Source organism: Mus pahari, chromosome 20 (assembly GCF_900095145.1).
Source record: "Mus pahari chromosome 20, PAHARI_EIJ_v1.1, whole genome shotgun sequence".
NCBI classification, from domain to species: Eukaryota; Metazoa; Chordata; class Mammalia; order Rodentia; family Muridae; genus Mus; species Mus pahari.
This window is the reverse complement of record NC_034609.1, coordinates 17,436,264-17,508,352: the sequence shown is the minus strand read 5'-3', so window position 1 is coordinate 17,508,352 and position 72,089 is coordinate 17,436,264. Positions and strand designations below refer to the sequence as shown.

The 72,089-nt window shown below is 42.4% G+C and overlaps 2 protein-coding genes and 1 pseudogene across 3 annotated transcripts in view; all 3 read left to right on the top strand.

Annotated features, from left to right (window-relative positions):
• Positions 1-20,925, top strand: part of LOC110337200 (carboxylesterase 1E) — a 26,358-nt gene extending 5,433 nt beyond the window's left edge. For both annotated transcript variants that reach the window (XM_029532553.1, XM_021219971.2), the window contains exons 3-14: positions 1,597-1,741; positions 3,851-3,984; positions 5,670-5,823; positions 8,188-8,292; positions 9,119-9,223; positions 11,006-11,044; positions 12,808-12,948; positions 14,359-14,439; positions 14,681-14,828; positions 19,189-19,320; positions 20,250-20,322; positions 20,567-20,925. In XM_029532553.1, coding sequence (XP_029388413.1) covers positions 1,597-1,741; positions 3,851-3,984; positions 5,670-5,823; positions 8,188-8,292; positions 9,119-9,223; positions 11,006-11,044; positions 12,808-12,948; positions 14,359-14,439; positions 14,681-14,828; positions 19,189-19,320; positions 20,250-20,322; positions 20,567-20,738 — 1,429 coding nt within the window. In that variant the 3' untranslated portion in view covers positions 20,739-20,925. The remainder of the gene's footprint in view (positions 1-1,596; positions 1,742-3,850; positions 3,985-5,669; positions 5,824-8,187; positions 8,293-9,118; positions 9,224-11,005; positions 11,045-12,807; positions 12,949-14,358; positions 14,440-14,680; positions 14,829-19,188; positions 19,321-20,249; positions 20,323-20,566) is intronic.
• Positions 20,926-23,950: 3,025 nt separating this feature from the next.
• Positions 23,951-56,528, top strand: LOC110337337 (carboxylesterase 1D). Its single transcript, XM_021220206.2, has 14 exons — positions 23,951-24,095; positions 26,886-27,090; positions 29,046-29,190; positions 32,746-32,879; positions 34,438-34,591; positions 36,226-36,330; positions 37,389-37,493; positions 39,453-39,491; positions 42,921-43,061; positions 44,344-44,424; positions 45,412-45,559; positions 51,788-51,919; positions 52,834-52,906; positions 56,166-56,528. Exons 1-14 carry the CDS (start codon positions 24,044-24,046, stop codon positions 56,347-56,349), a joined length of 1,698 nt encoding a protein of 565 aa, XP_021075865.1. The 5' UTR covers positions 23,951-24,043; the 3' UTR covers positions 56,350-56,528.
• A 9,833-nt stretch (positions 56,529-66,361) lies between these two features.
• LOC110337801 overlaps positions 66,362-72,089 on the top strand; it is a 19,666-nt pseudogene continuing 13,938 nt past the window's right edge.

Below are 72,089 nucleotides of genomic sequence, written 5' to 3'. Positions count from 1 at the left end.
GGATGAGGAAAGTGACCCCACCCAGGATGCTACCCAGAAACAGCTGTCACTGCCATCTGACACATTTCCAGTCTCTTGTCAGTCACAGGCCTCCATGGCTCTGATGAATGCCTCCCTCACTTATGAGTATGCTGGCAGCCTCAGTCACCCTCTGCCACTGACTCTTGTACTGTTGCTTTTAGTCATCTTAATTTCAGTATCACTGCATGACATGCACCAAGTCTTTAACATATGATCAACATGAATTGTTGGAACTACTCCACATATTCATGAATACTTGAGGATAAGTCCCAAGAAATATAATTATTGAACCAAAGACTATGAACCTATTCTTAAATTTTCTCCAGAGCATCTCCATTAACAAACTCTGCCTAAACCTTAGGCTTACTGAAATAGTTTTATTCTGCTTATGGGGAAACAAATAATGCAATGATCATATTTCAATTGTGTTAAAATCTTTGTGAACGTAAGAGTCCTCTTTTGATATTTGAGTTACTGCTTTTGTGACTATTACACCCTTTCCCTCCATAATGTAAGAAAAGTTCCCAGAATGAAATGTAGAACCATTTTTATTGATTCATTTCTGTACCTGGCATTCATTTCTGTGTCACCCTGACATCTTAAGGTCTCAGCAGCTGCTTCTAAATGATGCTTCTACAAGCCAATAATGCTTGGCTTCTGAGTCCACCAAGATCTGGGAACATGGCTTGTAATGTACTGGGAAAATAAGCACTGCCCAGCATGGGTCTTCAAGGTGGTGAGATGTTTAACTGGTTCTCTGACCACCCTGTGCTATGTCTTCTCATCTATGAAATTTAGATGAAGGTGGAGCCTACCCTGAAGTTCACCCAAGGCATTAATGTGTGAGCATATAATGTAAATCAGTCTTCCACACTGGAAGACATCAGTACCATTACTAACTTTAATCTTGAATGGCCTTTGAAGTCTTTTATGAGAGCAACAGTGGTTACTTCAAATAATTGATGGCAAAATCCTAGCAGGCCAGTGTCGCAAAGCTCTTGGACATAGCAGCCTTCTTGCTGAGACCTGGCAGACTGGGAGCCAGGTCAGGAAATCCTTCAGGGTCACCCAGCTTATCAGTGGGTGAAGCCGAACTGGAAAGCAAGTCTTTGAGTTACTGATGAGATGCTGATGTCTCAACAGGTTTGCCAGTTGAGAGCATTTCTGGGACCGATGGCAGTCACCCCAGGACTAGTCCATGTTCACCTCATAGAGAATCTTAGTCAACTTTTTAACCCACTGTACAAAGCTCAGCAGAGCACAGGACCCTATCTAGCCAGTATAAGGAGCGTCCTCTCCAAGGGCAAGCCAAATATATGAGCACCTATGTTCCCTTTGCCCAGGGTAGATCTAAGACTCTGGGAAGGGAGATACAATAAGTGGTTCACTTGCTGTAGGACAGGGAGACTGCAGCCACAGGGTGCCGTTCCCATGGCTCCTGGGGTATCTTTATTCCAGTGTCCCCATGGGGTGATAATAACTTATGGATTTACAACTCCCAGAGGAAGGTTGACGCCAGGTAATGTTTCCAGTTTGGGTCTGATGAAACCTTGGGTGTTTTCTCTCTTCTCACAGGTGTTCCCAAGACCCAGTGACAGGGCAAATAGTCAATGACCTCCTAACTAACAGGAAAGAGAACATTGCTCTCCAGTTTTCTGAAGATTGTCTCTACCTAAATATTTATACTCCTGCTGACTTGACAAAGAGTGATAGATTGCCAGTAAGTTGTGGAACTGTTCTAACCTGAGCTTCAGCATCTGGCTCCTCCATACAACTGGAAGGGCTTAAAATAGCTAGAGGCAGGGGCACCACAGGAATGAACTGATTCAGAGGCCCAGAACTTCCATCCATCATAGAAGACATTTTTCTTTTGATTTTTCCCTAGGGACACCAAGCAATGGTATTTGCCTTCTAGGTCCACTGAAATCTGGGAATATTGCTTGTGATGTACTCTTCATTGCATGAGTCTCCAAAGCAGTACAACATTGAGTAGCTTCTCTTACCATCTGTGACTTTGTTTCCTTGTGTGTTAAACTGGTGTTTGGGAAAGATGGTCTTATAGCTAAAATATAATCTGCCCTGGTTTTCTCACACAAATAGAAGGAAAAACTGATTACCTATAGTTATTTGCCAGACATCTGCTGGCAGTTCCTTTGCCCTGGGAATTGTGAGTCAGTAAGAAGAAGAACTGCTTCTGAGAGCCTCTGTGGCAATAACCTACAGCTAGGGGCAGATATCCTGCTGTGTTGCAGATGTTGAGATTGCTTCTGGGACTGGAGCTATTGGCCCTATAATGGCACATGTTATAGTTCTTTGGCAGTTATAGAAGTCAGAGGGCCTCCTTCCCCCAGAGAGTAGCTTCCGGGCTACACTCCATTCTCTGGGCAGGGTCTAGCATTGTAGCTTCCAATTTAGTTAGTTGTTGGGATTCCCTAGTACTACAGCCCAGCAAGCATTACAGATTTCAGACCTGTGTATCAGGATTACCCAGCCCCTGATAGCTATTGCTACTGTTCCATCCCGGAACAAGAGTTGCTGAGACCTGGGGTCCATAAGGCCCAGGAACTCTCTGAAACTCTTATAGCGGACAAGACCTGATGCATCTCTTCTCTGGCTTTTGTGGTCCTATTCCTCTCCAAGCCTTAGCTATCCACACTCTGTAGTCTTCATTTCTCTGCTTCCTCTTGCATCTGTCCTTGCTATTCTCTGGGATACTTTATCTGCCTCTCGCTGCTATAGCAACTATAGTGGCTGCTGTTTCTAGGGTGGTCACTATCACTGCATTTTGCTACTACTGATGCTTCTATTGATGTTGCTGATGTCACGCCCCTTGCTGGTTCTGTGACTGCTGTGCTTCTGTAAACTTTGCACACAGCTGTGCTGTCCCCAAATGCCATGATGTCTGCCTCTGGCCCTGTAGTAGCTGCAGGGTGTTCCTCCGGCTCTGATGCTGTCCTTTCTTCTGTTACTGATTCTTCTCCTTTCTTCTGATCACCACCTCAGCCAACTGGACTAATGGAGGATATCAAGACAAAGAAGAGGGACAACAGTGTAGCTTGGTGGGAGAGTAGCTGTCTGGATGCTCAAGGCCTTGAGTGTGATCCCCTGCATCAGAAAAAAGAAAAAAAAAGACTAGTCAAGAAACATCCACTCCACTCTAGAGAAGCCGTTGAGCCAGAAGTATTTGAGTAAGTTTGATGTTAGCCTGGGCTACATAGCAAGTACTGAGCCAGCTATCATTATTCTGTCTTAAAAATCAAACCCTTATCTGAGAGAGAGACACACACACACAGAGAGAAAGAGACAGAGACAGACAGAGAGAGACAGAGAGAGACAGAGAGAGACAGAGAGAGGAGAAAGGGAGGAAGAAAGGAAGAAGAGGAGGACCAGGCTCAGGGGCCTCCTCACTAGGTCACTTATTCCTTCATCTTGTTGCACTCAGTGTCACCATATGCACAGTCAGACCTGGAGTCTGAGAAAGATGAACTTGAGCCATTGACATAAAGCCCTAGCATGCGGAGGGTGGAGTGCTGGGGTGACATAACATCACTGGCCTCAGATGTTTCTATGATGATGCTTACAGTTTAAGGAGGCCTGTAAAGACAGGGCTCATGAGTATTTGAAGAAAGGCAAGAAATGATGGGGAAGATGACATTCTAGGCCCCAGCATGGTAGAAAAAGACTGCCTGTTGCATGCAGCCTTGTTTGGTACTAGTATGGCTTCCATGATGTCAAACTTGAGTCAGCTTAGATTTAGGCAACCAAACTAGACAATTTCTACGGCCCTTCAGAGCTTTCTGATAATCTGTGTTGCTGTGCCTTTTTCCAGGTGATGGTGTGGATCCATGGAGGTGGACTCGTGTTAGGTGGGGCATCAACCTATGATGGACTGGCCCTGTCTACCCATGAAAATGTCGTGGTGGTGGTCATTCAATACCGTCTGGGCATCTGGGGATTCTTCAGGTAGAGTTTGAACTAGCCCCCCACATTAGTCTGTTTTCTTATTATATATCAGAATACCAGATCAACACTTGTGATATGCATAAGGAAAATATTATTGAGTTGAGAATTTCAGAGGCTGGTCATCCAAGATACGGTTTTCCTTCTGTTTGAGGTCTGCTGTGGGCCCTCATATTGAGATCAATATAGTAGAGGAACAGAAATGGAATCTTCAAGATGCAGAAGAGATCACACACGAGACAGAAAGCTGGAGGGAGATAGCTGAGGAAGCCTTGCTATTTTTATACCTGGCTCACTAGGGAACTAACCCTGGTGCCGTGAGCTCACCAAGGGCAGTGCACCCAGTGACTTAATGGCCTTTCACTGCACCTCACATTTTACAGGCTCTAGTACTCCACCATTCTTTTATATGAACACATCCAGATATAACAACTGCCAGAACAAAGACACCAGGATTGGGTTCTAGTGAAGGCATCTTGCTCCTCCACTGATGGACCTCGCCTCTCCATTCATTCTCCATCTATTACACTTTCTTCTAAGCTGATTTATGTGTTGTTCCCTGTGTGATTCCAGACATAGATAACAGCTACTTCTGGACCACGTTTTGCAGAGTGGGCACATTGCTGTAGGGGGTGGATTGAATTATGGCATACTCCTGCTATTCTGAGCCGAGGGGGGAGAACAAAGCCTTCCTCCTTTTCCTGCATCCCACTGTGCTGATGCTGGCCATGCTGCCTCCTGCTTGCTTGAGGCATCAAAGTCTGGAGGACATTTTGAGCTCCACTGTTTTCTTAAACTCAACGTCTAACCAATGAACCAGTCCTTTTGGCTCCACCTTCAAAAAAAAAAAAAAAAAAAAAAAACTGACTTCAGCTACTTAGCATCTTTTCTTGGCTTCCAGTCTGATTAAAGTCTTACAGTTTATGACTGGAGTATTATTATGACCAGTGTTTTGTTTTGTTGTTTAATAAACCTGTTACTTTTAAGGCATGAGTTTTCTACAGAGTAGCCAGAATGCTATGACAGACAGGAGCTGAATCATATCTTCTTCCTGAAGATCATTTCCATACACGTGTGGAATCTCTTATCAGGGCTCTCAGCACCTGCTCTGCTTGTGTCTGTTGATAACGACACCCAGATATTTGGCTCTATGGCTCCAAGGTCCTCTGTAGCTGCTGCTTCTTATAACAAGCAGTAATATTTTATGATATTCATAAGCCTGCATGCTCATTTTACTCAGGTCTCTATTAGCTAGCTCTGCTCCCAAGAGGCCTTTCTTGGTCCTGCAGTCTGAAGTATATCACCCACGGTCACCTCCCCTCTCCCCATCCCTACATCTTTTGTAAGCTAGATTTATTTTTATTTTCAAAGAACTTCCATTTCTTGATACTAAAACTTCTTCCCACTTGTTCATGTTCACTAAGCTCTGTAGTATGAACTGAATGGACTCAGAAGTTGGGGGTTTTGACTGTCTCGTTTCCAGATGAGCACTCACGAGCTCGTAGGCAACACTGTTCCTGAAAAATGAGTGTAGAGTCCCAGATAGCACATTGCTAGAGAGATGAGGGGCTGATGAAGATATGTATTAGGACTGCAGAGCACAGCTTATTTCACTAAGAGCCCCCAGCTCACTCCTAGCCCTGAGAATCCTCTCATGACATATCTACTTTCATCCTGGTTTCTTGCAGCACAGGGGATGAACACAGCAGGGGGAACTGGGGTCACTTGGACCAGGTGGCTGCACTGCACTGGGTCCAGGGCAACATTGCCAACTTTGGAGGTGACCCAGGCTCTGTGACCATCTTCGGAGAGTCAGCAGGAGGTGAAAGTGTCTCTGTTCTTGTAAGTGTCCCTGGGACCAGGCCTTACTAAGTATGCTATCTGCTGATAGGATCCCTTGGAGACCAGACACCCTAGCCATGGGGAACTTTGATTTCAATACCTAGATTCAGGTTGTTACGTTCATTGCTCAACATTAGACAATGGAAAACTAAGAACCAAACACTCCCCCACTTCTAAGAGGCACTTTTATGCCCTACCATAAAAAAAGCACCTGCTATATATTATTTCTCTTCTCACGAGATTGAGTTCTTTTTCTCTTTGCTCAGCACATTAACTTATAATTCACTTTTGGGGGAAAGAAGTGTTGAAAATAGACTACAGATCATAAAAGGGAAGGGCATGGGGTAGTTCAGGCACCACTATTTGGCTCCAAGCTAGACCTATACATTGAGGGAACTGGAGTACTTGGAGCAGTCAGGGGGTCATCTTAAGTAGTCTTGTGGCTTTGAAAACCCAATAAAAAGGGCAGCAGTGTCTGGGACTGAGGGTCCAGGTGGGAATGGAAAGACAGTTGTGAGGCAGGGTAGACAAATGCTTCGACAGGGAGAGGTCTCAGACACATTCTGATGGTATGAGGAATCAACTTGGTGTGGAGACAAGGAGTGGGAGACACTGTGGGGATCTACGGAAACTTCTGGAAGTCCTCAGTGACCCGCCCACTCCCTGAGAACTGATCAGAGTGCAAACCCATCACCATACTTTTCAAACATGTGGCTGATTATTTGAGGAAAAATGATCTTGCTTTCCCCAGAGATAAGGGAAAGTGCAGATAAATTCAAAGAGGACATTTGGACGTGTATGACTGTAGTATTTCCACAACCTTTGGAATCCTACATGTATCTACCACCTCTCTCCTGTAAACCCGCCTTCCATCCTCTCTCCTTTCCATTGTGTATGTATGTGTGTTCTTGTGTCTCTTTCACTTATTCATGTTGCATAACTTTTCTTTTTATCAGTTTTTAAATGTTAGTTTAATTCTGCCATGATTTCCCCTTACATAACAAATATATAGAGTTATAGCTTGTGTCTTCACTTCTGACCCTAAAGGAACACTAAAAACTAGCTTTAGCTTGTACTCTATTTGGATTCTTCTACACATGGGCTATTTTGGAAACTTCATCACATAGGATTATTTTGTTCAGTAACTGAAATATTTTTGTTCTAGGAAGAGAGTCCAAGGTCTTTTTCATGCTATCATCTTGATGAGATAACTAAATATTATAAGTAATCTCCTAATTTATACAAAAAAGCATTGCAGTTCATTTTCTTTATTAGTTCCTGAATTACAATGTTTTTCACATAATATATTGATTTCATGCTTACAATCAATAACTTCAATTTCCTCCATATATTATGTACAATGTGATGATAAATTGGAATGAGTTGAAGGACAAATTTAATTAATTTTAACATAGTTCCATAATATTGATATTGTAATTTGCTTAAGATGAGATATTTTTAAATACTTGTTATTGATTCTACTTGTATTTCACTGAGATCCCATTAGGAACAAGGAATAATTGCAATTTCTTAGTACTTTTTAATGTTTTATCTGTGGACTCTGACATGACAGTTTTGGAGAAGTTTCCATTAGCAGTTAAGAAGCCTTGGTATTCCCTACATCTTGGGTGGAATATTTTGAATAAATCTGTTAAATACAGTTGATCCATGGCATATTTTAGCTCTGAGATGTCTTTGCTCATTTCTAGTTTGGAAGACCTTTCTTAATACGAGGGTTGCATAATGAAGTCCTCCAATACTTTTGCTTCATATCCTGGGTGGCCTTTCATGTCCCTTAGTGATTGTTTTATAAAATTAAGAGGCTCTAAATGTTTGCTTATAATTGTGGTGCCTTCTAGATAAATTCATCCTTTATTAATATATAGTGTTCCCTATCTCTTTTTTTTTTTTTTTTTCGAGACAGGGTCTCTCTGTGTTCCCTATCTCTTATAATCTTATAATTAACTTTACTTTGAAATACACATCATCGACTACATGCCTGCTTGTTTGCAGTTTCCCTTTGCATGGTCATCTGCTTTCTCTGCTTCGGAACTCAGTGTGTGAACACCCGTCTGTTAAAATGGACTTGGCTTTCAGTTTTTCCTTCTTCTGACTCTTTGGATGTTTTCTGTGAATGTGTCCAGGGGGATGTCCAAATGAAGTTCAGCCACAGGGTCAGGTAGAATTTGGTGCTGGCTGCCATGTGGGGCCACAGAGGCAATCCCACATTGGCCAGGAGCGAGCAGAACCAAGGGGGAGGCTTCACACGGTCATCAAGGTGATCAAACGGAGTCCAAACACTGGTCCCACAGAATCTTGTGAGTCACTGAGTATAAAGTCTCCTTCTCTACTTGTCTCTGTCAGGTGTTGTCTCCCTTGGCCAAGAATCTCTTCCACAGGGCCATTTCTGAAAGTGGTGTGGCCCTCACTGCAGGCCTGGTTAAGAAGAACACCAGGCCCTTGGCTGAGGTAAATTCTACCCAGTGCTGTTCCTGTATCCTTTTGTCTCCTCTTGTCACAAATCTCTCTTGCTATTGGGTACAGTTGACATTTTCAATGACTAGAGCTTATTTGGGGCTCACAACTAGGCCAAGATCTGCAAGTTCTGAAGTGATTTTTTTTTTTTTTTTTTTTTTTTTTTTGGTGAATCATGTTCCTTAGACACCTGACAACTCAGTACAAGTTTCGATATGGCAGCGAGCATTCCCCTGAGTATATCACATGGGTAATTTTTCCTCGTAGGAAAGATACAGTTCATATGTGAGTGTGGGTGGCAAAAGACACCTGGCCAGAGTGTGGAGTGAGTAACTCTACACTAGACAGTAGAATTCTTGGTTCTTTTTCCTTACCACACTGGCTTCTCTTAACACATCCACATTCACAATGTTATGTCAACTTAACAAATTAGTTTTCTTTTTTAAGATGGGGGTCTCCCTATGTAACCCTGGCTGCCCTGGAACTTACTCTATAGACCAGGCTGTCCTAGAACTCTCCAAAATCCACCTGCTTCTGCCTCACAAGTGCTGGGATTAAAGGAATGCGCCACAACACCTGATTCCACTTAACAAATTATAAAGTAGCACAGGCTCAAATATTTAAATAGTCTGTATCAAATCCCAATTACTCACAGAGGCAACACTTGGAGGGGCCCAGAACCCACACCTGCTGGTACTGAGAATTTGGGGCAATCGTGTATCATCAGTAGAAACTGGGTATTGGATAGAACCCTAGGCTGTATTGACAGAGGTTTAAGTACCACTCTTGACCTTTGCTTGTGACCTGTGATCTGTTGAAGAAAATTGCTGTCATATCTGGTTGTAAAAACACCACTTCAGTTGCCATGGTTCACTGCCTTCGCCAGAAGACAGAGGAAGAGCTCTTGGAGACCACACTAAAATTGGTAGGTGAAATTGGTTGGCCTCTCCCAGTGCTCCCCAACCTTGTACTTTACCTCAGACTTCTTCACTTCATCTCTTCTGCAGTTTTGGAGAAACAACTCAGGACATCCTCTTGTCTCTTGGCAACAGTAGCAGCCTTCTGTGTTATTGAGATTGTTTTTCTTTCTCTCTTTCTCTCTTTTATAACGGAAAACTCTCAGTGTTTTTTTCATTATAAAGTATCATTTGACTGATTTAGAAGCTATCTACATTATAACAGTTATTACCTACTTTTTCATGTTTCCAGAGACTATGTCTATAGAGTCAATGAAAGTTACGGGCCCAACCATTTATTATCTTCCATATATCCATCCCTCTATCAAATTCACTGAAACCAGTTCATTGGTCTAGTATAGATATGGGTTGAACCCAATATGGCTTTGGGTCTTGGATTCAAGTAGATCATGCTCAAAAAATAGTGAAGTCTATGTTTTTCAGAGTTAAAAACAGCTGTTTCCTCTTTCTCTTTGGATTTCTGAGGTGATCTCACTATGTATCTGGTTGGTTGTTCTCTGAAAAATCCCTGTTTCACCATCTTCAGTGATGGTATTACAGGTATTCTCCTTGGTGTATGTTTCACATCTTTTGTATATCCAGAATGGGAAAATATATCTTTCAATCATAGGCATACCCATTACATACAGGGTTAGTTTGTATCTTTGGGAATTCCAGAGAACCTAAGATCACATGACATTTCTCTAGGAGTTTTGAAGGTGCTTCTCTGACTTTTCATTGAGAGACAATAAAGAGGGGTGGGAGGGAGAGGGGAAAAGAGTCATAGAGACTTAGAGAAAGGCCTACCTTGGCTGGTAGACCCGAAATGCAGTTGCTTTCCATGCATGGGTCAGATTCTTTAGTAAGTGTCACATTGTAATCACACTGAACATGGTAAATGTAAAACACAGGAAAGTGCAATAGAATTTTAGTGAGCATGGGCATTGGAGTTTTCGAACACAGTACTAGAACACTCACTTCAGGAATGTATTGTGACTGAGTCTTCCAGTAACTAACATCTAAGACATTCCGGAGCAGAGAGGACTCAGGATGTAGCTAGATCCAGGTGCTAAGATCATACTTAGCATTTTCCAGTCTCTGTCCCTCTGTTGGCCATCATTTCTGGCTGGCTTCTCTGTGGAGGAGGCTTGTTTTCTGGAAGGCTGAAGATAGCATCACTCAAGATCTACATGGCATCTCTTTAGAAGCTAACTTTCTCCAAATGTTATTGGTGTATTTGGTATAAACTCTATACTATCTTGAAGGTATCTTTGAACTGTTCTTTATATTTGGGGGTATAGCCCCATGGCAACTGGAGTCGCCAAAACTTATGACATCAGAAGGAAGAATGTTAGATTTAGGCAAGCATTATCTCCTGTCACTTCAGCCCATCTTACAATCTCCCTGCAAGTCCCCATATACCCCACATACAATCACATTGCTTTCACTGTTTCTGTAGAGGAACCATGGGGTGTTGTAGGAGAACACATAGGTGGAAAAATGAAGAGGACAGCTGCCCATAGTAGGTGGCTTTCCAGAGCTCCAACGACCCTGATTCTGCCCCCTGCCCCAACACACACACACACACACACACACACACACACACACACACACACACACACAGTGCACAAAGACAGAGAACACTGTAGGAATCAGGAAAGAGAGACTTGGTCACACCCTAAATCCAACTCAGAGAATCAGCTTGGCACTCAGGATGGCTGCCTAACACAACCTCTGTCTTATCTTCACAGAATCTTTTTAAGCTGGATTTGCATGGAGACTCCAGACAGGTAAAGATTATCACCTTTTGGATTAGACTCCTCTTGAGTTTTAACAGTGCTTTAACTCCAAATAATAAGACTTCTGTTTGTGGAATTCTGGTTATTTCTTTGTGTGCATTCTGGAGGCCAAGAGAGGAGAAACCACTCATTCACTTGTCAGTTAGCATAGACAGAAAGATCCCAGACTAGAATTGAACTTATTCCCAACTCTCTGTGGAGGACTGTGGTCAAGAACTCTGTACCCTGGGGTTATTTGGCCCCTTGTCCCCTTCTCATTCATATTCCTCATTCCCAAAAGGGGCTTGCAGGGACAGGCTTCGCTAGAACATCCCACTATCGGGAGGCAGAGATGTTTTGTGAAAGGAACAGGCTGATGAGCCATGCAGGGAGGAGCCTAGACTTTCATTCTCTTGTGACCTAAGAAAGTCTACCCACCATTTTTTTCCCTCCTGCCTTTTCAATACCCAGCTATTGCCAGCTATGGTCCTGTCCTCTGTGTTTATTTCTTCACGGATCCCAGAACTTCCTTAAAGGGTCGTATGAAATGAGAGTCTTTCAGGTACCCAGTAATGATTTATTAAGAACTTACTTTGTGTCCAGAGCTGATTTAACAGCAGAGACATAACAGTAAAGTACATATAATCTACTGCTTTATTGGAGACTTCTGTCCTAGTAGGGAAGGTATGTAGCAGAAGAAAAAATATGTAATGACATGTTTTCTATTAGAATTAAATTGATTGGGAAGTATGGGAATGAGAGGTGGGAACCAAGTGGGAGTCCTGTGGGCCTAGCATCCTATTTGCAGTAAAGTTTTATCTTCTTGTCTCATCATTGATAATTACACATGTCCACCGTGTGGCCTATTTACTACCAATTTTCAATGTCTGCTGCTTTAAGTTATTTCTCTGCTTAAGATGCTCTAGAGCATAGTGCTGCTGATAAGTCCATTGTCTCCGGGGCATGACAGGCTGTGACCAACCTTGGGGAGAAAACATGAGCAATAGCTGGGCTTCTGCCAGGCCTGAGTTCTGGTGCCTCTTGACCTTGAAGCCAGTGCTGATGAGCCAACATGACACTACACCCAAAAGAGAAAGAGCAGAGTAGTCAGGTGATACCTTCAGTGTGTGAAAAAGGCAGGAAGAGATGGGAAATTAGGCAAATTAGTGGATTCATGAGACAACGCATTTAAAAACTCACAGTAGACTTCATGATAGTGAATCAGAAGCCAAAGAAATTTATTCTTATGTAACCCATGGTCAGGGAAATGCTAAGCCCTATTAATCTGATGTTTTATTACAAATAAGTTCTACATGTCGATTACTTGTAATAGATTAGTTATATAACATGTTTTTAAAACTGGGACCCACATATAATACAAGGTTGATTAGAATGTTGAGAGCAGGTCTCCAGAAGCCTACCCCATTAAGTCCCCAGCAACAGTGGCTCAGAATTCACTGATGCAGAATTTATGTCAACTTCGCAGGCATAACTATCAGGAATAGTGAGAATCACTCTGAATGATATAATCTACTACAGATGGAAATACATATTCTATAATAATATACATTTAATTTCAGCTAAGGGCCCCTCTTCTTCCTTGCCACCCTCAACTTACTCCTGAGATGCCCCAAATCAGGCCATTGTGGCACATACACCATTAATTTCCTTCTTAGTACCCCAAGTCCCCACAGTGTCTATTTTCTAGCTTCTCCATTAGAAAGTCAGAGAGGGAGACAGATTGTTCCCAGGCACTGTGTTGTTCTCTTCCTCAGAACCATCCCTTTGTTCCCACTGTGCTTGATGGAGTGTTGCTGCCAAAGGCACCAGAAGAGATCCTGGCTGAGAAGAACTTCAACACTGTGCCCTACATCGTGGGAATCAACAAGCAAGAGTTTGGCTGGATTCTGCCAACTGTGAGCATGAACAGACGATAAGACCATCCCCTACCCATCACTCCCCCCAACCTTTCTTTCTTCCTGGACCTCTGCTTATACCTAGGGCATCTGTCTCTTGTTACACATGAATACATCCTTGGAGACATTTTCTGGCTAACTTTAAACCTGGGTGGTCCAGTCCTGGGAATCTTATCTCAAGGAACAGTTTGCCACTCCATTAAACTTAGGTATTCAGAATGCACAGGCTGAGAAGGCCTACAAAAATAAAATCCAGGCATTCAGACAAACATGAGTGTCTCTAAATGGAAAGGGCTGGAAGTTCAGAGGAGTCTGACTGGGAAGCACAACTTCCACCATGGACTTGGACTTATTTCCCACAAATCTCTGCATACGTTCTCATTTCACAGCATTGAAAGATTCAAAGTTTCTCTGTCATGACTTATAATAATACCCTCTTAAAGGGAAAGAAGGGCTTTTCCTTTTCAAAGATAATAACGGAAGCCAGACATTAGGTTCAAGAACAAGGAAGGTTTCACCTGCAAATAGGGTAGCAAGGGAAAGAAAGCTCAAACATGACTTGAACTCAAGTCCCAGATAGAAACATCACTAATGCTGGAGATGTTACAAGGCTGGAGAAGCTGAGAAAGGAGCCGTGGAGTGAGTGCAGAGTCTGGGTAGATAGACACTAGATTTCTTATTCAAAACTCATCTTCATGACAGGTAGAAGGTCACGAGGAAGTAAGGGCACCAACATGGTTGAGATGGAAAGAATCGCCACCCTGGGTGTTTACATCCCAGAGAGGTTACAAAAGGATGAACATTTATTCTCAAGCATTTGAGTCTTTGGGTGTGAGGTTGCCACAGGCAGAGAAGTAAGGCCAACCCCAAGGTTTCTATAGTCAGTTTGGAGCAGGCGTTGGTGGCTGTCTACCCTTACCATGTCTTAGCTGAAGATGAATTTCTGAAAGCAGCAGACTTGGCCAGCACAGTCATTATAAAGAGACCAGTATTATCCTTCACGTGGCTTTGGGGTGCTAGAAGCTATACTGGAATTAGACCAAGTCTCTGTATAGGACTGAGACAGGCTGAGAGTGTCACCAGCCTCACTCCAGAAGGGCCTTATAGATACCAAAGAATGCAATGGATGGCTTTTGCTTTCTCTTTTACATCTGTGAGGTTTTATTTCCTCTCTGCTTTGAGGGTCATTGTGCTCCCTAGCCTAATCAATACACATATTTAGGATATCATTGGTCGTGACCGGATTTCTGTAAAAATCCATCTGTTTCCCTGATTCTTTTAAAGCTCATAAACAGAATTGCCCATCAAAGCCCAACTGAATATCTGTATCTGCTTTGCTATAGTTTGCCTGTATGCTCCATTCTGATAATGTCTGTTTTTAAAGTGATGTTAACCAATGTTTTTAAGTAGATGATGAACTACCCACCCTCTGATGTGAAATTGGACCAGATGACAGCCACGGCACTCTTGAAGAAGTCCTCTTTTCTTCTTGTAAGTATCCTGGGGACCATGACAGCTGGTTGAGAAACAAAGAAAAGTTGTGAACTTGCCCCAAATTATAAACCTACAGAATTTCAGGAAAAGAATGGAGTCCTCTCTCTGTCCCCAGTTTTCCTGATGTTCCCACATCACTGCCCAGGACTTGTTCAGGGTTCAAGTGATTCATAGTCAATGAACCAACAAGCTGGAGGAGTCATCCAAGCCACGCTGTCACTTTCCTCATCCATTCTAGAACATCCCTGAGGATGCAATTCCAGTGGCCATCGAGAAGTATTTAAGAAATGCAGATGACACAGGTGGAAATAAAGACCAACTTCTGGAATTGATTGGGGATGTGGTATTCGGGGTCCCATCTGTGATTGTCTCCCGTGGACATAGAGGTGAGTCCCTGAGGTTGAACAGGAGACAGACTTATTTTGCCCCCTTTTCTCTGTGACTGGCTTACCCACAAACAGTTGCAAATGGGAAACTACCAATATCAAGCCTCTAAGGCTGCATTTTGGCCTTCTCTTAGTATTGTCCTCTTTGATTTAGGCCAAAATCATCTGTGAAACTCACTGAAATATGGAGTAAGTGGGAGTTGATCCCAGAAAATATGAGTTGGGACAAGAGGCAGTCAGAGGAAGGCACAGAGGCTAAGAATATATTCACTGGAGCTGGGTCTGGGGAGGGCTGGGAAACCAGCAGAACACATAACCCAAGGCGATCCCATCTGAGTAGTCAGCAGAGCAGTCTGTAGTAACCAGACAAAGAACCCTTAGGTAAAGAGTGACAGATGGTGGAATGCAGACAGAAGTCAGGCTGGGAACAGGAGCAAGTGTCACAGCAACAGCATGTGTTATTCATTATTTTTCCTTCCCATGAATAGGTTTTACACTGGGATATCTATTTTCATTTTACAGTTTTTACCTGGGTTGTCTCCACTTTTGGAATCAAACCCAGAGAGCCATGTTCTAGCCAACATCATGTAGGCTTTCTTCCTCTATGTTTTAGTTTCCCATTGTGAATTAGACTTACAATCCAATTTTCTATTTTTTTCTTTTGTTTATCATGTGAGATAAGTGTCCAGTCAAACACTACTGCATGTGGCAATCTACTTCCAAGCAGCAACTACTGAAGTGATTTTCTTTTTCTGGGTGTTCTTTGGTCTTAGAATGTCCAACAACAATGGGGAATCCATGATACAAACTATGCTTATTCTAGATGAAAGATACAACACAAATTTTTCTCATGAAATGGAAAGTCATAACACATTCTAATCACAATTAGCTGTGTTTTGGGTTCACGTTGAGCTCCATTTAGGTTCTACTGGTCAGTGTGTCTACCTTTTGTTGTTGTTACAGTTTGTTATTCTAATTATGTGTTTTAGTACAGCATGAAAGTACTGGATGAGACGTTAAGCACTGCTCTTATTACTTGTGATTGCCTTTAGTATGTGCATGCATGTATGCATTTGTGTGTGTATATGTGTGCACATGTGTCTATGTTTACTCTCTGCAATGTGATTTCATATGAATTTAGAATTACTGTTTCTATGTCTGTGAATATTGACTTTAAATTTTGATAGGAACTACACAAAACTGGCAGAACACTTTGTATAATGTAGGTATTTTGACTACTTTTGTTTTTACTTTTTTAGATAGGGCCTTATTATGTAGGCTGGCCCAGAACTCACTCTGTAAACCAGGTTGGTCTTAATTAAGATGATAATGCTACATATCACAAGAATAAATCACTTTTCACATCTTAGTGATAAATATTACTGCATGAAGCTGGATTTGCCTTTACACTTCAACGTACTAGCATCTTCTTGAGTGCTTTTGCATCTATACTTATAGAAAATATGATATATTTTTTATAGTATTTCTCGTATTTAGTTTGAACTAAAACTATTCCATCTTCCTTGATTTTTTAAAAGAAACTTAGGGTGAGCATTTGGGCTGATACTAGTTTTTCCCCTAAGGATTAGTGTAACCCATCTGGGAAGTCATCAGAACTTGTGATGTTCACTGATAGGAGGTTAATGTTATCACTGATTCGATCTATTTGTAGTGTGTATATGTGTGTGTATTGTGTGTGTGTGTATTTTGTGTGTGTATTGTGTGTTTATGTGTGTGTGTATGTATAGTGTGTATGCATGTATGTGTATATGTATATGTATGTGTATGTGTATGTACATATATGTATATGTATATGTATATGTATATGTATATGTATATGTATATGTATATGTATATGTATATGTATATGTATATGTATGTGTGTACATACACAGGTGCCTGTGAAAGTCAGAAGACTGTACTGAATCTTTTGGAGCTGCCCCATGTGGGTGTTGAGGACTCAGGTCCTGAGGAAGAATACCATTCCTCCTTTCTACTAAGCCAACCCTCCAGCCCCTACTTTATTTCTGGTAGACTATATTGAATGGACAACATATTATTTTTTTTCTCTTAGGTTATCGAAAGTCTGTATATAAAATAGTCTGTAGTACCTTCTTATGCTCCATTCTCCTTCCCTGGCATCGTATATAACACCAAGTCTTTCCTTTGTGTAAATCTTCTCTTTTTCTTAGTTCAACTAAGTTTATTAGTTTTGCTTTTCTTTTAAAAAAGAAAGAAAAAAGAAACTCATGAAAAAAAACCCTCTTATTTAATTAGTTTTATGTTTGTTGGCATTTTATTGTCATATATGTCTAGACACCGTGTGTGTGTGCCTTGTGTCCATGGAAGTCAGAAGAGGATATTGGATCTCCTAGGATTGTAGCAGCCTATGGTTGTGAGCCTCCATGTGGGTGCTAAGAACTGGATGCTAAGAATTGAACCCAGGTCCTCTAGAAGAGCAGCCAGTACTCTTAACTGTTGAGCCAACTCTACAGTTCCTTGCTTTTTATCAATCATAATTATTTGTTCTTTCTGCTACCCTTGGGTTTACTTTGTTATTCTTTTAGATCCCTTTAATGTAACTGTGGATCTTTTGATATTTTTCCTCTTTTTATAATGAAGTTGTTTAATGCTATGAATGTTTCTCATACAACTACTTTGGCTATATCTCATTAGTTTTGGCAAGCTATGACTCCACTTTTGTGTGCACACATTTGTATGTATGTGTTTGTGTATATGTGGTAAACACACATGTACATGAATGTTCATATGTGTGTGGGCACACACTTGTGTGTGAACACCAGACCTCTGTTGCTCTCTACTTTAAATCCTGAGATAGGGCCTCTGGCTTGAACTCAGGGCTTGATTGTTCAGCTGGTCTAACTAGTCAAGAGTTCTCCAGAGATCCCGATCTATGCCTCCAGCATGCTAGGATTACATCAGCCTGTAATGCCAGAGGCAGGCTATACTGGCATGCATATCGGGTATCCAAACACTCATCCTCACATTTGTGTGGCAAGCTCTTCCCCAGTGAGCTACCTCTCCATCCCTGTTTCAATATGCTTTAAAATTTCCCCTTGGTTTCATAACAGACATATTAGTGACTCAAGACCATGTTTATTTCCAAGAGTCTATCAGTTGTCTAAAATTGTTCCTGGTGTCTATGTCTGATTTCAAACCATTGTGATCAGAAAAGATGCTGTCTCTAATTCCAATCTTCTTGTATTACCTCGGCATTGCCTTGTGTCCTCACATAGGATCTACTCAAGAGAATGTTCAGTGAGTGCTTGAAAATAATATGTATTGTTGGGTGCAATATTATGTGCAAAGCTATTAAATGGATTCTTCCCAAAATACTGACCAAGACCCATTTCCTTAGCAATTTTCTATCTGAATGAGCCATCATTGACCGTGCTATTGTATTGAAGCACCTTTGTGATGTTATTACACCCGACCTCTTTGGTGCTTCAGATTCTCTAACATGGAGATGCTCTAGTTTAGGATGCTAAGAACAAGTTTGCTAGAACAACTCCACATTTCAACTCCCTCTACTGCACACTTTTATGTCTTTATGATCAGAATGTATATCACTTTGTAATGACAAAATTTGGCTATAGCTATCATTTGATTTAGTTATAGCTATAGCTATTATTTGACTTAGGCATGTTTCACAATACTATTGTTTTGTCCCTATACTGAGAATAAGCTTGCTGTACGCATCATCATGGCCATTCTAAGTATTGTTCTCTGTTCTGTATCATTGACTTTTGTGTTTTCATTTGTACCATGTTATCCATCTCTATATTTATGTTTAATGAGGAAAGTAAGGTATGTCTAGAGTGGTGACTTTCATAAGATTTGATTTGTCTGAGAAAGCTGTTATTCTCTCACTTATGAACAACAGCTTTCTCCAACATCATACTCCTGAGACAAAAGTCACTAGTGCTCCATGTTTACATGTATTTATCTTTAGAAATCTTCACTTTCAGACAAATATCTTGGAAGTGCCTCACATTTTTCAGAATAGGTGGGGAAAAAAACCCACCAAGAATGCTTAAAACATGACTGAATGAAGGACACCCAGCAGGGTGTGGATCTTGAGATGAATGAATGTTTGTGGGTTATCATTGAGCAACGCAGTGTGCTTACTGGATGCAGGGCATTCATAAATCTTTTCCCTCACATGAACATCACTGTCTCCTCCCACTAACTGCCCAGTGCTAAGCACATCAAGAAGCTTCGGTTGAAGTATTTCTCTTTTTGCACTGATACTCCGAGGTCTCCTGCATTACAAAGGCCTTGATGCCATCCAAGTTTGTGTCTGGAGATATGAATGGTATGTGAACCTGTGTCTTCTCAGATGCTGGAGCCCCCACTTACATGTATGAGTTTCAATATCGCCCAAGCTTCTCATCAGAAATGAAACCAGATACGGTGGTGGGAGACCATGGAGATGAAATCTACTCTGTCTTCGGGGCCCCAATTTTAAGAGGTAATGGTGCTTTGCTGCCTGTGAGCTTGCAATTCGGAGCTTTGTGTTCCAAGGCTTCCGTGGCCTTGAGCATATTTCTCCTCCTCTCTTGATGTTCATTTCTCAACTCAGTGTAACAGGGATGAGCTTAACTCTCAAGTTCCCAGGCTTTCTCCCACTCCAGCATAGATAGGGAAAGGAACGTACTTCTGAGCAGCCAGCAATACTCTTTATCAAGATCCTTATCAGTAGTGCACCAAGAGAAATGGCACCCGAGTGTCCCATCCATAATTAAATCCTCATTCATAATGACATTTCAGAATATAAGTGAAGATGAGGTCAAGCTGTTCCTACTCAGCATGACAAATCAGAATATGAGTAATGGATGGGTCAGATGTCATGTGCATCAGTCTGCCTATATGCATACCTATCTGTATGTGATAGTTTACCTCTATTGTAATTAATACAATATGCAAAGAAAACCTTTCAGAATGTCTTTAGTACTTCAACTTCTAGTAGTTGCTAGAATTCATGACTGTGAGCCACCTCATGGCTTTTTATGATATACTCTATAGCTCCCAAGATTACATCTTAGAGCCATTGTACATCTAATTGTGGGCTTGTGGGGAATACATAAGAAAAGATGCAAGAGCCAGAAATCCAATACGCCCTGTGATCCAGAGAATTCTTCATCTGTGGCATTTTCATATCAAGTAGACTAGAATGATCATAGCAGAATATACTACATGCCTACTGTATAGTAGATCAGTTATTCTCAGACAGAAAGTATACACCAGCGAAGCACAGCCCTCTAGTAATAAAGTTTTTGATTCTACAGCTTTGATGTAAAAGCCCAAACTCGACTCTTTTAATAATCTCTTGAGTGATACCGCTCTCATTAGCTCATGAACCATGAACTGAATCAAAAAGATTATTCTTATTCCTCACAGGTGGTACCTCAGAAGAAGAGATTAATCTCAGCAAGATGATGATGAAATTCTGGGCAAACTTTGCTAGGAATGGGTGAGTCTAGTAACGCAGATGGAGCCAAGTTGATGGGTGAGATGAGACAGTAGGGTACCCGGAAGGAAGAGGTAGCTTTTAAAATTTAACTGATTGGCTCCATCCCTGTGTAACAATGGTGCTCCTTTTTCCACCCCCTATTTGTGGTGCACAGGTCTTTAGGAGAGACAAAACCCTATAAATATCACGGGAAGGTAGGGAACACATAACAGCTTTAAGGAATTCCATTTTATTCTGTTCCCAGGAATCCCAATGGACAAGGGCTGCCCCACTGGCCGAAGTATGACCAGAAGGAAGGTTATCTGCAGATTGGAGCCACCACTCAACAAGCCCAGAAACTAAAAGAAAAAGAAGTGGCTTTCTGGACTGAACTTTTGGCTAAGAAGCAACTGCAGACAGAACACACTGAGCTGTGACTGGGAGACTGCCAGCCTCAGCCTCAGCCTCAGCCTCAGCCTCAGCCTCAGCCTCAGCCTCAGCCTCAGGGGAGCCCAAATGAGACTACTTCACATGGAAGATGACTGTGGCCAAGGCTTTGGGGAGGCTGCAGAATTGTGTGGTGGGAGTGGGTGGACAGAGGGCAGGGAGAGAATATTTGCACATGTGGACTCAATTTGAAAAAAATAAATTTTGTTCCATAAATCAAATCAATATTGTAGACTGGAAATGAATGTATGCTCCTCAGAGAGAGGCAATGTCATAGGAAGATGGTTCTTCAGAGAATCCATTTGTGGTATGATTATCCAGAAATCTAAGGAAGACAAGTATGGGGGAAACAAGTAGGGATTTTGGCATCAATGCATCAATACATGAAGAAATTTAAAGGGTTTGATGAGCTGTTAAGGAGAAGTGGAGGCTAATAGGAAAGTTAAAAGGTGCCTGGAACCACGGATCCAAGGAAGAGTTACACATATAACTGATTTCTCCATGTACATCTACCACAAGTTTATGAGAAAAATCCTGAGCAGGTATGAATCATAAGAAAGGCATAAGTCCCTGCTCAGTTTTTTATCCCAATGAATGAAATCTGTAAGGAAAAGCACAAGGCTTTTTTAAATTTTTCCTCTGATGGCTTAGTGAAGACTTACTGAGGCTGAATTAAGTATGTACCTTGGGCAGAATGGTAGGAAACTGTCCCGGGTAGTGTTACTAGCTGTCTTTTGATGTTCAGAAAGGGCAAGGTCACAGAGAAATCTATAGAACCATGGAATTCTCTTAGAAATTCTAGGAACTGGAATGGACACCACATTTAAATTAGCAGCTCCTGGACGCTCAAAAATCTGACTCAAGAAAATAAAAGCATGGGAAAGACCCCTGTGAAGGGAGTGTGCACTGAGCAGGGTATGAGCCCTTTGGAATAAGCATAAACAAAACACCGGCTAACATTAGCATAGTCTGGAGGAGGTGGTGGACTGTGGTAGCTAGGGAGAGAACAGAAATCCTATACTCTGTACGTCCTATACTACATACATACTATACCTCAAACACTCAAGCTCTTTAAAGCATACATACAAACACACACGCACATCCCCCACACACACATGCACACACACTCACCACATAAAAGAATGGAGTTTTCATCAGACTAACAAAACCCAACCACATTCCTGTTGACTCCTAAGTACCATCTATTCAGTTTCTTCTTCTTCTTCTTCTTCTTCTTTTTTTTTTTTTTGGAGGCACTGTATTAAATATTAAATGCTAAAATGACAGCCTCCGAAAAGAAAAATCCCACTAACAAGAGACAACATGATTAGCCCATGTTTACTGAGTGTGGGACACAAGTGTTGGATTTAGCAGACTGGGAATTTCAAATAAGCATATAAGAAACACATACGCCCTGCCCATGGGGTGTTTTCAGCAGAGACAAAGACACAGTCAGGAAGAATTAGAGTCTGAAACTGCTACTCTGGGAGAACTGTTTCCAGCATTTTCATATTTCCATGAACTCACAGCAAAACTGCCTGGGAGTCAGCCTGGAGAGCTTGTTTCCTCCGGAGGAAAAGGAAAACAAGCAAAACAAAACACAAACTTGCAACAACCTACTGAGAAATGTGTGCAGCAGGAATCCAGCCAGTAAAACCAGAGCGAGGTGGTGTGACTGAACTGGAGACTTGCCGGTACACCCAGTGGCCAGTGGCCAGGAAGGATACAGTTTTAATCTACCTCTCCACCCATCACACTCAGTGTGTCTGTTGTACCAGCACTGCGTATCACAACTCCACTCCGCCTAGTGGGCAAAACAAACCTGTGCATACCACCCTGATGCATACCACCACCAGTTCAGCCAGGGTATGGCTGTAAAGATAACAGTGGTGCTGCCTGTGCCAGCTTATTCTGGTGATCAAGGTCTCTCAGGGGTTCCAAATGACTCCACTCACAAAGTACCCTGCTGCTCATGGTGAGAAATACAACTACAGTTTGTGGGATTCTGTCCTGTCCTTCCACTGTGTGAATTGAAGTCCATTCATTGAAGAAATAGAGGGAAGAGGGAGAAGGTTGAAGATCTCCTTAAATGAAATGAAAATGGAGATACAACATACAGAACCCAGATAAAACAAAAGCAGTTCGGGAGGAAATTCTATATCATGACTAATTACAGTCTTACATCTTTAAGAAGATATAATTATGCATCAAATGGACTTGAATTCACAGAATAGTCCCTCCCAGAGCTGTAGAATGTCTATTATGTTATCAGCTCACAGACATTTTTTTCCAAAATGGATCTGTTGAAGAGATTTGATCTTAAAGGAATTAAAGATTTCTAAAATCAAATAGCTTAGTAATGCATACTGAGGACTTAAAAATAAATGATTAGATAAAATAACCAAATACACAACAGGGGAATGAAAAGAGGTACCCAAACACAAAAGCATGAAGAGGCTACACTGATAGAACTGGCTAGGGTCAGCAATTGCAGAGATGCACTGACCCACCTGCTGTTGTACACTCCCATGAAAAGGGAGGCCATGCACTTTGGCAAATGTTTGAAGAATCACTGTGTTCATGGATGGTTAGAAGCAAGGATTGTTGCCAGTGGAGTTTGTTTACTATATGAACATTACGTCCAAAGGTTCTTTCTCTGACTGGTAAACTTCCTTGAACCTGCGTGTCCACTGTGCCCAGTGAGGTCACTTGGCAGGAATACTACAAACATAATTTAGGAATCCTCTAAAGGTTGTTAGGGTGTGAGGTTCCTTCCTGACCCGAGAGTATGGATTCTAGGACATGCCAGTCCAGGGAGGCCGAGAAATGTGTCTGTCTTCACATCCCAGCTGAGCAGAGTGGGAGTGGGGGGTACTCTAAAGTGGTCAGCTTTGTAAAAGGACCGTAGACCAACACTTCCCATTACCTGCAGGCACTGCCTACTGCTGCCTGCTCTTGAGAGGTCAAGGCACATTGAATTGAGGTGAGAGTGCTGCAGGGAGAGGTGCTTATGTAAGAAGCTGTTGGATGGGTTTCTGGCCACTTGTAATTTGAGTACTGGGCATTGACTGCTCAGATAAAAACGGGTAAACTCTTGGTGGGTGTGGCTTGGAGGTCCCAACCCGACACCCAGAGAGCACTTTGGAAGGGAGAGAGCGTTTTTTTTTTGTCATCTTAGATTATATAACTGAGCTGGTTGAGCAAGACTTAAGGAGGTGGGTCCCCAGGTCCACAACAGAAGCATTGCTAAAGCAGCAGATAGCTAACAGACTCACAGAGCCCTTGTCCTTCCACCATGAGCCTCTACCCTCTGGTCTGGCTTTCTCTTGCTGTGTGCACAGCTTGGGGTAAGTCCTTCTGGGTTACAAATGTCTGTTGTGTACATTTTCAGTCTTTGTTCTGGGCACAATGGGCGATGCTGTGGACTACACAGTCCCAGTCTCTTGTTGAGTTTTGCTTTCTGCACTTGAAGGGGTGCATCAAAGTCCAAAGAACCTGACTCCCACAGAGACAGAGAGGAGGACGGACACTGGGATCTCCAGCTATAGGCGGCACAGGAGAGCTGAAAAAGGATCAGTCTGCTTCCCTGTGATTCTTTGTCAAGTTGCAAGCAGGTCAGAGAGAGAGAGAGAGGCTGAGCAGAACATTGAAAGCATTAACTCGGGAGCCAGCCTTATATCTGGCTCCTAATCAATAACTCCAACTTGATATCCTAAAGTTTGCCATGCCTGGGTGATACAGTGCCTAGGGGACCCCACCTTTAAAGCAGAGAGGACAGAAGTGCTTTTTCACTGAGGACAAAATGAGCGGTTGCTTCTGCTCTGGGTTCAGTTAGGTTAAGAGGTAGGCAAAAGGTTCGGCTGAAAACTTAATGGACTAATAAAAATTTCAACGTGCTTAAATCAGACAGTTGAGATGATGGTGTTATACTGAAGCTCCCACAAGGCAGGGACAGGTCACAGGGATGGTGTAAAAGAGGAAACAATGTCAATAATATTAATGAAGACTTCCAATGTGACGGCAGACAGAATGAATATTACCTTGAAAATTAAGGTGAATATGGAGAACACAGGAGCTATCTTCGAGTCTCAGTGACTGAAAGTAAATGTTGAATCTACATTTTTCATGTAAAATAAACCAATTATCTTTTAAAAATTGTGCAAGAATTAAAAAAAAAAAAAAAGAGGAAACAATGAGGTTAGTCAGGAGTCCAGGGCAGTGGAGAGGCGGAGAGGCAGGGGCAAGAAAGAGCCATCGTTGTAGTTTCACCTGGAAAGAAGAGAGGAGTGAGGTGGCACAGGGGTGGGGGATGGGGGTGGAGGGGGCGGTTACATGGAGTTCTTTGGGAGGTTTTGGGGATATGAGGCTTTGTTTGGGGTTTTTGATGACTAGATCTTGGAGATCAGCACAGGTGGGGTGGCCCAGGCAAGAGACCCACATTAGTTACACCCTGGGGATTCCAGTTCCCGCAGCCTGTAATGTCACCCTGTTTTCACCTTATTACAGCCCATGCTTGGTGCTTTGAAATCTTGCCCGTTTGCCTGGCAAGGCCTCTTTGAGAAATTATGTAAAGAGAATGAATGTGCCTGGGCACACAGCAAATGTTCCGTATTGCACTCTGATATTACATAATTTTAAATAGATAATTACATAATATTAGTGCCATTGCTGTATATCCACTTGACGCAGGAATATGACCCCAGGTAATGTGTTTCTACCCACTTCATGGTGGACCATCACTGAGCTGACAAAGGCTACCCCAGGCTGTTTCTCCTCAGGCTTCACCCTCCTTCACCTCTTAGAAGTGCTGAACACATATCAGCATCTCATCCCATTCTCCATGGTCCTTCAGACTATCCTAAAGTAGATTTTGCATGTACATGTCTACCAGAAAGTTCATCGTTCTTTGTAATAACTAGCAACAACAACTTGAATATTCACAATATGCATCTGGTTGTTGATAAGCATGAGACATAGAGGCTGGATTCTGATGAGGATTTTTCAGTTTTAGTGACCATTTCCCACTAAATCTGGAATTTTCCTGTCTTTTCTGGCCATAAGCTTTGAGGACGAATGACATCTTGTCTAAATTCAAAGACCCTGCCCAGTGAGGGATGTTCTCACAAACTGAGAGGCCAGACAAAAGAGGACATCAGGGGGGACATGACCAAGTGTCTTGTAAGTCCACTAACCATGTAAAGAAGGACCAAGTTGGTTTGTGCAGGTCCCTCAATGGGTAGAACGAGAAGAGGGAGGATGCTGCAGAGACTGTCTGTTCTACAAGAATGGAGGCAATAGGGTAAATGTTTTTGACACCCAGACTCTCTTATCTGGAAGACCATGCTCAGAATCCCCAAGAAGAATGTTTTAGAAGTGTGTTTCCGCTTTACCATAGAGCTATTTCTGCTGCGTATTTGTTCACTAAGTAAATCCAGTCCCTTGGTCATCCAGGGTCTTCCCTGGTGTGTACTTTCTCTTCCAGGATTATCTTTCTCTCTCATGGACTCCTCCTGGTGACAGTCATAGGGCATCCACCCTTCCCAGCTGGGCTATGTGCTGTCTTTGAGCCACTCTTTCTCATTCCTGCAATGTCATTCCCACCTCTCCCATTCCTTTAGCCTCTCTCCACACTGTAAGTCCCAACCCTTGTGTGACCAATCAGGAGACCTTGCTTTCTCTTCCAACTGCTGTATCCCCTTCCTGGCTCTACCCCAGGACAAAATCTCATGCATCTCAATATTAAGTTGAGTGTGTCTGTTGCCATGCCTGTAAGGTGAGCCCTCCTGAGGACAGGGACCACCTCTTGTTCATCTTCTCACCCAGTTTGCAGCTCAGCAACAGGATCCTAGTGGATAAACATTTCAAGTGGGAACCAAAACTCATTTTCATACTTGGTACCTCTCTTTCTGCAGTGACTTCAGCTGGGTGCTTTTAAGACAGCAATACACTTTAGTCTTTCATCAGCCCTCTGAGATGAGGACAGTTGTCTTCACTCTAATTTTATGTAAGAAGCAAATGAGACCTGGAAGAGTTTGGGCGACTTTAGCAATGCCATCAGTCCTGAAGTGACAAACCCACCAAGAATTCAGGTCTACCTTTTCCTTACTGATGTGTCCCTATTTTCTCTTGTCTAACAGGGTACCCATCCTCACCACCTGTGGTGAACACTGCTAAAGGCAAAGTCCTAGGGAAGTATGTCAATTTGGAAGGATTCACACAGCCTGTAGCTGTTTTCCTGGGAGTCCCCTTTGCCAAGCCCCCTCTTGGCTCCTTGAGATTTGCTCCACCACAGCCTGCAGAGCCCTGGAGCTTCGTGAAGAACGCCACCTCCTACCCTCCTATGTAAGCCACTGGGGTAGGCCTGTTTCAGTGCAAAGGGAATGAAGATGCTTTATTCTGTCTTGAACCTTGATGTTGCTTGAGAGTGGGTGAGTGGAACTACATGAGTGACAAGAACAGTTGAGGGTGACTTTAAGTTCTCATGCCCAGGTCTGTCCATCCACCTAGTCACCACTGAACAATACCTGCCTCCTGCCCCCACTCAATCTTCGAGCCAATTGAAAAGCCCAAGGAGTCCAGATAGCCTGAAAAATGTCAGTACAGTCAGTGATTCTTCCCTTGGCAAGGTACTTGTGAGGACTGAAGAATACCACTCCTGGCAGTGTCCCTACTACTGCATGCTTTTCTCCTAAAAGTATCACTTGCTATTTTTTTTTCCATTCTGATTGCAAATGTAAGACGCATATACTGAAAACAGAAAAGTTAGCAATCAGGTACAATCTAATTACTCAGAATCACTGTGGGCATTTGAGGTCGTACTTCCAGTCTTGTGTCTGTGTTTGTCCTCCCTTTACACAGAGATTATGAGCATGGAAAATATGGGTGACTATTTGCACATTTATAACATCAACATCATTCTACACTATCAGTGCAACAGCCAATATATAGCAGTTATATTAACTGGATATGAAATTAGACTGTATGCATCCAATCTTTTATGTGGGTTAAGTTCTTTCTATGCTATTGACAGTAAGACAAAGGTGATGAATTTGTAACCAAAGCATTATACATAGTCATGGGGATTTGGGGAGAAATTTAAGAAGTGACATTTCTGAGTCAAGGAGTAGGAATTTGATTAAGTTTATCTCCAGAAATATCTAAACTGCACACCCTTCTCCCAGGCAAACATGAAAACCCCCGTTCAGAGGAATTCTCCCCATGCTTTGCCTTACTCAAAGCATGTGTGTATTAGATAAGCAGCATGAGCAGATAAGAACTTAAGAATGCAACATTGGTCTTTGTTTGAGAGTTCTAAACAATAGTGAAGTTGAAATCTTCACCTCTCATTGGTCATTCAGTTCCTAGTTCTGTGAATTATGCTCCTTTCTCTCATTGGGTAGGAAAATTGCCTAGGTTAGAGGCATAAAGGTCACCTTTTCTACTCCACTTTTGCCACTCGACCTCTGTGGAGGCTTGGCAAATGAGCACCTCCACTCTCTCTTTGACATACTGGAAGCCAGGTGCCATCTGTGAAACAGGATAATGGACGCCTGGGGCTGATGTGTCTTAAATGACTCCGACTCCAGGAGAAGCTGATCAGGGCTTGGAACTCTGAAGAACTCAATCATTGCTACCAATTTCACTCTACTATGGCCTTATGGGGCCCTTCATCAGGACAGCTCACAATGATCGTTGATGGGATGGGAAGATGAAAGAACCCTAGCAGGCCAGATGGTGAGACTCTCAGAGCCATTACTCACCTCGCCTGGCCCTGGCAGGTTAAAGCCAGAGCAAGCAAGAAATTCAGCCAAGATTACCCAGCATGTCAGTGGTGGAGGCAGGACCAGAGTGATGTCTTCTTATGTGTCAAAGATAACAAACACCACCAACCTAGAACAGATCGTTTTGCTGGTTGATAGAACACTGGCAAGGATGGGAGCATATTTACCAACATAAGCATTGCCACAACTCACTGAATAAGCCCAACAGGGTGCGGAACACTTATCCAAACAGTGCAAGGAACACCATTGTCTAGTGAAATGAGATCATCAGACTATGAGTGCCTCTCTTTATGGTACACAGTACTCCAAAGGCTCCAGGAAGGGAGAGATGCCAAGTCCTTCCTCTAAATGCTTGGGAGAGTCTAGTGTCTTAGTAGTTCCACCAGGAATCTACCCCCAACCCATCGAGGATAACTGCAGCTATGTGCTCAAAACTCCAAGTAGGAGGTCAGGTCCTGGGTAACGTATCCAAGGTTCAATCTAGGGGAAGCTCAGATATGTTCTCTCCCCTTCCAGGTGCTCTCAGGATGCCGTTGGCGGGCAGGTGCTCTCAGAGCTTTTCACCAACAGAAAGGAGAATATTCCTTTACAGTTTTCTGAAGACTGCCTCTACCTGAATATTTACACTCCTGCTGACTTGACAAAGAACAGCCGACTACCCGTACGTATGGGGACCACTGGACCAGAAATCTGAGTTCCAGCCTTCAACTCTTCATGGGCAACCAGAAAGGGGTTGAAGGCAGCGGGTAGCAGCAGCGCATGGGCAAGAGCTTATTTAAGAACAGTGTGACCTCATTCTCCCAGGGACGTCAGTTTTGAGTGGAGAACATGGTACATTTGGAACGGACATCGTAAATTCCTATTTTTTTCCCTCATGTAAATAGAAGGAAAAGAACAGATTGCTTTTGTTATTAGGTTAGGTTCTGATCCCCAGAGAGACTAGATATCTCTGTGCAGTTAGAGAAACTGAGGCTGTGGTAGAGAAAGGAGAATATACAGAAGAGGTGCTCAGAAGAGTCAGGTCTTCTGACTTCCATTCCTGTGCTTTTAGGCAATGTCTGGGAGGGAGGCTGCGCGTTGCCTTTATTCTCAGGTCATGTGTGACAAATGTGAAGACTTTCACTGTCAAGTGAAGGCGTTCACTGCCCCGTGGAGGACTAAGGAGTTAGAGTTCTGAGGTACTTGAGTTAGCACTTTCTCTGCCTGTAGGCCCCATCCTGGGATTTTTACCATAGCTCATTTCCCAGTCTAGCTGTCTTTGGCACAGTCTGATGACCAAGTGAGTCATTTCAAATGGAAACACAGTACCAGAGACTAGCAGGCCGCCAGATATAAGATCACAGGGTTGGGGAGGGTCTTTTGAAAAAAGGAATTGATCTCTGGGTTGTAACAGGCTAACACTCAACAAATTTCCCAGATGCTCATTTGTGTGGAGTCTATGAATTTGAGATACTTGCAGATTTGTGTGCTACAACTTGGTATTACCTGTGCTCTGCACTCACTGGGAGGTGAGGATAAGCCTTAGTCAGTCTCTCTCTCTCTCTCTCTCTCTCTCTCTCTCTCACACACACACACACACACACACACACACACACACACACACTTACATATACATGAATGCATACATATACACACATATACATACACACATACATATACACACAAGCGCACACAAACACACATATACACATATATATACATACACATACATGCATGCATATATATATATACAAACACACATATATACATACACACATATGCAAACACACATATATACAGACACACATATACAGACACACATGTACACATATACATATATACATACACATACATACACACACATATACAGACACACATGTACACATATACATATATACATACACATACATACACACACACATACACACACACACACACACACACACATACACACACACACACACACACACACCTTCTACAGTGCATTTAGTATCTCCAAACACACAGTCAGACTTTGGCTTGGAGAAAGGAGAAACTTAAGGCAGGGTTTAAAGGAGCTTGCCACTGGGTCTGCAGTTATATCATAACCTCTTCAGCATGTCATTGCCTATCATCCTTGGGCTCAGCAATTACTCTTAGATGACCTTAATTCAGTCTCTCCTAGAGATGACAGGAATCCCTGAGGGAGGAGATTGGATTGATAGTGCCATGAGATACTCCTAGGACAGTGGTTCTTGACCTTTCTAATGGTTTAATTGAGTTCCTCATGTGATGTTGACACCACTACAACCATAAAATTATTTCATTGTTACTTCATAATTGTAATTTTGCCACTGTTATAAATTATAATGTAAGTATCTAGTATGCAGGACATTTGGTGAGCTCCTCCCCAGGGGTCTTGACCCACAGGTTGAGAAGCACTGTCCTAGGACACAGGTTTTAGAACCACGAGGGCTATGATTAAATCCTGCTTTTGAGAAGATGGGAGAGCAGAGCCATTTCTTCTTCTTTTTTTTGTTTTGTTTTGTTTTGTTTTGTTTTGTTTTTTCAAGACAGGGTTTCTCTGTATAGCCCTGGCTATCCTGGAACTCACTTTGTAGACCAGGCTGGCCTTGAACTCAGAAATCCACCTGACTCTGCCTCCCGGGTGCTAGGATTAGCAGAGCCATTTCTTAACCGCTTAGCCTGTGTCCTTAAATGGGAATTGTTATATGAAGCTCAACGCCTGGTAAGCTGCATCACCATTCTGCCTGAGTGCACACAGCAATTGCTGACACATTAATTAGATCTGTAGGATGGTCTGACTCCTGGCCTACCAGTGGGCTTACTTCACGGCAGCCATGAGCAGGCATTGGACAGTTTAGCATCTGGAGACTGGAGGCAGGGGCCAGGGGCCAGGGGCCAGGGGCCAGGGGCCAGGGGTCAGGGGCCAGGGGCCAGGGGCCAAGGGCCAGGTTGAAGCTATAACCATTGTTTTTTATGTCCACCCCATATGCTTTCAGTGTCTGAATGGGGGATTATTTGCTTATGAATTAGTGCCTAGGTCTTAGGCTAGACTTGTTTCCCAACTAACTTATAACTAAAATAACCCATGTATACTATTTTATGTCTGCCACATGGCTGGTTACCTCTCCTCGGTATCATACATCTGACTTCCTCCAAGTCTTGGTGGCACATCCTCTAGTTCCCAGCTGTTTCCCAGCGTTCCCCTCTTTCTGCCAGGTGTCCCAAATTCTAATCCTGCCTAAGTTTATTGGCCATCAGACTTTTTAATCTAAATCTGATGCTTTTACACAGTACACCAGAGATTATCCCTGCAGGGAGCTTGGTCCCTACCTCGTCTTTTCTGTGATATCTTGGCAAAGCACTATGTTTCTTATCTGTCACCTAGAGAAAGTATTTTTCTCTACCACCTAGGAAGGTCATTTTTATTGCTGTGAACAATTCTGGTTCTATGTATTCATTACGCATTTCCTTAGCAAGAATATCTGAACATTATTTTGCACACTCTTATTTCTTCCCTTATTGACATACTCTTTAAATTAAAAAAGAAGAAAACTTATACCTCCTTTCAAGCTCAAGTCTACTAGAGTAGCTGGCACTTAGTAGGTTTAGAGATAACACTAGCAGAAGACTGAAGACTTTCAGGAGAAAGCAAGTATGAGATAGGATTAGCAGCGTGGTGAATTGGCGTGTGCAGAAAGGAAGCACATTTGGAAGGTGCCCCATCAGGGTAGTGTGTGTCTCATCAGATAGTCACTTACTTGTGGGGAAAAAAACATCTAGTTTACCAGTGAGAAGTAACCTGGAATGAAATGAAGAAGAAATGCAAGAACTTTTATGTTCATTCAGGCATAGGTGATAAGAGCGGGGGAAGTAGATCAATAACTTTGACCTTTGAGCTGTTTCCATGGCAATGTTCTCAGTCTGAGCATCTTGGGAGGATGTGAGAAATGAGAAACATAGCCAGCGCGGTACCATGTTACATTATATTCCTGGCAGGAGCTGCGGGTGTTTGAAAGAGAGAGAGGCATGTTATGGCCTTGCTGCACACTAGTGTGATTTGAGCGGTGATCACAGGGACCACAGCTTAGAGGCTGGTGACCAAATCAAATAACCTTTGCTGTGTTCCCAAAGGTGTGTGTCTGCTATGTATGACCTGACTCCCCAGTAGCACCAAAAGCTGCCTCGGTACACTGAGCCTATGGGGTACAGGATTGGTTATGTTCTTGTCCAGGTGATGGTGTGGATCCATGGAGGTGGACTGGTAGTGGGTGGGGCATCCACCTATGATGGACTGGCCCTCTCTGCCCATGAAAATGTGGTGGTGGTGACCATTCAGTATCGCCTTGGCATCTGGGGATTCTTCAGGTAAGATGTTGGACTGTCCTCTCTCCACCTTAGCCATTATATCAGTTTGAAGCTAGTTAATTACAGAGCAGTTTTATATAACAAAATATATGAGAGACTGAAAGTACAAGATTGGCTCCATCATCTGGGCTACTACTGAAGGCCCTTGGCATGGAAAAACATCATAGAAGAACAGATGACGTAAGTAAAAACACCACATGATAAGGTTAGAAACTAGGGGCAGGGGGAGATCTTGCTACTTTAATTTTTAAAGGTTTATTTATTTTTATTTTATGCATATGAGTGTTTTGCCTGCTTATATATGTCTTACATCATGTAACTAATGCCTGCAGAGGCTAGACGGGAGCTTTGTATCCTCTGGAATTGGGGCTATGGTGGATTATGGATGCCCACTGGGTGCTGGAATCAAGCCCGGTACTTGATAAGAGAAATAAGTGCTGTTGTGCACGGAGCCATGTCTCCGGCCCAGATCTTGTTTGTTTTTTGTTTTTTTTTGTTTTTTGTTTTTTGTTTTTTGTTTGTTTTTTATAACAAAGTACCTTCTGACAAACCAGGTTCTATGAATGCTGTACAGATCCCTTCTGAGAGCTGTGCACTCAGGAACATAATCGCCTTGCCCTGGACCTTACCTGTGACGTGTTCTTTTACAGATAAATCGTATGCTACAATAGAAGCCAGAATCCTAGCAATGAGCTACTGGGAAACAGCCCACATCTATGCCAAAGTGGCCACTAGGACCCTCTGCTAACACTCTAATCTAAGCCCTGAGTCTGGGGCAGGGATAATTATTAGAGCAGCTTGTTATTGCGCACTTGCTGTGTTAGCGCCACCCTTGTTTCATTCAGAGTGTTCTATGAGACAGGAATGTGTCATGTCTCTGCACAATGTCTCTAGGTCACTGAGACATATACTTATAATGTAATGAGACCTATACTTATAATACTTAAGACCACTACTTACAATAACACAGAAGGGATTTCCAAAGATCACCGCAGCGACATTCATTCTGTGGTTCTCATACCCAGTACCTTTGCACCTGCAGCTTCTCCTGGGTGAAAAAAATCCCATTCCTTGGGTATTCAGGAGACCCGTGTCTTCATTTTATTCAGGTCTTCACCCAACCCACTGCCTTCAATGGGTCCTTTCCAGTGAAAAAAGACCCAAAATGCCGCCCTCACAGGCCTACATTTGCTATGGGGTGTGCCTGCTTTTCTTGTTTTGCTATCTGGAATCATTCTCTAGTCAGCTGCCAGTTCCTAGTCTGCAGCGTGGGCTGAGTGCAGTCAGAGATTTGGGGTTTCTCCTCAGCTGTGCTCTAGGTCTGAGCAGTGCTGGATGCAATCCTGGCTCTTGGGCCCATAGCTGCTTGAAGATGAGCATAGATCCCCATATAGAACAGCACGGCAGAGATGAGAATCAGATCGACTTCCTTGTCAGGGATGCAGAGCACAGCCTGATTCTGGGGTGTCTGGGGTCCCCCCCAGCCCATATGAGGAACAGAGACCTTGCTAGTTTTCCCATGGCATCTCAACCTTGACTCTAACCTGTTCTCTTGCAGCACTGGGGATGAACACAGTCGGGGTAACTGGGGTCACTTGGACCAGGTAGCTGCACTACGCTGGGTCCAGGACAACATTGCCAACTTTGGGGGCAACCCAGGCTCTGTGACCATCTTTGGAGAATCAGCAGGAGGTTTCAGTGTCTCTGTTCTTGTAAGTGTTCCTAGCTCCAGGTAAAACCCCAAGGTTTATGTGAGCCTCCTAAAAACCGTTCACCATCCATTCCATCTTTGTGTACAAGACTATATACAAGATACTATCACAGCATACCATCGGAAGGCAGACAGCTAAGGACCAAATGCCTACTTGCCCTTGGGAAACTTAAGCTTTACATATAGGCACTCAAGAACTTCCTGCTTCTCTCCCTCTCCCCCCTTCTCTGTCTCTGTCTCTGTCTCTGTCTGTCTTTGTCTCTCTGTCTCTCTGTCTCTCTGTCTCTGTCTCTGTCTCTGTCTCTGTCTCTCTCTCTCTCTCTCTCTCTCTCTCTCACACACACACACACACACACACACACACGCACACACGCACACACACACACTTCATGGACTATAGCCATAGGTAAAAAGTACAAACAGGAGTACGGATCTCAGCATAAGTTAGAGCAGGTACCCTTGTTTGGCTTCAAACCAGAACTACTCACTGAGGAAAGTTAAAGTCCAAAAGCAGAATGGAATTTCCCCTGAGGAGCTCTGAGAGATTTACAAGCCTAAGAGGGAAGGCAGCCAACTCTAAAGAACCCGGATGTCCTAGGGAAGTCGGTGTGGGGGTGGAGGAATAGGAGGTAGAATGGGAGAGGGATGGAACACAGACATGGATCACAGATGCAGGTGAGGGATGTAAAGCATCTTGGTGCATGAGACTGAGCCAGACAGATATTTAAAGAATATACAGAAGGGTCTATGAGTCGTAAAATACTGCCTTGGAGCTGAGTAGAGAATAACCAATATTAATGTATATTTCAAACCTATATTGGTTTTATATTCAAAGAGAGAAATGTTTAAGTAGAGAAAAAGAAAATACAAATTAACCCAAAGAATAAAGTTGTTCATCTTCCTGCTACCCAGAAATTATTATTATTAGATTTCTGTTTATTTCTCTAATATTTCTCCTAAATTTTATTTAACTGCCCATATCATCTGTCTATCTGTCTTTCTGTCTGTCTGTCTTCTTCCATCCATGCATAATATATTTTCTTTCTCCCCGATATGCAACTACATTTGATCTTCAATTCTTTTACCCAAATTGAAATGTAATATGCAGTAATAGAACATACATATTTTCCTAAATATAATGGTATCATCTTTTACAATTACATAATATTCCATGGTAGGAATAAATCCTTATTGCCAAAATTTGTAGTATTAGAGTCTTGGGTGTTTCCAAATTTTACTATTAACAAAGAATAAGCATTCTTTGACATTTTTACAAGCCCCCGTGATCCTTATTCTTAGGGTATATTCTGAAGAATGGAAATGATGGGGCAGAGTCTGCAGCTCAGGGTTAGCAGTCTTTTCCGTTTTCCCCGTGAGCACCCGCCACCTGATTCCTACTCTGTCTCTTACTCTGGACACTGTTTCCATCCCACTGATGTTCTCTCGGGGGAATGCAAACCAAGGAGAAGTCTGGGAAGCGTATCAGGAGATGTGAGGAACTGTCAAGTCCATAGCACCATAGTCTCCAAATGAATGGCCAGGGCAGAAGAGAAGCCAGAGGAAGCCTTAAAGAGCAAATAAACCACTGACCATTCTCATAAGCATACGTTCTCCTCCTCTTCTTTCCCGTGCCAGGTCTTATCTCCTTTGGCCAAGAACCTCTTCCACAGGGCCATTTCTGAGAGTGGTGTGTCCCTCACTGCTGCTCTGATTACAACAGATGTAAAGCCCATTGCTGGTGTAAGTACTGCTATGAACAGAACCTGTGTTCTTTGTTCTCCTGGGGTCCTTGGGTTATTTTTTCTATGGAGTTCAATTTACATACTCAGGAGATGCTTGAAGGGAGAATGGCTGAGGAAGGACTGCTGTGTCTCTATCTGAGTCCCACTATTCAGGTTCTGTATTTATGTGAATTATATTATGCAGATGTTCCACAATCCTGCACCTGTTTTAGTATGGTTAGCCACATCATATACAGCAGCTCACTCCAAAACTAGAAACAATCATCACCCTCATCTACGTGTGGAGAAACTGAGGTTAAAAGAACTTTTTCTATGACTTACCTACAGCCAACTATTTAGGAAGCAAAGGAAGGGATGTTTAATGCTAGACAAACCTCCATAACAAAGGGCCTCTTTAGATGCATTGAGATTCAAGAATAGTATGTATAGTTTGTGCTGTTAGAGATAAGTGTATTAATAGGATTAATTAACAGTAATGGAGATACTGGTTATGCATTCAACTCGTTGCACTATCCCAGTTAGTAGCAGAGACAACGTTCTATAGAATCATCACCCAGACTTACTGTTCTAGAGTACATTTTTCAAACTTCTCTTGTCTTTAGAATTTGGTCGTGGGACCCAAGCACAGAGAACTTTGCCTACAATACCAGCACTTTGAGAAACAGAGGCAGGAGGATTGCTATAAGTTTTAGACAAGCCTGGTCTACAGAAAAACACTGAAGACCATCCAAAAACTTCATGATTTTTCTCAATAGATAGATGACAGGTAGATAGATAGATAGATGACAGGTAGATAGATAGATAGATAGATAGATAGATAGATAGATAGATAGATAGATAGATAGATAGATAGATAATAGACAGATGATAGGTAGAGAGATAAGAGATAGATAGATAGATAGATAGATAGATAGATAGATAGATAGATAGATAGATAGAGAAATAGGGAGGGGTGGAGAGAGAAAAAATTGAATATGGGATAGAATCCATTATCCACATCAATGGAGGCTACAGTCATTGTTTTTAACTTCTACTGTTTCCTGAAATCTCTGGCAGCTGGTTGCTACTCTTTCTGGGTGTAAAACTACCACATCAGCTGTTATGGTTCATTGCCTGCGCCAGAAGACAGAGGATGAACTACTGGAGACCTCACTAAAATTGGTAAGTATATCCTTTCTACATTCTAGCAGTAGTCAGTCTATGTAATGGCATCCAATCTTCATCTGTTCAGTTAAAAATATTCCAATAATAACTTGATGAAAAATTGTATTATATCCCTGTATAAGATGTATCTTAGTGACCTTCAAATAAATACCATTCTGGATTTGGAGGTTGAGGGTGTTCAGCATGTTTTTCATAAAAGCATCACAATATTATTTGATACAGAAACTAATTTATAACATAGTTTTCTAGCCCAATTTTCCATATTTTCTTACACTGCCTAAATTGAGTATTAAGATAGTTATCTATTTCCCCATTCATTCATATACTATAATAATACTACTATATTAGTTCATCCTTCTGCTCATTATATTTTTTTCATCAAATGTTACTGGTATATTCCTTTCTCTTCACCTATTTTCCAATGTGTCCACAATCCATGAACCATCCAGCCAATTCATATCTACAGTTCTCTCTTACATTTCTTTCTTACTCCTTACCAGTATTACATGTATTGGGCAAATTTACCCATCTACTCATTCATCTGTCACTCCATCATCCATCCAAAAGTATGTGGAAGCAATGCAGACAAAAATTTAACATTTTTATGTGTTACAGAGAATTACTCATATGTATATACTGAGTTAGGAGTGACAGTAGAGATAGAGAACACATTCAATACAGTTATTGGGGATAGTTCTTGGAGAAGTCACATTTGAGAATTGATGGACAGTCATGGGAATCTTTCATTACAAGGAAATATAGCAAGACAAACATACAAAAAAGAGCATGCAAGGTCTTAAGAACTACCACACTGTGTGTGTTGGGGTGGGGGGGGTGGGCATTCATATAAAATAAGTTCAAGAATCAACTGAGCTCTTGGCCTATCTATCTGAACAATGGATACTCCTGTCCCCTGCTCCTGACAGGATTCCTCCCTGTTTGTCCATGGATTGAGTCAATATGGCCTTGGTGCTTTGGTCATTAGTTTCATAAATGGAACCCAAGATATCCACAGAATTTAGGCATCTATATTCTAACAGTAAAAGAAAGCTAATATTTCAAGCTTCTCTGTGTGATGCAAGAAAACTAGATTATTCAGAAATAATCTAGTGACTTAGGAAAACTCAAGGGACCTAAGATCCCAGGACACCTTAAGATTAACTAAGATCCTGAGGAAGTACTTCTATTTGCTTATCCATTGCTCCAATATGCGTGTGCACATGCTTACACACATACGCAGACATGCCCCACAGTAAAGAGGATCTTAGCAGTTACCTCACCATCTAGGAGATACCGAATAGCTAAAGTGTAGTATAATTATTAATGGTTGGATCTGTATGGGGGAGTCCAAGCCATTAGCCTTTCATTGGAATGAAAGCCCTCACAGATTTCATAATATCAAGGAAGGACACTTTATTCAAAGGTGAAATGATAACACATAGCAGATTGAAATACATTGCCAAGAGTGACAGTGGACCACATGGGTGAGAGTACTTGAGGCTTCCAAGAAATATTTGGGAGTTTCTTAAGTCCCACATAAATACCCAAACTCTTGAATTGAGAAATGAGGAAGAGGGAAGCATCCTGTTCTTCTGGCCCATACCACATCCAACCCCATGTCCCCTTGAGATTACCTAGTCCCTGTCTTCACTTTCATAATATTCCACTGTTTCCTTGAGGAAAATTGGGGCATTGTTAGCAAGAGGAAAGCATGGGTGGACAGAATGTAGAGGAACGAAGACACAGGCGGCAGATATCCTCTTCAGGACTCTGGGTCCTATGGCCTTTCCCTCTTGCTTCTGACACCCCACCTGTTCCACCCTGGGCTCACTGCCACATAATACAGACCGGAAAGAGCTTGGGAAGGGGGTACCTTGGTACCTTGGAGGCCCAGTTCAAATGATCACCTTTTTACATGGAAGGATTTTAATCTATTATATGTCTTTATCTTCATAGAATCTTTTTAAGTTGGACTTACTTGGAAATCCAAAAGAGGTAAGGACCTTCTGCCCCAACTTGGATTGCAAATATTGATTCATAAGAGTTTAGCTTCCCTTAACTATGAATACAAAATGTCCACTGTGGTATAATAACCATTTCTTGTGTGCCTTTGAGAGGGGAAGTTGCCTGCACTGGTAACTCAGACTGTAAGACCAGAGGTGTAGTTAGCCTGACTTGTAATACAGGGCTCCTGGTCAGCAGCACTGTGTCTTCTGGGCTCACCTCTCACCTCTCATTTGCATCTCCTACACCCATCATGGCCTGTGGGAGGATGCTGTAATGGAACCTTCTATTGCCAAATGCCAGAGGAAGGATCTGAAGAGCCTTCACTAAGGGGACAGAGTTCTGACAGGACACAGGGGTGGTGAATGATATAAGGAGCATGTGGTAACCAAAGAAGCCAGCCTTCTCCTTCAACCCAGGAAACGCCTGCAGTGTGCAACATCTCCCCCCTGCTCCCTCTCAGCCTTCGTTTCTACCTAGTGACCTTAGCTGTGCAGTTCTACCATCTCATCTAGAGTTTTCCCTGTAAATCCTGTGAGAATGAAGTGAGAGTTAGTCAACCATCAACGTTTCACCATTTGGCAAGAGATGACTTAGCAGCTGGGGTCCAGCAGTGACACAGCCGGTACTCTGTGTCTTTGGGGAGGTGGGGGTTCATTCCAGAAGCCGAGAGAGCACAACAGCAAATCAAATAAACTATGTGGTGTATCTGATGGTAGTCAGACGAACAGAAGATAAATTGGGAGACAGGGACAACGTTGGCTAGTAGTAGGATATATCCGGAAAACAGGAGATGGCTTGACTAGGAAGAAAGCCAGATGTTGGGAAATTTGGAGGGAATATTACAGGCAGTGGGGGAAACAGCTGCAAGAGCCTGCTGCAGGAAGTCAGTGTGCTGGGAGGGGAGATGGGGAGGAAAGCTTGGTCTTCTGGCTCAGGAGGTGAGGAAAGTGTGGTAGCATTTGAAAGGTCTGTATTTTGATTCAGCAAGAGATGGGTTTTCAGTGAGCTTCAAAATGTGATCTTGGATAGTTCTGCTATCTTGGCTTTATTTGTTTTGATTTGAGATGTAGTCTTACTGTAAAGTCTAGGTTGTCATTGAAGTTAGGATCTTCCTGCCTCTGCTTTTCAATTTCCTGCAATTGGAATCATAGCGCATCATATCTAGCTATGCAGTCCATTCGGACAGCAGTGCAGAAATTCACTGTATAAGCCAGGGGCATGGAAGGTTCAGGAAGACCAGGTAGGAAGACTTTACAGTGCAGCTTAGTAGTGTGATGTGATTGGAGTTGGGCTACTTTTTAAGGCATTTCTGAGATGACTTGCTGACCATCAGTGACTTAAGGAGGAGGAAGAAGGACACCACTGGCCTCTCAGTCAAGCACTTGGCCCCACAGAGTAGTTTTGGTTATTCATGGGCAGCATTAGCAATTACTCCATGCCTTTTGGTTGCTAATATCAGTCTTCCATGCATTCGCTGTTCCATGTGGTCCTTCACTGTCTGGCTTATGCAGTTTTACTATTTCCTACCTCTGTGTTCTTCATTCATGCCCATTCCTCATAAGATGAACAGACCTGTCTATGTAAACACACATTAGAGGATGTCATTTTCCTTCTGATGACAAAGTCTTGACTTTGTTTGGAGACCCAAAAGAGGTCAAGACCTTTCCTTTCTGGATTACAGATGTTGAGTAAAGACAAAACACCTTTCCTTCATGGAACTAGTACTTGAACACATCTTGAATACCAAAGATGGGTCATATATTGGAGAGAAAGGGTGTGCTGCCCTCTGACTCTTTATAATCCTGTTCATGGCAGGGCTCTGTACCCAGGCCTTTTTGACTGTCCTGGGTGAGCTTAGCACACTGACTCTGCTCCCTTGACTTGTGCCCTTTCCCCTATGTGGAAATGCCTGCCTTTCCCCTTATCTGTATAGAGTGTTCTTGCCAAGATCCTGCTGAGATGGCAAAAACAACAGGCTCCTCGTGGCCCCAGTCTATTTTTCTTCAGATGAACAGCTCTCCAAGGAGATGCCCTGCACTGCCCAGCTTCTCTAAGGCAGCAGCAATTATGTCCAGGACATATTCTATTTTGTCAGCCTGTTTGATTATGGCTTGATGCTTGGATTTATTTTTTGTTTCGTTTGTTTTACAAACAGTGAATGAAGTCTCAGTTTCGACACCTTGAGAAGAGAGCTTACCACCTTTAAAACCTATCATTGCATTCTGAACACTCAGGTTTATAAAGAGATAAACACACTCAGTCTGACTTCATTAATCACGGATTCTGTATTTGTGAAGTCACTTGCTAAAATGTATGTGCAACCTCAACTCAACACTTATGACACAGTCAGAGTCTTTTGGACCATAGGCACTAGGTAGCAAGAAGCTCAAGTCGTGTCATGCCAAGGCTCCCACCCGAAGACAGAGAGGAAAGACTGTGTCTTCTTGATTTCTTACTTGCATTCAGAAATGACCTCTTCATGTCATATACAATGCTGTATCTTGAAAACTAGTTATTGATCCAAGTAATTTCTCTGTTTAAGATGTTCTCGAGCATAGCGATGAAAGGTTTCCATGCCCCCAACATGGGTGAATGTGAGACACATTACAGAGGAAACACACGTAAAGTGTGATGCTTTTGGTCTTGAATTAAGTGTTGATGAAACAACATCACAGTACATCCAAAAGAGAACAAAGAGACTTGCAATGCTGTCAGGAGGCAGGGGGAGGGTGTCCTTGGAAAGGAGAAGGAAGAGAGAGAGAGAAAAAAGAAAGACAGACAAAGACAAAAGCAGGGTTTGTGAAACAGAAACCGAAGGAATTTATACTCACTAAGACTATGATCAGAAACATGCTAAGGCTATCACAAACAGTCCTTTGTTATAAATTAACTTCATTTTTAACTAATAATTTGTAAGAGACCTGTGTTACATAAGGTGTCATTAAATAAAAACTAACTCACATAGAAGAATGAGGGAAATTGTGTGACCAGGGGTTCCCAGGAAGTAACTCTTAAATTCCCCTTGTATAAATGGCTCAGCATTTGCTAAGTGAATGTTTTTAGCAACTTTACAGACTTACCTACAATAACCCAATTAACCCAAACTAATATAATAACCCAAATTAACATATACCTGGATATTTTTAATCAAACATATAGTCTAAACTTTGAAACACACTTTTTATGATATATATTTTTCTTGTGATGAAGACTGGCCTCTTGACTTCCCTACCGTCATCATCTTGGCAGCACTGACCCCTTAGAGAATCCTAGACTTCGTCCATCTTAAGACACTGAGTTTCTGTGGCCATAGCCACAGGGCTCTTTGTGCTGACCAAGCTTTCAGACATCCAGAGACGGCACGGATGTAACAGATGGCAAAATATTAAATAGAGGTTAAATGTCTGTCTTCTCTAGAGCTACCCCTTCCTCCCTACCGTGATTGATGGAGTGGTGCTACCAAAGACACCAGAAGAGATCCTGGCAGAGAAGAGTTTCAACACTGTCCCCTACATAGTGGGCATCAACAAGCATGAGTTTGGCTGGATCATTCCAACGGTGAGAATGTACAGACCTCTTAGATACGCTCCACAGAGGTTCAGCCATCATGCTCCCTGCTCTGACCGAGGTTTATGCACCCAGATGACTACCATTCAAAGAGGCTTAAGATTTTCTAAGTAAATCTGTTTGGAAAGTCCTTGATGAAGTCCTCTGAAGTGCTCATATCTGGGCCAGAGAGGGGATTAATAATTGGGAACTTTCTAAAGTAACTACTCTCAGCTCAGGGCCTTGGCTGCCCACCATCAAGCTTCTATTGACAGTGCTGAGCTCTCTCAAGCAAGCATTTTAGGGTCCTGGTATCAGCCTGGGGTGTGGCTTTCATGTGTGAGGCATGCTGAAAGCAGAGGAGATCTCTGATTGCAGAATGGATCAGGGTCAGCACAATCCCAGGGCTCTGCAGAAGTATGTTCCCCCTTTCTCCCTAGAGGCTAATGAGAAAGGGGGTGGAGGTGGAGGTGGAGAGTGGGATTCAGAGGGCCAGGAGTATCAACGGAATGACCTCTGGAGACTACTGCAACAAGATGAATCTACTTCATTGTTTCAGGGATACGATATATAAGAGCTTTTCAGGGGTACCAGTGGAAAGGGCTAATTGGTTGTAGTACAGCACCTACTTATCATACAGCCTCCAAGCCAGAATGGGACATGTATGTTGAGTTATGCAGCCTTGCAGAGAGCTCTGTACAAGGTCACTTTTCAGACAAGGTCAGCCAAGGCCAGCCACCTGTGTCCAGGGACTCTCTCCAGACAAAGACAGACAGAGGCAGGAAAATACCAGTGAGAAAGAGTGCTACATTTCACACCGACCCCAGAAAGCCATCTAGTCATGGGGAAATAGGGGACTGCTACCTAAATAGCAAGCTTCCCTAACACAGAAGGACCTCAGGGGGCATCATAGAGACATAGATACAGACATAATGTTTGGCTTTGTTTCCTCTTGTCACCTGAGTCTGGGGGTGGTGGGGTGTAGCCTGACTCCCCTGTCCCTGAGCCCTTAGCTTCTATATGACCCTGGCCTGAATGTTCCCCCACTGCATTGACGAACATTGTGGCTTCTGATGTGGTCAATAACCTTTACTTAAGTGTCCTCTCTGTGTTACTTACATTCATTTATATATGTGCATTGAGTTTTGTTGACTTTTTTTTCCTCAAAAGCTTAAAACTCCCATGCCTCTCAAGAGCCTAACTCCACCTCCTCCCTGCACTTTGGTTTGCTTGGTTAGTCTTTGGCTCTTTTTACTTCTCCACGATTCCCAATGCTTAATCATTTGTTTCACAGCTGATGGGCTATCCACTCGCTGAAGGCAAACTGGACCAGAAGACAGCCAATTCTCTCTTGTGGAAGTCCTACCCAACACTTGTAAGACTCTAGGGAACCGTGGGAATTGTTTGAGAAGGAAAGGAGGTTGGTGGCTTTCTCCAATCACAGACAAGTTTGATGGTGGAAACCCTATGCTTAAGCTACCATTTATTTTATATACCCACTTAACCACCCAGCTGTGTTGAACCCATATTTGTGACTCCCCTGTCAAAATTCAGTTGAGTTCAGGATATGTTTTAGAGGAAAAGACCTATTTTTAAAGTTAGCCAAACCAAGACCATGGAGACCATCACAAATAACCTCCTAGGCACTGGAGGTATGAATCTTACTTTTGGAGTTATTTGGATGCGAATCAGATAGGTAGACACCAGGTTAGTTACAAAGTTTTCATTTTTGTTTTTATGACATACAGGGATGGGAAGAGCTGTGATCTATAGGTTGATAGATATTCTAAGCTTTGTAAACTTAAAGAACATTTACTAACTAGCCAATCATATGACCCATGTCCTTTCTTCGTTTCATTTTTCAAGAAAGGTTAATTCTGAACTTTATTGTGTGGATATAAATTGTGTGTTTCCCCCAGAGAAATGGAAAATAGCAATAAATTACTTTTCTCAAGAGGATCAGGGGTGAGACAATAATAATAATAATAATAATAATAATAATAATAATAATAATAATAGCAAGCCACATTATTATGTAGGAACAGCTGAAAACGATGTCCACTGAAGAACAGGTTTTTTTTAATATATGAGGTCTTCAGGCATGTGGGTCTCTTCTACCAATGCCAGTGACACAATAATAGTATACAGCATAGATACCTAAACTCAAGTAGCAATTAATTAATATCAATGTTAAGAGAAAGTGAAGCTAAAGAGCTAAAGAGTTTATTTTAGACCTTCCATGAGCAACACCTGGAGGATTTGGTGACCACTGGGGTAGTTTAGGATTAATAAATCCTTCTTAATTGACTGCAGAAATCCCATCCCTTATCCAGCTAGATAGTCACTTTCTGATCCATTTCAGAAAATCTCTGAGAATATGGTACCAGTGGCTGCTGAGAAGTATTTAGGAGGGACAGATGACCTCGCCAAAAAGAAAGACCTGTTCCAGGACTTGATGGCAGATGTGGTATTTGGTGTCCCATCAGTGATTGTGTCTCGAAGCCACAGAGGTGAGTTTCAGATGGGAGATGGATACAATTTCAACTTCTAGGTCTCTGGCCTGCCTACCTCTTGGCATAGGTAGATATGAAGGCTATTGAGATCAGGCCCCAAAAGTTGATTGCATATAGCTAGCAAGGCTGTTTTGCATTATCTGCTAGTAAAGATCTGAGGGAAAGGCCCACATGCAGTTTAATTTAACAGGCATTCCCAGAAAACACCATTGGGAGGCAAGGTGATAGAAAATACAGACCTCAATCTGGAGAGCTGCCCAGCACGTGTCCATCTTAGCTGCAACTGGAGAGCTCAGAGAACAGGAAGGAGCACCTTAGCCTCCCTTTCCTGAAAAGTAAGACTGATGTCTACTTACCCACCAGGAGCCATATCTCACAGATGTGCTTATAGAGGTCAAAGGACAAGGAGTTGCTTCTCTCCTTCCACTTTTGCCTGGGTTCTGGAAGTCGAGCTCAGATCATTTGTTCTGTGCTTCAAGTATCATTACTGCTGAGCTGTCTTGACAGTCGCTCTCTGATTTTTACTGTAGGCACTTAGCTAAAGAACTTTTCTCTTAGAACTGTCTGTACTTTATCAAGCAGGCTTTGGTATGTTGTGGTCTCATTCTATTTAGTTCTAGGAATTTTTTTTAACTCCCCCTTGTCTTCTTCAATGAATAGTATGCATCCATCATTGAATAGCATGTCGCTTAATCTCCATGAGTCTGAACATTCTTTATAGTGTTTCTTGCTGTTGATTCCTCACTTTATTCCACTGTCAGAAGAAATAAAGGAGCGTTTCTATTTTCCTGTGTATGTGAATACTTGACTTGTGCCCTAAACCATAAACTACTTTAGAAAAATTCCATGAGAATGCTTTTTGTTTTTTTATGAAGTGTTTGGGTGGGTTGCCTCTATGTGTCTAATTTAGTTCTATTTTCACTTGACTCTAATGCATCTCTGTTTCATTTTCTTTCATTCAGATGACTTGTCCATGGGTGAGAATGGGGTATTAAAGTTATCCACTGTGTTAAGGTTAATATGTAGCATATACCTAACAGATTTTATTTTAGGAATTGGGTACACATTTGGTACAATGTTTAGAATTGAAATGTCCTCTTGGCAGATTGTTCCCCTGATCAGTATGAAGTGATTTTCTTTGTCTCTTCTGATTCTTTTTGGTTTGAAGTCTATTTTTTCTAAAGTCAGAATAGAATAGCTAGACCCTTTTGTTTTACTGGTTTCTGTTGCTTAAAACATTTTCTCCCTGATCATTTACCTCTATCTTTCTTTTCTTTTCTTTTTTTTTTTGTCTTTCAAGACAGGGTTTCTATGTAGTCATGACTGTCCTGGAACTCATTCTGTAGACCAGGCTGGCCTCAAACTCAGAAAACCGCATGCCTCTGCCTCCAAAGTGCTGGAATTAAAGGGGTGCGCCCCCACCGCCCGGCTAAGTGATGTCTATCTTGATGTGCTTTCCTGGAGGCAGCAAAAAAAGTTAGATCCCGTCTTCTTACATCTCTGCTAGTGATGTCTTTTTGTTTGGATAATAAAGAGCACTGATGTTATTTTCAAAGGTGTATATTGATGCCTCTCATTGCTGTTTCTGTGGTGGTATTTTCCTTCCTGTTTGCTGACTGAACTACTACTACTTCGTTCCAGTGGTCTCTTCAATGTGTTCATCCTTCTCTTCAGTCTGGAGTACTCCTTGATGTACCCTTTGAAGAGATATCTTAGTGCTCGTTAACTCCATTAGCCTGCCTCTGTAACAGAAAGTTTTGGGTTCCCTGTTAGCTATAACAGATACTTTGTTGAGTTTGCAGCTGTGGTCTTTCAGAACCAGACACCCATCTTTCTGATCTTTCCTGGATTGAACAGATTCTGTTAAATAATCAGCTATAAATCCAAATGGCCTTCCTTTATGTATGACTTGACATTCTCTCTTACATCATCTGATATCATTTTTGTTGTGTTTTTCTTTTTTTTTTAAGCAAGTCAATTATAAAATGACATGGAGAGTTCTTTCACTTACCCCTCCTGGGTGTATCCTTATCTTCTATTTGCTGGGACTCTTGTATGCTGACAGGCATCTCTTTCTTTAGTTTTTGGGGTATTTTCTTCTATGTTCTTATTGAAAATATTTTCTGTGCTTTGTGCATGGAAATCTCCTTACATGCTCATTATCTACATGTCTGATCTTCTCTTGGAGCCCCAAAGGTCTCAGGGTCTCCATCTCTCCATGCTTCAGGTATGTTTATAGGTTTTTAAAAAATGTATCATTAAACTTAACTGAGGTAGGGGGAACCCTCTAGAATGTACCAGAGACCTGGGAGGTAAGGGATGCTCAGGACTCAAAGGGAGGGACCTTAGATGAAATGCCCAACATTGGGGAGAAGGACTTGTATAGTCCATCTCCAGTAGAAAGACAGGGCATCCTTTCATCTGTCTTCCTCCTTTTCTTCTCTCCAACTCCCCCCCCCCATTGAATCCTCTACACAGGCAGATTACAGTTCTTATGTATGCCTGTACATATATGGCATTCAGTTATATTCTGTAAATGCAGGAGGTCAGTATTCCTTAGCCCTAAGTACTGGCTAGTGTTACAAGTTCTGGTCCAGGAGTTGAGATGCTTGCCATTGAAGACTTCTCAGCAATCTGGCTTGCTCTTCTCTAGCCCCTCCCCATTTTATGTCAGCCCAGCTCTTGCCCTCGTTAATTCTGAAAATCTGCTTCCCACCCTGACTGTTCTCGGGCTGTTGAGCTGTGTCCACGTTTGCAGCTCAGCTGTCTCTGCCACTGCTGTTCTCTTCCACCTGTAGCTGCCCCTGTCTCGCTGTGTAAGTCGCTTCCTTCTTCCTGTGACCAGCTCAGCCTGCAGACTGAGTAGGCACAGATGGGAGAGCTCTTTACTTGTATGTAATGTTTCAAGACTAGGAGGCATCACTGGGAAGTATATCCCAGCTGATTAGAGTCTACTGTGCACTGTATCTCCCTTTGGGGCCCCTATTGTTTGTTTTGTTTATCTAATGGTTCTGATACTGTATCCGTGTTTACCATTGTTGTGTGTTGTGTGCGTCTGCCTTTGGTGTGCGGTGAGTGATTTGACCCTATGCTCTGAGTCTATCTCTATTTGTGTTTCCCTTCCACTCCCCCACCCCAGGGAAGTTCTCATTCTGTAACCCAGACTATTCTAAAACTTCTTGTTTTAGAACTAACCTCAGATTTATAGCAATCCTCCTGCCTCAAACTACCAAGTACTGGGATTACAAGTGTGAGCTACCAGGTCCAGATTCTTGCAGTGCTTGAGGTCAACTTTCTGTCTGATATGACAGCAGCTACCATTTCTCTCTATTTTTTTTTCTTTGTATGTGATACCTATTTTCACTCATTTCTTTCTAATCTATGTACCTCTTTAAAGGCAAGTGGGTTGTGGGAACGTACACTTGGGCTATTGAGACATGCTTGCTGATGGTCTCTTGTATTTCAGAAAATATCATTTGATAGCAAGAGCTTACAAGAACTGCCTTGGAGTTGTTGTTTGGTTGGTTTGTAGTCATATCCCTCCTTTCTTGGTGTCTTCCCTTGGGTTTTCCTGCTGTTATGTAAGGGCATGCCTTGAATCTTCTCTGTATTTATGTCGTATTTCTATTAAGTGGTTTTGCTTCCTGTCTACCCTTAGGCTTTTGTGTATCTTCTTCCATCAGACTATATTAAGCTTATAGTGGTGTAACATTGATTCTGGGTAAGAACTCTATTTTTGCCCCTAAAAACACAAACACACACACACACACACAGACACACACAGACAGACAGACAGACAGACACACACACACACTCACACACACACAGAGACACACACCCATGCTTTGTGTGTGTTTCATATCAGAATTATCATTTGGGTGGCAGTTCATTGTAAGTCTAATTGGTTGATCCAGCTATAATCATTAGCAGGAGTTTTCTGCTGCTGACTCCTCACAATGTAAAAGATAAAATTTTATCTGTAACATCACTAGAAGCCTAGCGTGTCCTGCCTGTGGCTCTCTTTACCCATATGGCTCTGATGTTTCATGTTATTTATTGCTGTCTTGGAACTTTAGTTTAAGAGTCCTGATTTAGTCATTCCTGTGAGGCAGGTCCAGAGGCAGTGAGATCCATGACTTCTGACTGGGAGAACTGCTACATCTCCCTCACTTCTGAAGGGCTCCTGTCCTGAGCACAGTGCTGGAAGCTGGGGGGTTACTCTCCTCCAGCACAATGCCTATATCATCGCCCTGCTCTCCATGCCTGCCTTAGTCAGTCGTTTCTATTCCTGCACAAATATCATGACCAAGAAGCAAGTTGGGGAGGAAAGGGTTTATTCATCTTACACTTCCACACTGCTGTTATCACCAAGGAAAGTCAGGACTGGAACTCAAGCAGGTCAGGAAGCAGGAGCTGATGCAGAGGCCATGGAGGGATGTTCTTTACTGGCTTGCTTCCCCTGGCTTGCTCAGTCTGCTCTCTTATAGAACCCAAGACTACCAGCCCAGAGATGGCACCACCCACAAGGGGCCCTCCCCGCTTGATCACTAATTGGGAAAATGCCTTGTAGCTGGATCTCGTGGAGGCACTTCCCCAACTGAAGCTCCTTTCTCTGTGATAACTCCAGCCTGCATCAAGTTAACACAAAACTAGCCAGTACAATGCCCATGAGATTTCCTCTGAGACACTGGATGTAGGTTTGGTCCTTCCTTGATTGTGAAGCTCTTCTCTCTGATGCTCCTGGGGTTTCCCCCTCTCCTTGGTGGTTAGTATTGTGAGTGCTTTGTTTTCTGGCTACAATCAAGAGGAGGCTGCTATGCCTCCTGACCTAATGCTGGGAACCTACCCAGGCTGGGAGCATTTTCTGCTCCAATCTCTTGAAATAAACCTTCTGTCTCCTTCTATTTACTTCCCTTCTGCAAGTCCTCCCGTTCAGATTCTTGTCCCGATGACAGCATCCCATTGCCTTTGCTTTCCTTAAATTTCCAGCTTAAATTATGAAAATATTTGCAATTGGGATGAGAAGAATTTTTATAAACATCAGGCGTTCAGGGGGGAAAAAAACCTTGCGCAGTGTACTGTGTAAAATATGTATTGCCTCATTCACAAAGTTCTGCATAGTTGAGGGCTGCATTCCTTGATAACATGATTGTGTGGGAGGGGCATGCCTATTTGACCTTGAAGAGCTGCTTCTTAGATGAATGAAGGTCATGGGACTGACCCTGTGGTCAGTCTGAGACACAATTGGACAGATTATTCTTCATCCTATGGAGGGATGGCATATGTTATTTCAAACCTTTGAGACTCAGTGGACAAAGCACATGGCACACAAAGCCCACATCCTGAGTTTAGATCCCAGAACCCCTGAGAAGGTAAAAGCCAGGAACTGACTCCAAAATGTTGTCCACTGACCACATAGGCAGTGTCACAGAATGCACCAACATGACACATCATACTCACATAACTTAATAGTAATAAATAATGTTTTAACTTGTGAATGAGTAACTCATAATGTGAAACAATGATAGTAGTGTATGAAATGTACTTATCATTCTTAAAAATGTGTGTATATGAAGTTAAGCATTTTTTTCTTGTGTGTGTGTGTGTGTGTGTGTTTAATCTCTTACTATCTTCAAAGGGGCAAGGCTATAAAATCTCCCTTGTTTGCTGCTCTGGAGCCTGAAGCTTTTCTCTCAGAGTTACCCTATTGGAGGCACTATCTCCTGTTGTGCATTATGCAACGTTCTGAGGTTCCAAGGTCAGAAATGGAAACATGGGATTGTTCATAAGAATCAGTAGTTGGCAGTTCTAGCGTTCTGTGAGCAAGAGAACACTGGAGCATCCTCACCCATGGATAGGCTCTCTCTCTGGGTGAGAGAGGAGACAGAGACAAGGAGGAGCAAGTCAGAAGACAAGTTCTCTTTCCCTTGAGCCTTTGGTGCCACCTTGCATCTTAGAGGCTTAACATTTCCTGAGCAAGGAAGAAGTGGAGTATGAAACACTGTTCATTGAAAGAAAAAAGATGATGCTTGTTCAATTTGTGCATGCCTCTGTGTTTTAACTGCTATTATCCCAACTGGGCCAGTTGTGCAGCCCTGATCAAGTCTCCGGGCTTCCCTGAAACCCTGCACATAAGCAGGGATCTCAGTGCAGGGTTTGAGGTCTTGTCACCACGCAGGTGTGTAGTGGACGTTGTGAACTCTGCATGGATCCCTGTCTCTGCAGATGCTGGAGCCTCTACCTACATGTACGAGTTTGAGTATCGCCCAAGCTTTGTATCAGCCATGAGACCCAAGGCAGTGATAGGAGACCATGGTGATGAGATCTTCTCAGTATTTGGATCTCCATTTTTAAAAGGTAATGTGTCTTTGCTGCCAGAGGCCTGGGCATTAGGAGGCCTCAACTTGAGTCCTGGCTTGACGACCTGTGCAAGTTTCTCCTTTTCTCCCCAGTTAGCTTTCCATCCACTCTGTAGCTGGGTTGAGCTATACCAGGAATCAGTCCTGAGCTTTCACACACATGAAGGAAGCTTGTGTTCATGTGTCCCCAGACACAGATACTCTCAGAATCATGACCTGTAGTGCCAGTAAGAGAGATGTTAGGCCAGCCACAGGCTTTACTTTGGGGGAGGCGTGACACTGATGGACTTTCTTCCCATAAGAGCATGCTGGGATTTGAGCGAAGAAACAGTTCATTTCTAACCCTGGACAAAGTCTATCATATTTTACCCATGTGTCTGTCTATATATCTGCATCATATATTTGCCATCTTTTGTAACATGATACTTAGGGAAGCTTTCACCGTTGTCTTCAGTGCACTGCTTTTCAGTAGTTATGTATAATTAGCACTCTAATTCATGTTTCTCATGAAATCAGTATCTCTGGGCCTCTCCCTGTTTGCTGATGTCTTAGGAACTTTGGAGAAAGAGAGATTAAGAAAAGACCCAAGAGCTAGCAACCCTACAAAGACTGAGGAAACTCACAGTTGTGGGGTTTCGGTCAGGTGTGTGAGCATGGGTGACAAAGGAAGCCAGTATGCGAGAATCTATTCTTAACTTGAAGTTTAGACTATCAGCCAGTGTGTTCTTAAAAGGTAGGTTTTGAGATAGTAAGATGTGGAAAAGGTCAAGACTCTGAACTTCTCAGAAGCTCCTAGGATGATGACCATGATCAGAGTCACTCTTGCTATGTGACTGCTAAACAAACAAATAAACAACCTACCAACCAAAGCCATTCTGTAAGTATCTGAAGTTTACTCTTTCTTCCCACCAGATGGTGCCTCAGAAGAGGAGACCAACCTTAGCAAGATGGTGATGAAATTCTGGGCCAACTTTGCTCGGAATGGGTGAGTCTTGTGACAAAGAAGGGACAGATCTGGAGGTGTGGTGAAGTTGTGCTTGTTGGAGGGGAGTGTTTTCTAATGTTTGAGTGGCCAACCACCTGTCTCCGTGACCACAGCACTCCAACAACGAAGGCTAGAGTAATCTGATTTATAGCTTTGACGGAGCTTTTGAGAAAATTCAGCATGAAGGATGGAATGTGAATTTTGGCTCAGCAACTCAGAGGGTTCAATTCTTTCATTTGACCTGCTTTCCCAGGTTGTTTGTCAGTGTGGAACATGGTAGGATAATGTTATGGCTAGATCTCTTTGTCTCTCCATCTCACTGGCAGTCAGACAGTAGAGATAGAATAAAAGATGAGGGTCTTAACATACTCATCATGTCCCTTAGGATGAGCTCCTTCCAGCTAAGCCCACCTTTTAGAGTTCCCACTATGTTCCAGGAGCACTCTCAGTTGAGGATCAAGTCCAAGAGGGCTAATATTAATCCGTGAGGCTCCATGTTCAGCATCCAGAAATCTTTTGGTTAGTGTGAGTTCTGAAAGACTTGGGAAGCCCTTTCCCCAAAGCCTTTGGCTCCCACAGCCTCTCTGGGATTGATTGAGATCATAGTCTGATCATACCCTAGGTAGAAGGTTCAAATCCTGTCTCTTCTAACTCATTAGACTCTCTATTCAGAACTCATCAATTTTATTCTCAGAGATTTAAGCATCATGCTTTTTTAATGCTGTCGACAGGGACTTCAAATCTTTCTTTTGCAATCTAAGCAGAAGCCTTGATGACCTCATTGCACTTACATTTTGACAAAAAGGAAGTCGGGGCAAAGGTGAAACTAGAGACAGCTCCTGAGAAGTCCTGTGAGCAGCTTTCATTTATATTTTTTATTTTTTAAATTTTAACATAGATTTTTTTAATTAGATATTTTCTTTATTTACATTTCAAATGCTATCCCCTTTCCTAGTTTCCTCTCCGAAAATCCTCTATCCCTTCCCCCTTCACACTGCTCGCCAACCCACCCACTCCCACTTCCTGGCCCTGGCATTCCCCTATACTGGGGCACAGAATCTTTGCAAGACCAAGGGCCTCTCCTCCCACTGATGGCTGACTAGGCCATCCTCTGCTACATATGCAGCTAGAGCCACGAGTCCCACCATGTGGTTTCTTTGATTGGTGGTTTAGTACCAGGGAGTTTTGAGGGGTACAGATTAGTTCATATTGTTGTTCCTCCTATAGGACTTCAGACCCCTTCAGCTCCTTGGGTAATTTCTCTAGCTCGTTCATTGAGGACTCTGTTCTCCGTCCAATGGATGACTATGAGCATCCACTTCTGTATTTGCCAGGCACTGGCATAGCCTCACAGGAGACAGCAATATTAGGTTCCTGTCAGCAAAATCTTGTTGGTATCTGCAATAGTGTCTGGGTTTGGTGGTTGTTTATGGGGTGGATACCCAGGTGGGGCAGTCTCAGGATGGTCATTCCTTCAGTCTCTGCTCTGAACTTTGTCTCTATAACTTCTTCCATGGATATTTTGTTCCTCCTTATGAGAGGGATCGAAATATCCACATTTTGGTCTTCCTATTTCTTGAGTTTCATGTGTTTTGGAAATTGTATCTTGGGTATTCTGAGTTTCTGGGCTAATAGTCACTTATCAGTGAGTGCATATCATGTGTGTCCTTTTGTGATTGGGTTACCTCACTAAGGATGATATCCTCCAGATCCATCCATTTGCCTAAGAATTTCATAAATTCATTGTTTTTAATAGCTGAGGAGTACTCCATTGTGTAAATGTACAACATTTTCTGTATCCATTCCTCTGTTGAGGGACATCTGGGTTCTTTCCAGCTTCTGGCTATTATAAATAAGGCTACTATGGACATGGTGGAGCATGTGTCCTTATTACAAGTTGGAGCATCTTCTGGGTATATGCCCAGGAGTGGATCTTCTGGTAGTACTATGTCCAATTTTCTGCTTTCATTTTGAGCTGGTGCATGCAACTCTGGCTTCTCAATGAAGCAGTCTCTTCAACAGGGTACTCTGCTTCTACTCAGCTTTAATCATTGTCCTTGGCTATGGTGGTAGGGGTGGTGACAGGGTTGATTTTTGTGGGTTTGTTTGGGTTTTGTTTTTGTTATTTGGCAAGATTGTGTTTTTCTATTCTTCCTGTTGTTTTTGCCTATGAGTCACACCACAAATATAATTAAGAACAAAACAAACCTTGCTATACTACCTAGATGCTATTGTACCTTTGAATGTCCTCCACCATTGAATACTCTTTAACTCTGTACCCCATATGATATCAGAATGAACAAATATAGGCAAATCTGTTGTGAGAATGGAGCACAAGTCGCCTCTAATCCAGGTATCCTTCTCTATGGAGCCACCATGAGCTTGGTTTCTCTACCTTTCTTCCCTATTAGAACCTTCTAGAATCCCCATAAACCCCCCTTACTGCATTCTTCACTCTATACAGCATACTCCAAACATTCGCAAACTCCTTCACATACCAAAAAAAAAAAAAAAAAAAAAATCATCAGAACCACAACATGAAGTGGGGGGGGGGGCGTTAATCTCAGCAAGATCTACTTTTTAGTAATATTTTTAGTAGTAATTCTGTGTGTTATCATCTTTCAATTGCTGAGACAAAATTCCCAACGTTTATCAACTTAAAGGATGAAGGTTTGATTTTGGCTCTTGAAATTTTCACTTTGAGCCTGTGACAAAGTGGACTGTGGTGGCTTTAGGTGGCATCTCATTTCTTGGAACTCAGGAAACTGATGTAGTTGTTTTGTTTTGTTTTGTTTGCTTGCTTCATGTGTGTATGTGTGTGTGTGTGTGTGTGTGTGTGTGTGTGTGTGCGTGTGTGCGTGCATGCATGCATGTGCATGTGTGTGCATGTGTGTACAGTCAGGAAGCACTGAGATAAAAGACTGAAGTCCCAACATGGTGCAAAGCAGACCCTCAGTGACCAGATTCTCCCAAAAAGGTGCCACCTTCTGATGTCCCCACGAGTCCTAACAAAAATGTGATCTGAGCTTCAGCTTTCAACACATGAGACTCTGGAGGAGGGCTAAGATCTAAAGAACACAGGACTTTCTAAACATGAGCAGGCTGCCCTAGGAGTTAAAGAACTGGCATGGCAGTGGAAGGTAGTTTCTTGGCAGAGATCTGACAAGGTCTCCTTGAAAAGAAATCTCAGAGCACCATGGGAACAGCACATTTGCTTTGGTGAATTTCTTTTCTTTTTTTCTTTTAATTCTGTTCACAGGAACCCTAATGGTGGAGGGCTGCCCCACTGGCCAGAGTATGACCAGAAGGAAGGGTACCTGAAGATTGGGGCCTCAACTCAGGCAGCCCAGAGGCTGAAGGACAAAGAAGTGGCCTTTTGGGCTGAGCTCAGGGCCAAGGAGGCAGCCGAGAGACCATCCCACAGGGAACATGTTGAGCTTTGATCAGGAGGGTCAGCTGTGCTTGAGAATCTGGAATCAAAGGAGTATTATTCCACAGAAGATTTTTTTAGAGAAATAACACTTTGAACCTGTAACATTATATGGTATTTTATACAAATGCATTAAAAAGGAAATATTTATCTCCTTTAACTTGTAAAAATAAAACACTGTTTTGAAAATCAGAATTGGATCAATGTCTGTCTCGGCAGGTTTTAGTTATTTTTTTTTCTTTTTGTATTTATTTATTTATTTATTTGCTTGTTTCTTTGTTTTGTGTATGTTCATGTGTGTGCAGTGAAGCTTGAGAAAATGCCTCCATCAGATTGCCTGTGGGCAAGTTTGGAGGGCATTTTCTTGATTGATGATTGATGTAGGAGGGCCCAGCCCTCTATGGGTGGTGCTGGGCTGGGGCTGGGGGTACTGGGTTGCATAAGAAAGCAATCTGAGCCACCCATGGGTAGCAACCCAGGAAGCAGCAGTCCTTCCTGGCCTCTGACTCAGTTCCTCCTTCCAGGTTTCTACCATGAGTTCTGGCCTTGGCTTCCCTTAGGGAACTATGATTCAGCATGCATAGCCAAATAAACCTTTTCCTCTTCAAATTCTTTTTAGTTATGGTCTTTATTGCACCAATAGAAACCTAATTAATGCAGTGTCTTTGGCTCAAAATTAGTCTATGTGCCTCAGAGAGGGACAGATGAAGAGAGAGGAACCATTAAAAAACAACAACAAAAAAAACCCTTTCCCACTTTCCCAGTGAAGACTTCCCCCTAGATGCATAGATGTCATCCCTCCTTTGGTTAACTGTCTACCCCATGTATAATCTATCACCTCCAAGAACCCAGTACCCCACTGGCAGAATTGCACAGAAACTGTATGAGGATACAGAGAGTGGCTGGACTTGCAAATGATGGTCTAGTAACCCTCTGCAATGCCTTAATTTCTTTATAGGGTCCCAAGGAATCTTTTACAGATATTCTTCACCTTTCTGATTAAAAGGCTGTTATGCTCAGGAGATACTTTTTCACAGCCGTTATGAACATGTCTCACCTTTCCTTTCCAGAGAGATGTTCTCATAAATAAAATGAGACTGACCAGAGTTTTCTAAGTGCTAAAGGCAATGTGTGGTCTAAATAAGAATGCAAAATTAATTGAGAACCACAGACCCAAGAAGAAGCTTACATCCATCCAAGACTCCTCTGCAGATATCTACCAGGTGTTTATGAATAAGTCTGTGGACATGTTGCAAGACTGGGAGAAAATTTGTCTCTAGGAATGCACAAAACACACCACTACTCCATTTCCATAAGGGAACCATACTCTACCCACATGTGGGAATCTTTAGATACCAGATGAAGGCTTATTGCAGCCAAGGGAAAAAGTTGTAAAGTTCTGTAACCCATCGCATGAACAGAACATAGTACTGGACCTAAGTCATGAGAGAGCTTTTACTCTTACTGAGAAACAGGGTCAGTGAAAAGGCTTCATCTTATCCACCCAGGGTTCTAAGGTTAAGACAAGACAATGACTACAAAACTCACTCCTCATTAGTATTAAGTCAGTAAATGTCCTGTATCAGCTAGTGGGTGTGCCAGTGTGGGAGGACTCTCTGGAGTCAGGAAAGCAAGAAAGAGCAATATCAAAGATGTGAGGCAGAATTAATGTGTGCTATTTTATTTTAAATTTCATGTAGCTTATATTTTAGTGTAAAGTTATAATGCGATAGTTCAAAGATGGGTACTGAAAACTCAAGTCAACCATTAATGATGTTTCAACCTTTGATCACTGTCTTTCTGCCTCTGCCTTATTGAGCTTCATTTGTTATTCCTCAGTTCCATTTATTTATCTTTTTGCAAAGCACAAAATTTTATTCTCAAGCATGAAGAACAGTCCATATATACAATGTGTATATATCCGACAATTTCATTATCCACTCTCATGGGGCCAGTCCAAGTGAACAAGTGAACAAATTGTTAAGGGATAAATAGTCTCTAGGGAAACCAGGGCGCAGCAGGCTGTATGCCCTGAAAACAACTTAGAGCTTCTAGAAGGCAGGGGAATACTAGAACGACATCATTTGTAATGCTGTCATTGATATCAAATCAGATTAAATATTAGTGGTTAATCTTTAATCATGATATGGGTCTAAAAGGACAAGTGAGGGGATCTTCACTGGACTCTTCTAGCTGAGTGGCTACAGCCCAGCATCTTGGTAGGATGGTGTCAGTAGGGCTCCAGAAGAAGAAACACCACCTGGGTATACCTTATGGACCAGCCACCACCAGCAAGTCCAACACCGCCAAGACTATTGCTCATGCTGACCCCTCTGTGGCCATGTCAAAAGGACTAACCAAGGACTTTAACTGTTGCATGGACAACACGATTATCTGGCAGGAAGAAGAAAAGATTATATCCAAGGTCATCCTGGGAGGATCCAATGTCCACATGGACTGGAATTGCAAATCCCATGTGCATGGCAACCCATGGAAATACCATGCCCTTTGAGCAACACCAGCCATTAAAAGACAAAATCTTCAGATCTCTGCTCATGGGTGGACTGGGCTCAGTTTCAATAGATTAGCACAATTTCCAAACAAGAGATCAACAACCTTTTCAAATGGACAGAGTTCAACAAACAGTGATTCATGAACTTTGAGGTGCAAAAGGGCCTGTCCAATAAATGCCCACTCACCACCCATTTTTTTAAAAAAACATAAAGTTCTAGGAAAGAGCTCTTGTTATTTGCTGCACCCACTCCAGTAAAAACTGTGTGGCAGGTCCAAAAGCTTGAATGCAGTCCTGAGGCAAAAAGTTTCCTTAGTCTCTTGGAGCCTTGGCATCCCATAGCATAAATGCTCCAAATTTGTCCCTGCGATAGTGTGGAGGGTCTTGCATGCTTTCTTGAAGTATTTTACTGAATAGGAGCTAGAAATCTCAGGGCCACTTCAAAATAGTAAACTTAGAATTCTCATTACAGACATGAATGGCAGCCTGCATTACCATAATAGTAGAAAGAAGGTGGGTTGTGGTCTAAGGAGGAACTGGAGTATTGTATTATTCATGAAAGGGTTAGTAGAACCGTTAGTAGAATGTAATTTCCCTGGTGCATGTTTTTCACTAGGCACAGAGGAATAACATAATTAGGTATTTACTAAGGGACCCCTGGTGGTGGGTTTAACAACAGACTAGAATGGAACCTGGGCCCTTTCACCTGGCTCCTGTTAATAGCTGATTTTAGATAGGGCTGATCTTATCTCAGTTATAAACACTGCCTAGTTCCTGTAGGTCTTTATGTATGCATTTCTCTGTTTTGTGTCAGATAACTTCAATGTACCTTGGCTGATGTGTCACCTAACTTCTTTGTTTTCTTCTGTAGTACAAGTCTGATGCTCGCTTTGAGAAATTACATTCAGATACAGCACTCTCTCTGTGTCAGTGTCTGTTTGTCACTTTTCTGCTGACTCCCTGCCCACCTGAATACCAGGACCCTGATTCTCCTGCGCATTGAGGGGCCAACTGAGTCCAGTCTGCAGCGGTTATTCCTTCTTACTATGTGACTCCTATCAAATTATTGTCAAGGTACAATTACCATCCTGATGTTCATATGGATTTGTAGATTCTTTTATGAAAATCTGATTCACCTATGAATATATGAACCAGGGTAGGAATTCTTATAAGAAAAAAAAAATCATCTTGTGAAATTCACCATGCTGTCTCTACTTGGTTCTGTATTGATGACTGTGATGATGACTCAGTCATATCAAGTACAACCTTATGGAAGCAGAAATTCAACAGAAGGCCCAGAGAGATGCTTTTTACAGAGGCAATCTCAACAAAGTAATTTTCCAGGTTAAAAAGAGGCTTCTGGACCCCTTTGGCCTGGTTAAAAAGGATGTCCAGAGATGTCTCTAGGCAGCTAGCAGTTGCCTCTTTCACCCCCAACAAGGTTTCACAGGAGTTAGTATTGATGAATGATAAGGTCAATAACCACATGTTGACCAACCTGGATCCCTTTCATTTGGTTGTAGTTTTCAACAATAAGCAACTGCAACTCCAGCATATTTGGGATCTATTACAATGTCTATAGGATCTCTTACTCCAGGAGTGGGTGTTCACATAAGTGACAATAACCAGGAATGAACCTTAGGCTAGGGTCAGTGCCTTGGTTAGTATAATATGCTCTGCCTGTTGATAGTCCTGGGTGGGGGGAGCCATGACTCTACAGTTATGTTCTAGCTGGCAGTAGAGTATGTCTTGCATGGCTTCTTACATTTTGGTTGAGCTCTGTATAAACTATGTTGGGTCCAGGCAAAGGGGAGTCAGAAAGGTAAAGAAAGTGGTCTAATAGCTCAACAATCAAAAGAATTAGTATTTGTGACTTTGAAGAAACACAAAAGAGAACAAGTATAGCAGAGTTGGGGGAGCATCAGTGTGGGAAGGTTAAGGGCGTTTGTAGTAGAATGGTATGTATAGCATTAGCGTGAGTAGGAGAAAAGGTGTGTTGTTCAATATCCATGAGTTTACTTATGTTTTCTTGTTTCTTTTGCTGTTGATTTCTAGGTTCATTTCATTGTCAAATATAATACCCCCCCCCCAATAAAAAGCTTCAGTTTTTGTTGTTTGTTAAGATCTGCTTTGGGAATCATATTATAGAGGAAGCCTCATGAGCTGCTGGGAAGATTCTGGGCTCTGCAGCGTTTGGGTGGGATGCCCTGCAGAAGTATATTAAGTCCATTAGACTTATATTAATGTCATTTACCTCAGATGGTTCTCTGGGTTTTGGTCAGGCTAGTCTATATATTGGTGACAGTGAAGTGTCAATGTCACCTTCCCTTGGGTTTAGTCTGTTTATTAACAAATACTTTTTTTGAAACTTGTAATGCTGATGTTTTGGTGAATAAATGTTTAGAATTGTTATATCTTCATGATGAATTTTTCCCTTAATCAATATAAAGTAATCCTCTTTGTGACTTTCTGACTAATATAAAGTCTGTCAGATTTGGAACAAAGACAATTTCTTCCTTTCTGTTTCTGGCTTCTTGAAAAGCCTTCTCCATCATTTGATCCTAGGCTGTCTTTGTCTTCCATGGTAACAAGCACTCTGTGGAGGCAAGAAACAGGTGAATCCCGATTTCTTTTTTATCTAATCTCCTAGTTTATATCCTTTGGTTAGGGAATTGAGAGCATTACATTTCCCATTTGTTTGCTGATTTGGTAATATTTGGTATCACCTCTTCTATTTGGTTAACTACAACTGCACAGAGCAGGGAAAAGTCCAAAGGAAGTTTGACCCATGTGGCTCCAGCATTCTCATTTGAAATCAAGCTTTATCTTCTCTGACCTTGCAGCCTTACATGCAGCCTCTTTGGGTTCTACTCAATGCTACTTCTGTGATATTTTCTTTCTAAGAGACTGCCTGTTTGCTTCTCTGTTCAAGGTGCTCTCAAACATAGTGATACTGGCGTATCCAGTGTCTCCAAGCACTGCAGGCTTTGAGGAACCTTATGGAGAAAACCTATGTGATGAATGGGCTTCTGCCAGGCTTGATGATGAAAATATTATCATGATGCTTTTGAGTATAAAGTCGGTGTTGATGAATAGACAAGGCAGTACATCCAGAGAAAGAGAGAGGGATGGGGGAGAAAGAGAGAGATTTCCATTGCTGTAGGCCATGCTGGAGAATGACTGTGTGCTACTTCTAGTGTGTGACAACATAGCTGGAAGAATGGGGAAGCAGCTAAGTTAGTTAGATCCAGTGGAGCATGAACTTCAAAAACCATAACTAGCAGCATGATTATAAAATTGGGGAAACTGAGTGTTTTATTATTCAAGAATAAGAAAACGTTAAGTCTTTCCCAAATGGTGTTCTAATATACTCTTGTGATCCAACAGTGTGCAATGAGTCCGATTCTAGAATTTTTTGTACTTGACTGCTGGTGGCTCTTGGTGTCTACTCTAGAAAAGTTAGTGTGCAAGAGCAGGACTGGTTCTTACTTTGGTGCCAGCAGAATAGGCAGACACCATCTCCTTAACCACACAGTGCACTCTGACCAGTGTTGGTTCCGTAGACATGGTAGACCTGCTTAGGAGACCTGCCATGCCCCTCACAAAGCTCAAGATTGCATATAAGGAAACTGTTTACAGTATTTTTGGAACAAGCATGCTCGTGTGTGTGTGTGTGTGTGTGTGTGTGTTTTGTATATATGTGTCTTAGTCTGTATGTGTGTATGTGTCTGTTTCCCTCTTTGTGTGTGTGTGTGTGTGTGTGTGTGTGTGCATGTGTCTATGTTGTAGGTATATCAGTGTTACCTTCTAAGGCAATGTAAATACATGTGCACAGAGGTCTAGATTAGTTAAAGTAAAAGGAAGGCACCAGACATAACCCATAGGTACTCAAGAGGAAATTCAGGTCTCAACATTAATATTGGATAAATTAATACAGTAGAGAAAAAAATGGGAGACTTAATTATGTCTACAAGGTCTTCTCACCAGGTGTCCCGACCTACAGGACTGTGAACAAGGACTGGAGAACCACCTGAAAGAAAATGGGGGAACAAGAAACACAAAGAATGGACAGCAAAAGTAGAGGTCCTGATCAAGCTGACAAATTTTTATTTTTCCCACACAGGTTATGTACTCATAGGAGAAGGAAGGGGAGTGGAGGGAGATCGCTTTGTCTCTGGGTAATGCACCTGTTCCCAGGAACAGGATCTTGACTGGGTAAACAGTTCAGCAGGAGATCAGAACGGACTGGGTTACTAGGCACCTATCCACACTATTTATAGCTATGTGTTCTCTGCTGACTTCAGGATCTATGCCTATTTGTACTCAGCTGGGCTAGTACTTTCTCACAGAGGCAAAGACTTTATGCCAGCAAGCACTTAAGGCAGTTAATGTTCAAACAAGGTCACTCCCAACAACCAGAAAAAAATATGACAATTCTTAATTTGTAAACAGCTAATAACACAGTCACAGATGGTCAACTGGATATCTTGAGTCTGATTCCAGAAGCACACCTTGGTAAAGGTTTGAATACAGCTTGCATGGGAGATGGTGTTATCAGAGAGCACTGTGGGTAACTGAGGAAGTCAGAGGAAGGGGATGCTGGTGTGACTGCACTGTGTGTTATTTTACCCGACACAGTTTGATTCCTTACTAATTACCCATGGTTCATCCACTGTAGATGTTTGCTTTTCTGGCTACTACGATATTAATGGATATTTAGATTATAACTATACATTTTGTACTAATACAGCACGGATAGTAAAGATCAAACAAAAGGAAACTAGAAATGTAGTCATAAAAATGTCTCCCTATACTCAATTCCTCCCCACACTTTACGTGTTCATATATTGACTTATATCTTGTTCACTCTCTTCATTAGGTCTTTACTGCTATGAAGAGACACTGTGGCCACGGCAACTATTATAAAGGACAATATTTAATTGTGCCTGGCTTACAGGTTCAGAGGTTTAGTCCACTATCACCATGGCAGGAAGCGTGACAGCATTCAGGTAGCCATGGCACTGCAGGGCCTGAGAGTTGTACATCTTGTTCCAAAGACAAACTGGAGAAGATTATCTTCCAGGCAGCTAAGATAAGGCTCTCAAAGCCCACCCCCACAGTGACATACTTCCTCCAATAAGGCCACACCTACTCCAACAGGACCACACCTCCTAATAGTGTCACTCTCTAGGCCAAGAATATTCAAACCACCACACTACCATATTAATGAAGATTTTATTCCAATTAATCTTATCTTAGTTCTTATGGTAAATATATGAATGATTTACACACCAAATTTATTTTAGACCATTTGGGTTTGTTTGTGTAGTAATTTCTGAGCCTTCTCTTTTATTTCTGTACATGTTTCTATTTTCTTCTTACCGCTTAACATAGCTTTATATATTCCAGTTTGAAATTTTCCTTCAGAAGCTTTTAGATCACAAGTTTGATGGAGACTTAGTATCTCACTTTTGTCTGTCTGCAGATAAATGGATGCCCATCCTCCTTCCCACTAGGGCGGTCTCCATTCTTGCCTTTAGGTCTATAAGGTTTGTGTCCACCCTCTCCCTAGATTGTTGCATTTTCTGAGTTAAGAAACACATTGTTTGAAGTTTGAGGGCTGGGTTTAGATTTTCCTCCCTTCCTGGGTAGAAGGAGCCTCTCTTCTCTGGGTGCTTGAACTTGGTTGCATATCCTCTACCTGCCTTCTTCCGAGTATTTTTTTCACATACTAAAATCAAACACTCTGCCTGGGCTCCCTAAATGTCCTTAATTCTTATGAGGATAATTTGATGTGTGAACCCTTCAATTTGATATGTCATGGGGAGAGACAAATGGAGGATCTTGGTCACTGTTTTGTTCCATCAACTTTCCCAAAGAGCCACCTCACTCAGACCCATCAGTATGCAAATGTTCTCTCTTATAGTAGTCACCTCTGCTTCACTGTCATTGCAAAATATAAAATGGATTATCATTTTCTTCTTGTAAAGTATATAACTGGATTTCTTTTAAAGATTTTATTTTTACACACACATGCATGTACATGCGTGTGTATGTGTGTATGTGTGTGTGTTTTCAAGTGTCCCTGGAGGCCAGAAGAGTGTGCCAGATCTCCTGTAGCTAGAGTAACGTGTAGTTTTGAGTTGCTCAACATGGATGCTGGGAATGGAACTTAGGCCCTACACAATAGCAGCAAGGGCTCTAGCTCTTAACCACTGAGCCAATCTCTCCATTCTCAAGCAATTTAAATTTTTAAAAAGTCTTATTTTACTTACCACTCCCATTCCAACTGCAGACACCACTACTCTCCTGTTGAAGGAAATATTAAAAAAAACAAACGAACAACAACAAAAACCCAAAACCTGCCAACTCTCCGTGCTCCTTCTTCTCTCCACCCACCAACTCCCTGGTGGGGCAGGACAGAGCTCCTGTACTGCTGCTGGCAACTCCCTCCAGCTAGCCAACCCCCCCACCCACCCCCCCGCAGCGTCTGCCTTGCTTGTCCCTGAAGCCACTAGTTCCCTCCCTCTCCACCATCAGCAGTCCCACATTCCAGTAACCAAGTAAAGCAAAACTCTTAAAGCTGATAATTAACCCGATTTCTGTGTCAATAATTTCTTAATTTACAAGATGACAATACAATAATTTCAGAGCCAATTGATAATTATAAAAATTGTATCCCAATTATTCCACCCTTATGATACCATGACTACCTGTAGCCGGTTAAAGCCGTGCTGGTCACATCTTCCACCATCTTCCCTCCCCCCCAACCCCCCCTGTGATGCTCCCTGTCCCTGCAACTCTTAGTGCTGCCTCCCTTTTCCCTGTCCAATCACAAGCCTCTTCTGCTCTAATGCAATTGGATAGGGAAAATCCTGCAACATATCACCCTTTCTGTTTAATTAAAAAAACAAACAAACAAACAAACAAACAAAAAAACACAACTTTCTCTCAAAATATAAATTGAGCACCACTATTACCGTTTTGTAATTTATAACGTACAAGATACACCTAACACCCAGTCCATCATCTTTGTCAATTCAATAGAACCTCTTTCATCTATCCTAATTTAAAAGACTTATAATTTTATGCCTGACTTATGTCCTGGCTTTAGATGGTATGCCATCTGAAAAACATCCTCTCAAATCTGTTCTCTCAAAGTAAATAGCTTGGTTGCCTCCATGCATTTGCTTGCTGGTGCCTACCTTGGGAAGTTCAAGACACACTGAGCATTTCAACTTACACGTGTTTGCTTAAGAGGTTAGTTGAGTTTGTAGCCATTTGGTATCAGAGAGTGTGTAGTGTCTTTAAAGATAAAGAAGAGTAAACTCTTAGTGGGTGTGGCTTGGAGGTCCTAACAAATACCTTGAGAGCTCTTTGGAGGAGGGGGAGCTTTATGTAATTATGGTAATTGGTCTAGAGGTGGGTCCACAGCAAAGACTCCTGAACAAGACTTACTATTTAAGCAGCAGACACTTCCCTGTCTCCAAGAGTTCCTGTCCTTCCTTCCACCATGTGGCTCCGTGCTCTGGTCTGGGCTTCTCTTGCTGTTTGCCCAATTTTGGGTAAGTTCTTCTGGATTACAAACATTGGGTTACACATATGGAAATCTTTCTTTAATGAAGTAGGTGGAATGTATATAGGGCAAGCACAAAGCCGAGCAATGACCCTTGTACTGGCTTAGGCTGGCTCCTTTTATACTTCCAAACAGATTACTTTTTAGTTGGCCCTCTATTTAATGTCAGAAGGAAAAGAGACCTCAGGGGATTCAAGTGACTATCAATGACACAAGCTTAAAAGTGATTAAACTAACCATGAATCCAGGTTTGATCTACCTACCCCCTCTGATGTGTCCTCATGTTTTCTCAACTGTCAGGACACTCACCCTCACCACCCGTGATGGACACCACACATGACAAAGTCCTGGGGAAGTACACTAGTTTAGAATGATTTGAACAGCCTGTGGCCGTCTTCCTGGGAGTCCCCTTTGCCAAGCCTCCTCTTGGATCCCTGAGGTTTGCTCCACCAGAGCCTTTAGAGCCCTGGAGCTTCGTGAAGAACGCCACCTCCTACCCGCCTATGTAAGCCACTGGGGTGGTGACTTTTAGTGAGTATGTGTTCAGGTAAAAATTTAATGTTAATTGGACTTTCTGCCATACCTTAGTTCCCAAAGAAAAGACATACAGCCTTTATATTTATAGTAATATTTTAAAGAACTGGAGTTGGGCAGATATTTCATCTCTAAGCTATTTGGTCTATTTCTCTATCAATAACCCTGAGATAAAATTTACCATGTTTCACCTGGGCTGCTCTTACACCAACTGGCCAGCCTTTATGGACATGTTTTCATGATTCACCTAACCAATGGCATCTTATCCTCTCTTCACCTTCTCTCCCCTGTCTTGTGGTCCTGCCTCAGGCCCCAAGCCCAGGAACTGAAATTCTGTTTACCTCTCTTCTTCCCAGCTACAGGCTATAAGCATCTCTATTGACCAATCAAGGATACCTTGGGAGACATGGTTACATAGCATCACTTGATGTAACTGAGGATTTCCTCTTCCCTGAGGCAGCCAGAGCCAGTACTTAGCATTGCAATACATAGCAACAGACCAAACCTATCTCACAGTGATGCAGGATGGAGATGAGGCCATCCTCTGACTAGCTATATTAATAGTTATTACTGGCACACCTGAGAACATGATTAAATATGATCTAGATAATGAGTACTTTCGTAATTTTCCAAACTCTTTGTTTAGCACAAACTTACGGAGCACCTGTGGTGAATCTGTAATGTTCTGGGTTTTCAGAAACTATTAAGGGAAGCAAATATGTACTTCATGAATCCTTCATTGTATTTGGATGGAAAGGGAAAAAGATGAATCTGTAGATTAGTACATCAATTATATAATGTCATAGAATATCCTGTTGGAAGATGAAGATATTGGACCTTAGCAGGCCAAGCAACAAGACCTTTGTGTTGCCCACTCCACCTGAATATGGAAGCTTGGGGTCAGGCAGGAAAGAAATTCATCTTAGCCCACCCAGCACATTATGTCTGATACAAGGCTAGAATTTAGCTTTCCTGAGGTTCTCCCACGATGCCCTTCCCTACATCAACCTACAAGAGGTTGCCTATCAATGTAGCTGGCTGTCTTGGTAAATGGATGTCTTCTGAGAACTATACAGCACATTTATCTGGTGTAGGAACACTGTCAACTACAGACCACCATACAAAGACCAGGAGGACAGAGCCCTGTCCAGGAACTGCAGGAAGTGACATCTCATAGAGTAGGTCACTGTACAGTCATCTTTCTCCTTGGTTCAGAACATCCCAAAAATCTCCAGGAAGAAAAGAGATACTAAGATCTTCTCCATCCATAGGACTTAGAGAACCCAGAGATTTCCATGATTTCCACATGTCACCCATGGAAATGACTTCAATGAAGTAATAGGAACTACTTTTATAGGCTCAAATCTCTTAGTGCAGGATCAGGCCCAGGTAAGGGGCTCACTCTGGTGGACTCTCAGATGTTCTCTCCCCTCCCAGGTGCTCCCAAGATGCAGGTTGGGCAAAGCTAATCTTGGATATATTCAGTACCAAAAGGGTGATCCTGCCTCTCAAGGTTTCCAAAGACTGTCTCTACCTGAATATTTATAGTCCTGCCAAATTGACAAAAGGCAGCCAATTGCCTGGAAGTGTGGGAAAAATTGGTCCAGACTTTAAGTTTGAGCATCTAGATCTTCCGTGGCCTTAGAAGATGATAAAGGTAGCAGGGTCCAGGAACACATAGATCAGGACTGATTCAGAGACCACAGCTTCCTTACAGTTTTCACTTGAGTTTTTCTTCCAGTGATGCCAGACTTTTGTAGAGAGCACTATACAACTCACATGTAATTTCCCAAGTCTTCACAGGATGGAAGGACAAGAACTGCTAATCCTACTTAGGAGAATCCTATCCTGATGGCAGTTAAGTCATGATTTCCAATAAAGTCACAACTGGGAGGAGTCTTAGGGGGAAACTGAACAACCCAACATGATACAGATAGAGAAATGGAAGTTATGGTGAGGAAGAATAAAGAGCATGAGGAAGTGGAGATTCAGGTCTCCTGGTTTTCATGTGGGTCCTCATCCACAGGACCAGTGGAACAGGGAGATGATTTCATTCTCAGGTCACCAGTGACAGCATTATTGAAAGATATATAATTTCACTCTCCCATGAAGGGGAGGGAGGATGCTGGAACAATCTCAAAAGCATGTTGCCTGCCTGTAGGCAGCACCCCAGCGTTTCACTCTGCCTCATTTCCATGTCTGACTGCCTTTGGCACAGTCTGATGACCAAATGATTCAGCATTTCACACGGAAACACAGTGCAGGAGAAGGGGCAGGCTGCCAGGTAAAGATGACAAGATTGGGAGAGAGTTTTCTAAGGAAGGCAATCTTGAGTTTGTAACAGGTCAGCACCCAACAAACTTCCCAGAAGACCCCTGTGTGAGACTCAGGAATGGGGGACAAGTTGTGGAAATGTGTGCTAATATGTTGGTGTTCAAAACTCAGAAGGAGATAAGCAAGCAAAACAACAACAAAAACCTTAGTGACACCCATTCTTTAAGTCCTATAAAGAGTGAGCATCCCAGAGGGCATCCTTATCTGGCCTTCTCATTGGGAAGGGACACAGAATGCTGCTTATAATAGACTTGGAAGTATAAGTACTATCTACCATGGATCTTCCTGGCTATGCCTCCTTGGGACAGCTGTCAATCCTCTCTGTGCATCCAGTCCCTCATTTGTAAACTGTGAATAGCTGTTCTGTGTCTGAGATGGATTTGTCCACAAGTAGAACTTGCATCTGTCCCTGATTCTCCATAATTGTTATCAGCTCCACTCAACATTGGAGCCCTTGAGACTGTTTATCAAGAAGTCAACAGCTATTGTTGGAATAGGAAGACGGTAGAACCTTAGCAGGCCAGCAAACAAGACCTTTGGAAGCTTTACTCCCCATACATGAACCAGAGGTTCAGGTACCTAAAGAGTCAAATATGGGGTCAAAAAAAAAAGAAACATTTAATCTGTTCTCACACAGCCATGCTTTCATGGATTGTTCCAACAGGTCTATGAAGATAATCACAATCTCTTCAACACATCATTAACCCACAAGCCTCAGACTCAGCCTTCACTCTTGGGTATCCACAATTGATCTCTTGCAAGCTACAGAGATTCAGAGGGTGAAAATGGGGATCTTGAGATCATGATCACAGGAGACCCTCTAGCTTCAGACACATGCACTAGAGACACAGGTTCTGAATATTAAACCTGGATCTACTATCAAAAAGATGAGAGCAGAGCCTTTTCTTAACCTCTCAGCCTGTTTCCTCACATGAGAATTGTCATATAAAAGCTCAGTGAGTATCAAGCAGGATCCCAGTTCTGCCTGAGAGCCAACAGCCATGCTGACACATTAGGGTCTGCCTCATGGCTCAAGAGCCATCTCACTGCACTCTGGTCATGGACTGGAGTTGTTGGTCAGCTCAGCATCAGGCTGACAGGAACTAGCATCAGGATCAAACCCTGAATAATTCTCTTACTGGCTGTAGTTTCTCAGCAGGAAGCTTCTCTTCCATTTCTTATCTCTTACACGGGAAAATATTATTCCTTCCCATATGGAGAGTTTATTATTTATAGCACACATAGATCAAATCTTGGTTCATTATACCCCCAAAATATTCTCAAATTAATTGTATTATCACAATATTATTTTACACACCTTCATCTCTTTCTTGTTCTTTATGTTATTTAAATTAAAGAACATGGATTATAGATATTCTACCCCTCCTCTACTCAAGTTTCATCAGAAAGCCTGGATCACTCAAGATTCTGAGATGATGGTAGCCAAATGAAGAAAGACCATATTGAGTGAAGTGGATGTGAGCTGGCTGGGAGTAGCATAGTGGGAAGACTCTGAAAAACTGAACAAAGTCCTTTGAACACTACAGAGATTCTCTCGAGAGTGATGCACCCAATGGCACATTAACCTTGCACCTAGCCTCATCTCCTCATGCCCTTCCAGTGCTCATGACTGACTTCCACAGCTATGAATTGTGGAACCATGATTACCTTTTGCTATCACCACAATCAAAGTCCTATACCTCTGACATTTATAGTTCCTACACTCACCTGTTGTTATAAGTCTGCACTTTGAATATCATAGCTGCTCCAGCCAGTGGGCTGAAGTGATCTGTGAGACAACGAGTGGGTCCTATCATGTCTATGCCCAATGGTTCCCTCCTCAGATGATATAGAGGACCCTGCAAAGTCTTTGTTCCATCTGAACTCCTCTGTCTTACATTCACATATCTATTCCCATGGCCCTGAGACTCTGTTCCTGATGCTTCTAATTGAAATCCCCTTTGCAGTTACTGATGAAACACATGGGCTCATTTATTTCTCTTTCCTGATGTTGCTGCTTCAAATAGAATTTTCCCAGTAAATGTCACCTACAGCCCCACATTGACCACTTGTATTTTTCTGCTAGCTGACTTACTCTCTTCTCGAGTACTTGATTCTGCTCTCCAGTGTGAGCTAAGCATAGTCAGAGATTTTGTTTCTCTTATTCTCTATCTATTCGGGCAATGTTGGATGTACTATGGATCCGCAGTGCAGTATATAGTTGCTAGAACATGAGTGTAGAGCCCCATATAAATCAACACATTCAGGATTATAGGCAGCCCCCTGTCAGTGATGTGATGTCCAACCTGATTCTGAAAGGCTCACTGAACCTTCCCAGGCCTCCTGGCTCTTGAGAACCCTGCCATGACATCCCTGTCCCCATTCCACCCTGTCACCTTGCAGCACAGGTGATGAACACAGCCGAGGGAACTGGGCTCACTTGGACCAGTTGGCTGCACTATGCTGGGTCCAGGATAACATTGCAAACTTTGGAGGGAACCCGGATTCCGTGACCATCTTTGGAGAGTCATCAGGAGGTATCAGTGTCTCTGTCCTGCATGTTTACATTAAGGAAATTCAAGACCCAAGATCAGTCTGGGGCTTCCCCTGAGTTTAAGAAGACAGCATCGGGTTGTCTTAGGGATGAGAGGAAAAGGGGTAGGAGAGATGGAAGATCCAGTGGGGAAGGGTAGGGCAGAAGATGTGGGTCACAGACATGGGCTGGGCACATGAAGTGTCTTGCTGATGTGTGGAATTGAGCCATAGGAACTGTGAGGGAAGCTACAGATGTTCTAGG

Coding starts and splice junctions, on each gene's coding strand:
- LOC110337337 (XM_021220206.2), top strand. CDS start 24,044: ATGAGCCTCTACCCTCTGGTCTGGCTTTCTCTTGCTGTGTGCACAGCT. Junction 29,191..32,745: donor CAAAGAACAGCCGACTACCC/GTACGTATGGGG, acceptor GTTCTTGTCCAG/GTGATGGTGTGGATCCATGG. Junction 37,494..39,452: donor TGGAGACCTCACTAAAATTG/GTAAGTATATCC, acceptor TTATCTTCATAG/AATCTTTTTAAGTTGGACTT.